The sequence below is a fragment of the Mauremys reevesii genome, linkage group 1, assembly GCF_016161935.1.
Source record: "Mauremys reevesii isolate NIE-2019 linkage group 1, ASM1616193v1, whole genome shotgun sequence".
Taxonomy (NCBI): Eukaryota; Metazoa; Chordata; order Testudines; family Geoemydidae; genus Mauremys; species Mauremys reevesii.
This window is the reverse complement of record NC_052623.1, coordinates 303,187,059-303,259,147: the sequence shown is the minus strand read 5'-3', so window position 1 is coordinate 303,259,147 and position 72,089 is coordinate 303,187,059. Positions and strand designations below refer to the sequence as shown.

General features: G+C 43.0%; 1 long non-coding RNA gene across 3 annotated transcripts; it reads right to left on the bottom strand.

Annotated features, from left to right (window-relative positions):
* Positions 1-28,310: 28,310 nt before the first annotated feature.
* Positions 28,311-62,878, bottom strand: LOC120395905. Of its 3 annotated transcripts, none has more exons than XR_005592880.1 (4): positions 62,647-62,878; positions 61,761-61,907; positions 30,476-30,621; positions 28,311-28,658 (listed from the first exon to the last, which is right to left on the bottom strand). It is a non-coding gene; the product is annotated as an uncharacterized LOC120395905 (long non-coding RNA). The 3 variants fall into 3 exon arrangements; XR_005592881.1 differs by lacking the exon at positions 30,476-30,621 and adding an exon at positions 28,858-28,941; XR_005592879.1 differs by lacking the exon at positions 30,476-30,621.
* Positions 62,879-72,089: the final 9,211 nt, after the last annotated feature.

Sequence of the window (72,089 nt, the reverse complement as noted above, 5' to 3'; positions counted from 1 at the left end):
AAATATATTAGAAAATGTAGAAAACATCAAAAAGTATTTAAATAAATGGTATTCTATTAACAACAGTGCGAATAATCACAATTAATTTTTAATTGCTTGATAGCCCTACTATAAACACCGGAACAGTGTGAACATTTTGCATCCAGGTTCTGATTTCACACATCCTCTATTCCAGATCCATTGGTAGGATGTGATGAAGAGGAATTCAGTGTGGTACCATTAAGAAAAACTAAAATCTTATAAACCAACTTGCTAAATACCACTGTTCCCAGGTTGTTACAATAATTACTTAAGTGACATTACAATAACAAGTGCCAATTTAGGATACAAGCAAGGTTTTAATAGAGCTTTTAGCCTTCATTTCTGTGGTATTTCTTATACTCCATGGCCAAGGAAAGTTCCCTTTTTAGCAATTTTCTACACAGCTTATAAAAATACTCTTTTATATTTAAGGGAAACTAATGTATGACTACTGTAATTTCTGAACCATTACTGTAATATAAAGCATTATATTGTTACAAGGGTTATTATCAAGGTCCCTTGTTCACCATGGCCAGGGACATTGGATTCTGTGATACTCCATTAAGTGAATAATACTGTCAGAACAGCATTCCGTGTGTTAGTTAATTTAATAATAAATTAACTGTGTTGTATTCCTACATTTCCAGCGTGCTGCAAAGTTTGGTATTGAAAATGGGTAAGTGCAGCATAGAAGGTGTCAGGGGAAACACAGGAAATTTTAAGTATCAGAGGGGTAGCTGTGTTAGTCTGGATCTGTAAAAAGCGACAAAGAGTCCTGTGGAACCTTATAGACTAACAGACGTATTGGAGCATAAGCTTTCATAGGTGAATACCCACTTTGTCAGGAGATTTTGTCAGCTGTGTAGAGGGTATGAGACTTTTGGCACCTGGGAAAGTGCATATGGCAGTGTGGAATTGTGGGATAAACACGTTATCAGGATGGTCATGCTACAATGATCAACAATTAAATAGATAATAATGTTAACATTTCAATGACCATAATTTGGTTTAGATGGAAACACCCCGTTGTGACCAAGGAGGCAGTTTTCATTTCTCAGAGCTATTGTTTCAGGCTGATGGCAGACAGCACTGCATCAGTTGGATGTTTGGCAAAACCAGGAGGGCTAGCAATGCAACTTTTTAAAAATAAAGGCTTTGAGTATGTTGTGGCCACCAGGGCCGGCTCTACAGTTTTCACCGCCCCAAGCAGCGCGCGGAATTGCTGCCGTGGATGGCAGGGGCAGTCTGTGCGCCCTTAGGGCAGCAGGTGCGTTTCCGCGGCGGTGGCAATTTGGTGGCAGCTTCTATGTTTAGCTGAAGCCGCCATGGACAGCTAAACATAGAAGCTGCCGCCAAATTGCCGCCGCCGCGGAAATGCACCTGCCGCCCTAAGGGCGCACGGACTGCCCCCGCCGCCTGCGGCGGCAATTCCACGCGCTGCTTGGGGGCAAAACAACAGGGACTGCCGCCCCTTGCAGAATGCCACCCCAAGCACCAGCTTGGAATGCTGGTGCCTGGAGCCGGCCCTGGTGGCCACAAGTCAATTCTCTGGTAAATTCTGCACCTGTAAAATCACCGAGTCCACAAAGCCATAGGAATAATGGTCCACATCACAATTTCCTCTGGTAAAGCCTGTATGAGAGGTACAGATGGCCCAGGAGAATCTGGGAGGAGAACCTCAGAGTTCCTGATTTAGACCTTGTCTGACTTAATAGACTTACCATAAAATGTCTGATATCGATTTAGCTGTCCACATAAGGGCAATTTGATTAAATCACTACAACTTTCTTGTTTAGACAAAGCCTAAGGCTCCTCTAAGGGAGGGATCAGAGGGATAGAAGAGGAAGAAGTAGAGGCACCAACCCCCCCGTGCTTGGACTACACATTGCTTCTTGGCTTCCCCCTGCCACTGCAGTACCCCATCACAGGAAATGTAGAGCCTTTAGTTCTCTCCTTGCACAGTGTCCCCTCCCTCAGGAAACAGGAGCAAGCATGGAGCAGGACATAACACACCACTGATTTCAATGGATCTGCAATGTAGAAGGAAGTCAAGAAAGGAAGACAGAGTTTGGTACCGTGTGGCTTCAATAAAAAAAACTCAAATATATAGAACACAGCATTTTGGAGGGCTCTGGGGAATGGTTCCCAGCAGCTGGAATGGAAAGCTTGTGCTGCATTCCTCACCAAGTTGTGAATTTGTGTAAGAGGTGCTTTAACATAGATACATGTCTAGTTTGACAGAAAAGCTGGGGCTTATGATGCAGTGATAAAAAATCTAACTTGCACCACAGGAAAGCAGGTCAAGCATACAAACCCTTGAGGTTTCATTCATGGCAATATTTGGTCAACATGTACATCAGCGATCAGCAGTCAGAGTAAGAGCCCTGCTATTCATTTACAACCCGCTCCACTGTTCAACTAATTGCTGCCCTTCACATCAAGCCTAAGAAGCTTTTTAAATATCCTATAATACTGGGAGATGAGACAGAGAAATAGGCAAAGCCATTTTTAAACTTTTGTTTCCCCCAAGAATGTTTGTTCAGAACAAGACAAATTCTTCCCAGATCACTCAGCAGACTTCTCATTCCTCTTTCTTACTGCAGGTGGAACATTTGCCAGCAGCATTTTGCACTCGATCTGTCATTTCCCATACAGCAGGGCATTTGGGAGGGCCCTGGGTAAAGTGCATGACAACAGTGAAGGAGAGATGTCATAAAAATCAGAAAATAGATCCCTTGCTGACTGCTAATCCATGTAGAGACAAATCTGGGCTTATCTCTTTAGCTGATAAAATGCACTTTTAAAATTGGGGCCTGAAAGTGCATCTCAAAGAAGCAAAGAGAATGTAAGTTAAATGCCAGATTTCAGCTGCTTGTCTATTTTTGACATGTTTTAAAACACATGCTGAAAACGAATGTTCCGAGTTGGGATGTGGTTTGGGGGACTGATGCCAGCATTGGTGGCAAGATGTTTATTGAACTGCCAGTACTTTAACACACTGTTTATACTTGTTTTGGGACCTGTGGTTTTGTTTTTTAATAAAGAGCCAAAATATTCCAAATTATGAGTAAATTCTCCCAGTAATGAGTAATAAATTGGGCAACGATAAATAAAAGCAATGGCCAACTACAAAGGCTTTAGGCACGCCATCTGGTACATAATGAAAGAGATTGATAACCTTCATTAAGTGTGCGATGCTGGCACAATTTAGGAAAAGACCCCAGAGCAAACAAAGGTGCTCTCACATATCCAAAAAGAAAGTAGGTAGCAAAAGGAGAAAACTTAATTAAAACAGCAACAAAGGGAAATCTTATGTAAATCTTGATGTTTTCATTATGAGCCATATTGGTCACTATAGGCTAGCACTAGTCAGAAGGTGGCAATTCCATTTTGTGACAACTTTTGAGGTTTCATTCCACATTGGATTGAAAAACAAAATCTTTTGAACATTTTTGCAAAATGGAATTGGATCAAAATGTCCATTTTCAGGTCAAAAAGGCCAGATTTTTCTATTAGTCCCTCTCTCTTTCTCATCAGAAGTGACCAGACAGCCCTGGATCTCAGAAAACTCCCGATCAAAAATGTAGTCAAAATTGACATGTCTCTGAGAAACGTTTCAGATTCAAGAGATCAGTATATTCTGATGAAAATATATTTAGTCAAAAATATTCTGACCAGCTGTACTATGCAGATATTTTTCCTCATCTGGACTGAAATGTAAGAGAGGATGGTTTACCTAATTCAAACTTTAGGAATTCTGCTGATTCATCCTGACAGCTAAATCCTGTGGGTCTCAGCGCTAAGTCAGCTGTATAAAAGTCTAAGGGTATATCTACATGCAGCAGCACAGCTGTGACACTGAAGCTGCATCATTGTAGTGGTGTAGTGAAGACACTTCCTAGATTGATGGAAGGGGATTTTCCATCAGTGTAGATAATCCACCAGTAGTTAGGTCAACAGGAGAATTCCTTTGTTAACCTACCTTCATCTACAAGGGGGTTAGGTCACCCTTACTACTTCACATAGGGCATGAAATTTTTCGCAGACCAGGCCTCCGTGCTTCTCTGAGGTAAAAGACGAGTAGGAAGTGGTACAGGAGATCCCTCAGAAGGAAACTGTTGGAACAGCCAGCTCACAGACTGGAGATTAGTTCAAGGTTTATGTTTACAAGTACAGTCCTGCCTCAGAGTCTTGTGACATAAACGAAGAGTAACGGCGACCCCATGAAGTTTGAACTATGGCCCATTGTGTGTTTGTGCCATGTTGAGAGGGGGTTTGGTATCACATCTGCAAAGGCAGGTATGGTGCTTTTTTCAACTGCTTGAGACTTTTAGAGGGAAACTCAATGAGGAGTTGAATTTTTCATAAGAGTTAACTGTCAAGTTTAAGAATGGTTATTTGCTTGGGTTTTTAAAAAAAAAACAATGAAAGAAGCATAAGAGTGTTTGTTAAATGACCACACCACGAAGTTTAGAACTTGATCCTGCAGCCATTTTAGTTATTGGTAGTATTGCCATTGATAGTGATGAGAGCAGGAGCTGGCCCTTGATTTCAATGGGAGTTAGGCCACTAAATACCTTTCAGGATCTGGGCCCTCAGTGAATTATTAAAATGAAATGACAACGCAAAAATGTCAATAGACTTCATCAGAAGTTGAAACAAGTAATTCAGAAGACTGGATAGTATGAAAAGCACTTTAAAAATCAGTAGATCAAGCAAAATACATAATTAAGTTTTTGTGCATTTTCTAATGAAGGAAATCTGCTAAATTTCCAAGTTGGAAAATGTTAGGTTTTTTATGCTTCATCAAATGTATTGTCATGGATTAACCCAGATATCTGCTGAGATGTTAAATAAAGTTGATGGCACAGAAGACTGAGGCTATTTAAATAAGTCATGTGTCAGCCCCTATAAATATATATCACATTGCACTTTTCAGAAGAGATTTTCCAAAGGGTGTCTCCAGACCTCTTGATGCTCCTGGTGTTGCTTTGAATATGGGTTCTGCTGCTGATCTGACACTTGTTTGCCTTCCACATCATTTGCTGCTATTCCTGTCTTAGACTCTAAGGAAATTACAGGGACAAACACAGACTTCTCTGAACCCAGGTGAATTTCCAGCCTCTGTAAATAGAACTGCATCCACAGAAAGTCACTTCATATTACTAAGGATAAGGCTACATAGACCCAAGATATATGTGGGACTATAGGGATGTGACTTGCCTTATGAAACAAAGAGATAAAGGGAGCAGACTGGCACCTTTTGACAAGTGAAGAAATGGTATTCTCTGCTATTACGGTAAAGCCTTTTGTACCACGTAAGCCTCGTGTTGCCCCTCTGTGGTGTGGGAGGGGAGTATGAACAGAGTGAGCATGCAGCAGGGCTTCTGAACTACCATGACAGTGGAACTCTGCACCATCCCTAAATAGACCAAATGGAAGGGGACTTTGAGGACATATCATGTTTGTACCGATGGAAAGGCTACTGGGTCAACACTACACAGATCTAGTACTCTAAAAATCCCTGGAAGGCAGCTGGGCAGAAGGTAGATTCTATTTTGTCTTTTGCCACCATTACCGTAGTATCTTACTGCATCACAGTCTCCTAAAACATTTATCCTCAAAACACCACTGTGCAGTAGGGAAGTATTACTAGTCCATTTTACTGTTGGCCAATAGAGACTAATAACTTGCCAAAGGTCACACAGGAAGTCTGTGGTAGAGCAAGGAATTGAACTTTGGTCCACACACTCCCAGAGCAGCACCCTAACCATTGACAGTTCTCTCTCCACTCCCTCAAAACCGGAGCAGAATTCCTTGCATGCTTGGGCTTAGCATGGGGAGACATGGAGGGTGAATTTCACCCTTCATTATTAAAACTGCTGTAAAAAATGTAGTTATTTTCAAATAATATCAGTGTGAGATACTTTATATTTGCAGTTAAGCATTTGTATAGAACAACTGAATACCATATGAAATTCTTTCTATAGATGTTTTAGTGAGAAATGCCTTTGTAGGTTGTGAAAATGGCTAAGTATGGAAATAGTTTGGTTTCTGATCTCTCATACGTTTCCTGTACTAAATGTATACAATCAAACAGGCTGTTGGAAGCCCACTGAAGTCAATGGAAAGACTTCCACTGGAGCAGGCCCAAAGCATCATTCAAACAAATATATTATTACAGCTATAGATTTGTATAGTGCTTTGCAGAAATTAAAAAAGGGGCCCAGCCCCAAAGAGCATACAGTCCAAATAGCATGAGCAGAAAAGGTGGCCATAAGAGAAAAGAGAGGGTTACAGCAATTAGGTTCTAAGGCCAGCAAGGACCACTATGACCATCTAGTCTTCCCTCCTGTATAGCACAGGCCATAGAGCCTCCCCAAAATAATTCCTACATATTTTTTTAGAAAAACATACAATTGTTATTTAAAAATTCTCAGTGATGTAGAATCTGTCACGACCCTGGGTAAATTGTTCCAATAGTCAATTACTCTCCCAGTTAAAAATGTATGCCTTATTTCCAGTCTGAATTTGTCTCCCTTCAACTTCCAGCCATTGAATGGTGTTATACTTTTCTCTGCTAGATTGAAGAGCTTGTTATTAAATATTTGTTCCCCGTGTCAATACTTAGAAAATCACCCCTTCACCTTCTCTTTGTTAAGCTAAATAAATTGAGCTCCTTGAGTGACTGGTTTCTTTTGTAAAGTTGGGAATGCAATTTTGTAAGTTGTGGATTTTGTTTTAATTTCCATTTTATATTGTTACGCTGGAAAGTGTTAATGGCTACCACTAAGTGGATCTTTGAAAGACAGTCACAGGACTGGTCAAAGCTGATGTGTGTGGAAGCACCCTTCTTTTAGGTTAAATGGAAGTAGCAATTAATTTCCCCTTTATGTAGTGATATCTAGAAGCTCTAGGAGCCTACTGTCCAAGGCACTGGGCTGTATGAAACCTGAGCAGGACTAAGCTGTGCGGCCTGAGGGGTCTCTCTGGGACGGGTTGCAAATGCAGGGCTAGGGGATTGTTTGGCAAACTGTGCATGTGAGAGAGACAGAAACCCAGCAGACAAGGAAAGAAGCAATCCTGAGTGTGTTCGGGAGAGGGAGGTTCTCTGAATCATGAGTCTGTCTCATTCCTGCAGCCAGTGTTCTTCTGCTTTCTACAATGGTTGGTGAGAGATGCTTCCTTTTATAACTTCCAGTCCACTTTGATCACCCAACAAAGTCCCCCTCCAGGTGATCCATTGCTTGGTTACCAGCCATCCTGGGCAGACTAATTCTCTTGATTTGGCCACCTTCTTTAGTGTATCTGTTGTATTGCCCAGACAGACCTATTCAAATGTCAGTGAGTTTTGACAGTCCACTTACACAGCCCAGACATGGCTAAGTGACACACATACTAGTTCAGCCTGCTCATCACCACAGTATCTGAGCACTTCACAGTGGTTAATGGATTTTATCCTTTACAGAATCTCTATGAGGTAGGGAAGTGTTACACACACCCCACTGCCCCTTTACAGATCAAGAACTGAGGTACAAGGAAAATTAAGTGACTTGCCCACAGTCACATAGAAAATCTCTGGATGAACTGTAAACTGAACCCAAGTCCAGTGCCATATCTACTAGACCAACCTTCCAACCCCAGTCAGAATGGATTGGTCCTAATGGAAGTGGGGACTAAACTTCAGCTCTGATGCAACAACAACACTGAGATCAGGAAAAAATAACTCCCCTGCTAAAACAGAGCTACAATTAATTTGTGAGCCAAAATTGTGAGGATGAGACTATGTATTTTGCATGTGTAATTTCATATTTTGCATGTGCAACTTTGGAGCAAATTTTTGGAAATTTAATCCTAAAGATTTTGTATTGGCATCTACAGTCAACACATGTATTCATAGATAAGACAACTCTTGTGCTTTGCATTTATAGTTATAGTGTCACATTTAGGAAAAACTTCCTTTTGAAGCTTTCTATACACGCAATACTACAGTTCAGGATTTACTCTGACTTTGTTCAGTGTCCTCCTGTCCTTTTCAAAAGTGTAACAATAAGGGCCCTACATTTAAGTGGCGCTTTACAGCCTGAACCAATAGATTTACAATCTGTGGGACTAATTTTTGAAGTTAGTAGAAGTTTTCCAATTGAAGAGACTACATAGCGGAGCCTTACCCAATGGAATTATTTAGTTCACAACTGAATTGTAGCCAACTCTAAGATGAAACATGAGAGTTGATGGTATTAATCTGAATAATGACTAATGGTATTATTTGTTTTTCATGATTACCGTGATGGCTCAATTTCTGGTTGGAAGGGCTCATTTGTGAAACCCTTACTCAGACTGGTGAGCTTTGACTCACAAGATTAGACCTATTGACCTCCATGGGAATAAAGGTTTTCAGGATCAAGGACCACCTGTGTAATTAAATGTTCCCCAATATGAAGAAAGGTTCTACATGTAGGTCCTAAAAAAACTGGGTTTATTTTCAAAAAATATTTTGGAACACAAGGACAGGTGTGTAAATCTGGAGTAATTCCACTGCTGTCAAAAGAATTAGGATGAAACCAAGGTTCTGTTGACGTCAATGGAGAAACTCTAATTGACATCAAGAGGGTCAGGATTTCATCCTTACATTGTTGACATGCAGATCAGAATCTGGCCCACAGCAAATACAGCTAAAGGGATGGCCCATTTTATACTATTCTACCTGACAAAAAAATTCAGCCTTTCAATGATTTGAGACTCTTGACATTATGTTTGAGGGTCTCCTCTCACACTGGTTAAAATCAGGATTGAAGTCAATGACATGGAGAGTCAAGTCTTGTGTGATTAAGGGATTGATTCTGCAAGGAGTGGAACAGTTGTTTGGAAGTGATCAGCAGTCAGCTCTCAAGGAGAGCAATGGGAGTTGAGGGTTCTGGGATGCTCAGAAATTCATAGTACTGAGCCCGAAGTGAGTAGCTTTCTATTGAATTGAGAGTGCTATAAATGTTAGCTTCTAAAATTACCTGCACTTCTGTATCTATATGCGTTCTGACATTATACAGCCTTTTAGCTTGGCTGATTAGCAGGCACCTAATCAATTCTTCATAGGAAAAAATCTTCAGAAAGCTTTTAGGGCAAAAAGGAATACCTGCACTTTCAAAAGAGCTCAGGAAACTATTTTTTCCTATCTTTTCCAGAAAAGTATTCAGCTGCTCTACATTTCTAAGGTTCTGGCATATCAAGATGGTCAGTAATTAATATTTAAATACATTTTATTATGTTGCCATTGCCACGTATAAAACAAATTCCTACAAATTAAATTTCTACTATTGTTGTCTTTTTATATAAAAAACATGGACTAACATAGTACCTAGTACAATAAGGTCCTGGTCCTCGCCTGGGGTTTGTAGGTGCTAACACAATGCAAACAATAAATAGCTATAAGAAGTGGATTAAGTCAAGTTTTTTTTAAGTGATATCTGTCTGCTGTGATAGGGTACTAGAGATTTTAATTAAGCATATTAAAATCTCTTCCTCATTTTTTTTGTCTACTGCTTTTAACATTTCCAGTACAGAAGTACCTCTTGCTACAATATGCCTATACTTTTTGTCAAAGCTTTAGTCTACATTATCACACCAACATCCCCCTGCTTCTTTGAATTCAATGGGACTAGCCATATGAGTAAGTACTTTTCATGGTGAGTGAAGATTGCCCAATTGAGCACTCATGAAATTCATAAAAAAACTAATGAGATTAGAAACAATGGAAGAAGACAACCATGGATTCGACATGGAAAAGTGAAAGCTTATACATGGGGGGTGGAGATGGGGAAGGAACTGATCTAAAACCAAGATATTCAGTTAAAAAACGACAAGCAATAGTAGTGAAAGAGGCTTTGGGTTGGCAGAGGACAGCAAGTTAGCCATATGTTTGCAATGTGAGATGACTACAAAGAAGGCCAATGCAGTTTTGGGCTGAGTGCACAGCAGCATCACATCACAGAAGAGGAAGATAATAGCTACTTCATAAAAGGATCTCATGAATCTGCATTCAGTTTGGTGCACTGAAGTCACTTGTGGAACTTATGGTAATATTTCTATGCATCATATGTTAAAACTTAATGGACAATAGTTATACAGTCACATCACATCAGTATGATTAAACCATAATATATTTGATTATAATTAGTAATCAAAGAACAGCAACTTATCCATATTTATTATTTTCTTTTGCATAGGGCTGTCAATTAGATATTCAAGAATTACCTAAAATAATCAATGCAATATTTAAATTAAATTTTGAGGGGAAAAGTGTACACAGACACAGACAGGTAATAGGAATAAAAAATTCAGTGTAACAGTGAAAACTATAAACTGTTCAGCCTAATACAATAAATAAAGCTTCTAAAGAGAAGATACTAAGCAATTTTGAGTAGGCTAATTGTGTTTATTTAGCTGTCATGGTGAGAGATTACCTCCCTAGATTGTAAAGTAAAAGTAGTGATGGAAACAGTAGATAGATATAAGGGAAAAATAAATAAAATGAAAACAAGAAGTGCAGATTAGGCCAAAAATAAATAAATAGCATGCCAGCATTCTAGCCAGCTTCCCAATAGCCAAGTACTGACCAAAGAATTTGGTACCATTATGCCTCTGGAGCTGGAGGGTAAAGCTCTGAGGAAAGCTTGAATTTTTGGAGGAGTTTCAAGAAAGTTGGTTAATTAGTTTTTGAGTTCCATTCAGCTAATAGTTGACACCAAAAATTCAGGTTCAGTGTCTTGTGATTTTTCTGGCCTCATTAGCTTTAAAATTACAGGCTGCAAAAAGTCAAATATTTGTACCGAGTGAGCATTTGGTGGAGGTCTCCGGGATTATGTTTTTAGGATTCTGTTAATTAAGACAAAATTGTAGGACTTTACATGGAATCATAGAAATATTGGGCTAGAAGGGACCTGAAGAGATATTCTGGTCCATCTCCCAACATCAAAGAGGTTTAAGTATACCTAGACCATCATAACTTGGTTTATATGTCCGTGAGCTAAGGGAGACCATGGTTTAGGATGATAAAGATCTTCTGTGAAGCAGTAGCGGGTGGTTTGTTACAGACCAGGAGCACTGTGAAACTGTTCAGAGTGTTCAGGAGCACTCTTGAGCTGGTTGAGCAGCTTCATCCATGAAGACCAGGATCTGTTTAACACGTTGTCTGGAGCGGCTCACTACAGTAAGTGCCAGCATCAGGGCAGACTGTCAAGAAGCAGGGCAGAGACCCCACATTGGTGGTATGTTCTAGAGTTAGATTTCACCAACCCAGTAACAAACGTGAATTCATGAGGCACTATAACAATCTTTCCATGGAGTCACAGACAGTGCCCTGGGGCAGTCCAGTCTATCTTGACACCCAGGCAAGCTGGACTAAGTGATAAATGGTCACTTACACCAAAGATCACAAAATATTCAAGTTACCCCTGTACCCAAGAGACCGGTCCAGGGGGTCTGTGCCCAGAGGCCCAGCCAATTTGAGGCCCCCCCGAGAGTGCCAGAAATGTGGCCTCACCTCCTGTTCCTCCTCTCCCCTCTGGAACCCCCACCACAGAGCCTGCACCCCCAGACAAAGCCCTCACACCCCCTGCACCCCAATCCCCTGCCCAAGCCCTGATCCCCTTCCTACTGTCTGAACCCCTCATTTCCAGCCTGGAGCCCCCTTCTGCCCAGAGCCCCCTCATCCCTGGCCCCACCCCAGAGCCTGCACCCCCAGCCAGAGCCCTCACCCCTTTTTGCATCCCAACCCACTGTGTCAGCCCGGACCCCATCGTGCACCCTGAACTCCTCATTTCTGCCCCCACCCCAGAGCCCGCACCTCCAGCTGAAGCCCTCACCCCTTCCTGCACCTCACCCCCCCCCCCCCCGAGCCAGCCTAGTGATTGAGTGAGGGTGGGGAGAATGAGTGACGGGGGGGAAATGGAATGAGGGGGGCCTCGGAGGAGGGGCAGGGCAGGGGTGGGGCAAGGGTGTTCGTGTTTGTGCAAGTAGAAAGTTGGCAACCCAAATGCTGAAGGAAACAAATTTGGGGGGTGTGGGGGGGAGGAGAGGTTGCAGTGTCAGGAGATGGGGAGGGGCTGGATGTAGTTTGGGGGGGTTTCCCCCCTAAACAGGGGCAAGGCGTGGGGGTGCACATGGGGGTCACATGCCACTGCCATGCCTGATTTATCTGAACACCGAGCTGCTTTGCTTGGCCTGGGGGACCTGGAGAATGGGGGAAGGGAGGTGGGTGGGGGAAAGAGGCAATGGAGAAGGGGGTGGGATAGGGCAGAGGGAAGAGAAGGGGAGTGAGGAGAGGAGAATGGGGAAAGGGTTGAGGTGGAGGGAAGGGGTGGAGGTGGGGGAAGAGGCAGTGGGGAAGGAGGATGGGATAGGGAAGGTGGAAGAAAAGGAGAAGGGGGTTGGGGTTGGTCAGGGATGATGCAGAGGACAGTGGGGACTGGGGAGAAGGAGGATGGAGTGGGGAGAGGAACTGTGCATCTGAATTGGCTGCTGAATTGCCCTCAGAGCTGTCTAAATTACACCAGGGAGTCGCTGCTGTCCTTGGAGCATCCCAGGATTGACGTAGCAAAAAGTGGCTTAAAGCCGCTTTAGTTACCTCCTTGCTCTGGGCTGTGAGTTCTGTGCTGTGCCTCTAAAAGATGCAGAACAGAATCTCACCCTCAGACAGGAAACCCACCTTATGGACAACAGTCTGAGCTTCCAGAAAGAGTTGCACCACAAACAGCAAAACAGCATTTCCTCCATTCAGTTAAATAATATGAATAAGACTAACAATTCCCAGTAATATGAGTCTTCTTCCAAGTGGCAATACAAATTTCCCCCTCAGAAATTAACAAATGTTTTCAAGGTTGTTGGCTATGGATTTTGAACAGAGTTTCTGATGCAAGTTTACAAAGCCTGGGGACACAAGAGTTTGAAGCCCGGGGGCACAACTTCCAGAAGCTATAACTGGTATTCATAAACAGTCATAGAATATCAGGGTTGGAAGGGACCTAAGAAGGTCATCTAGTCCAACCCCCTGCTCAAAGCAGGACCAATCCCCAGACAGATTTTCGCCCCAGATCCCTAAATGGCCCCCTCAAGGTTTGAACTTGGGTTTAGCAGGCCAATGCACAGTCTATGTTGTACTTTAGAAAAATACCTCTTTAGAAGGACCAGTCTAGTGACTAGGTTGCTGTGGTAGGAGTCAGGAAAACCTGACTCAGTGGCTGACTCTTTGTGGGGCCTTTGACAAGTCTCTAAGGCCCAAAAGTACTCATTTAATTTTGGGTGATTTGATGTTTGCATACTCACCATTAGACACCAAGGACCTGATTTTCAGAAGTGCTGAGCATTCACAACACCAGCTGGAGTCAGGATTCCCAGCACCTCTGAAAGTCAGACTCTGGGTGTTTCAAGTTGAGCACCCAAAATTAGAGGCCACTTCTGAAAATGTAGACCTTCACCACTGACTCTGATTTCCCTGCCTGTAAAGCAGGAATATTAATTCTCACCCTTCCACAGAAGTGTTGTGGTGATTAGTTAGTTAATGTGTGGAAAGCACTTTGAAAATATAAAGTGTTGCTTAAGTGCTAAGCATTGCCGTGCTGGCATTGAAAAGATGATTGTCATACAGCAGTTACTTTTGTCATTCTATTGGTATAAATTGCTCAGTAATCTACAATAAGGTACAATTATGACACAGACTTACCTGTTATTTCCTACAATGGGCCTCATTTACCACCCCAGGTCTTCACAGTAATTGTGATAGCTTCCTACACTGATAATAGGGGCTACCTTGGAGCCACATTCACCATGGAATGGCAAATGTTGAATTTTTCATGCCACCCACTGTACTTAGTTACATGGTACTTATAGAGTTACTTTATTTTCGCTTTAACAGGGAACATCTACAGTAACTACTCAGTTTTTGCATTCCAGAAAGTGGTTTTTTGTGGGCTATTTCAAATTAAAACACTCCTAAATCATCTATCTCTGTGTGAAGCTCAATTTTTATTTCCTTCCAACTAACAAAACAGAAACTTTCATTATTTTTCTTTAAGTACACCCTTAAAAAGGCAAGCAGCTTGAAATCTCTGTTGTAGTATTGAATCGCATTGCAGGCAAATGATCAAGCATCTAGTTTTTCCTCCCGATGAAGAAAGGCTTGTTGTAACAATCCGATTTTACTGCGGAAATGTAATTAGAGACTTACCATTCATTGTGCAGCTTTGAAAGCTGTCATTACTTGTGTATTTGCAACTTATAAACAGGTTGCAAAAATCAGATGGAAAAGAGAGTATAGTAAATATATTTCCTGTTCATTATTAACATTCAAGAAGAAAAGTTGACAGTAACATGAACGCCAGGGATATTGTGACATGTAATTGGAGCTTCTTGTTCACAAGCACAGAGTTAAATAGACAAAGATTTTTGTCCTACAGCACATTGGTAGGAACATTGATATTTTAGTCTGTTTCTGGTCCCTTGAACTTCCATTAGAATCAACTAGGTAGGTATAGTTCACATGGTCAATTTCTTGTGAGTGTAGGGGGTTGCTATGGTTCATTTATCAGTGTTTTAAATGTTCAGAAGAAGAAGGAGCTGAATCTGATCTGTTACAGCACTACTGTAGTCAGGGTCGTCCCTAGTGGGGTGCAGGGCCTGGGGTAGAAGTGACGGATTTGTCTCTTTCAGGATTGACCGCGCCTGCCAATCGCACCAGCCCGTGGGGCGCCCCAAGGCACCGAGTGGGAGGGCCCGGGGAAGAAGTGAAAACTTCGTCTCTTCTGGGACTGACCACGCTGGCCAATCGCACTGGCCCACAGGGCCTCCCAAAGCACGGGGCCAGAGCAGTCTCCCCGATTCGCCCTATCCAAGGCTGTAGTATTGTAACTCAGTCGAGTTACTCCTTTTTTACACCAATGTAACTCGGAGCAGAATCAGTGCCTAGATTCTAAAACAATCTATCTTTTAATATCCTAAATATTGGGGATATATAGTGCCCAATGCTCAATATAGTTCATCACAAAATTAAAACAGCATGCTGCTGCTCAGATGAAAGATGATGATATTAACGTGATTGAATCAGGGCAGTAGGGTTTATGTATTATGTTCCTGAAATAGTCAACAAGTGAAAATGATATAGTCCCCCTAAAGGATGGTGGCTGACATAGGCATCAACAGGGCTGGAGCACCCATGGAAAAAAATTAGCGGGTGCTGAGCAGCCACCAGCAGGCAAACTCTCCTACCTCCCCCCAGCCACCTCCTGCCTGCTGGTGGTGCCAATCAACTCCTCCCCCTCCCTCCCAGTGCCACCCACCAGCCATGGATCAGCTGTTTGGCGATGTGCAGGAAGTGCTGGGGGGGGGGAGGAGCGGGGACAGGGAGTGCTCATTGGAGGGGGCAGAATTGGGTGGGAAGAGGCGGGGCAGGAGTGGGAAGAGGAGAGGTGGGGGCATAATGAGGCAGGAAGGGGGTAAGGAAGGGGCAGGGAGGGGAGGTGTGGGGGCAGGGCCTGGGGCTGAGCAGGGGTTGAGCACCCCTAGGGAAAGATGGAAGCCGGCGCCTGTGATGGCTGAAATCATATAACACCACTCAGCTGGGCAAATTTCTCAAGAGAGGCTCACGGTTAGTCTAGCTAGTTTGGAGTGAGGGTCACTGATTGACAGAGCCATGAGAACTAGCCAGTACTGTTAGCTCTTTGCTTTTGTGAGCACTAACGTACACCCAAAGTATTAGACTGAAAATACCATGATTGCTCAGTCCTAAGTAAACTTCTGCTTTAGAGATCACTTCTCATTTCTTTTCATAGATGTCCTTCAGTTATTTATTGCACGGAGAGAAAAACTCCTATAAAAGCTGTTCTGTTGTTGTGATATTAATTTTATAAGCTTCTTTTTCATCATAAAATGAATAGGGACAATGCAAGGACTCAAGAAGAAAGACCAATATGACAACTCAAGTGCAGTATAATAGTTAGGGGTTACTTCAGCTGAGCTTGACAGTGAGTCTTGGTCATGCATCTAGAAATCATCAGTAAAGTAAGGAGAATGAAATTCCCCTAGCATGTCAATATGCACATGGTTATTGCCTCTCACCAACTAGGGTTGGCCAGAAAACAATAATGCCATTTAATTTTTAAAAAATGTGGTTTTGGCATTTGTTTTGTTCTGCATCGAAACTGAGACCTTTCAAAAATTTTCATGGAAAAAATGAGACAGCCCTGCCATAGAATAGCCAATGGCCTAGTGGTGACGACCTTTTCCAAAGGTAGAGGAGATCCAAGTTCAAGTTCCTGCTCTGCCTGATTTAGAGAAATGACTTGAACCTCGGTCTCCGTGACCACTGATTGTTGGCTATTCAGGGTAGATGTTGGATATCTGAGAAAGATATACGGCACTTGTAAGACAAAGTTCACATAAAAGGTATTGTCATTCAGAGCTAACGTGTTGAACTGACCATTACAAATTGTAGCCATTATTGCCCGGAGTTTAGAGAATGATATATTAAGTGTCTTTACAGCAAATCAATATCTGCCCCATAATTACTCTGTTAGCTGAGCAGATATTTTGCAATCACTCTTCCAACAGCCAGGAATGGAATGGAATGGAATTTCCAAGCTGCACAAATATGTTCATATCTGTTTGGGGCAAAATTGTTTGCCATCCCATCAATCTGAAATAGGTTTGATGTGTTTTTGTAATGCAAAGCTGGTCATTATAGTTTCCAGTGCTCTTGACTGACAATGTGTGACAGTTTGTTGTGATTAAGAGATGTCATTTGGGAGGAAAGCAAGGCTGGAAAACATTCCAAATAAACACTAGAAATGTGAAAAAGACTATCAGCAACTGCAAAGAACTATCATAGAACAGAATCAGACTTTTTTCTTCTACATTCTAGCAATTCCAAGGGCATCTAACTGGGTAAGTCTAGACTGGCAGAGTTACAAATAAAAGGAAGTTCTTCTTCACGCAGCGCACAGTCAACTTGTGGAACTCCTTTCCTGAGGAGGTTGTGAAGGCTAGGACTATAACAGTGTTTAAAAGGGGACTGGATAAATTCATGGTGGCTAAGTCCATAAATGGCTATTAGCCAGGATGGGTAAGAATGGTGTCCCTAGCCTCTGTTCGTCAGAGGATGGAGATGGATGGCAGGAGAGAGATCACTTGATCATTGCCTGTTAGGTTCACTCCCTCAGGGGCACCTGGCATTGGACACTGTCTGTAGACAGATACTGGGCTAGATGGACCTTTGGTCTGACCCGGTATGGCCTTTCTTATGTTCTTATGTTCTTACAGCGCTACTCAGAGAGTGCTGAAGGGAAACCGCTGTTGGGTGTTCCCACTGTCAGATGCCTGTGCAATAGTGTGTTCACACTTGCGACACCTGCAGCGGTATTCAGAGTGATGCATTCTGGGCAGCTATCCCAGAGAGCATCTCTCCCTCTTCTGCTGCTAAGAGTTGTGGGAAGGCGGAGAGGGGCGCGGGGCATCCTGGATCCTGTCCCAATGCCTCATGATGCGTTGCTTCACATCCCAGCAAACCTTGTGCTTCCGTCCACATTTGGTGCCATCTTTCAATGGTTTGTGTACTGCACACTCTGCCTCTTCGGGCTGCAGGAATGGATCCCGCACGGTTGACCAATATGCTGCTTGCTCTGACTAACATGTCATGAGTGACAGTGGAGTTATTCCTTAAACTACAAAGGCAAGAGGAGTGCAACCTTGATCTTGCCGTAGCTTATGAAGCCATACATGGCGCACCTTGACAGCAGCAAGGAGTGGTTCAACAGCCTGAGCAAATGCAGAATGGCTGTTGAGTGTGCTTTTGGCTCTTTAAAGGCCTGCTGATACTGCCTATATGGGTGCTTGGACCTGGCCAATGACAATATTCCTATGCTTATAGCCGTGTGCTGTACACTCCATAATATTTGTGAAGGGAAGGGTGAAAGCTTCATTCAGGGCTGGACTACTGAGGCTCAGTGCCTGGAGGCTGAATTTGAACAGCCAGAGACCAGGGCTATTAGAGGGGCGCAGCGTGGGGCCATAAGGATCAGGGATGCCTTGAGGCAGCAATTTGAAGCTGAAAGCCACTACAATTTGTTGCTATGCTCGGGAGTGCAGTGCTTGTAATGCTAGGAGGTCATTGAGATTGGTGCAGACAATGCACTATGAAGGTGTTAGAAAATTGCCTGTTGCTTTGCAGGGCTCTGTTTGCTTTCAGTTAATGGAATAAAGATTGCTTTCAAACCAAAACAATTCTTTTACTAAAAAATAACAACCGGAGGAGAGAGACAAACAAAAAACACATCAGCACTATGGGGGATAGGGGAAGGGTGGGTCCCAGGAGGAGGTGGGGTCCTGGGACGGTTAAAGATTTGTGTATGTCCAGGTATCATATGCAACGTTCTCCTTTGGAGTACAGTGCAGCAGGTACTGTACTTCTGCAGGGCTAAACTGCAGAGGGACAGATATTGAGTGCAATGGGTACTGGGAATCTGTAGGGCTGGACTGTGACGGGGCAGGAGTGGAATGAAGTGGGTACAGACTGGAGCCAGGAGGTTGATAAGAGTGTGTTGGCCGTATCCGGGGGCGCATGGGAAAGAGTTTTGCGACAGTGGCTGCAGGGGAGGGTGGGCACAGAGCTGCTCAGTTTGCAGTGCTAGTAGCACCTGAAGCATGTCTGCTTGGCGCTCCATAACATTTAAGAGCTGCTCTGTGGCTTAGTTCTGGTGCACCACGTTCTCTCGGTCACTCTTCTCGCTGTCCCAGCACTCCTTCAATTCTTATTTTACGGCTGCAGAGTGCACCATGACCTCACGCAGAAAGTCCTCTTTAGTTCTTCATGGCCACTTTCTAATTCTGCGCAGCCGTTCAGTCAGCGATAACAAAGAGGGAGGCTGGGCTCCCAAGGTCATCTCTGTGAAGCCAAAATGCAACATTTTAAAGAAGCAGTATTGCTTGCAACACATATTCAGGCCTGTCTGCAAAGGCCTATACTTTAAGAATTTAGGTGTATTCTTATCATTTAGCTTGTTATAGAGGTATAAAAGAAAGAATCAAAATCACTGTCTGTATGTGTAATGGCCTTCTCTTACTGTGACAGTCTGAGGCCTGCTTCTTCAGCTAAGCAGCAGAGGCCAGCCATAAGCTGGGAAGTGTATGGTCACATCCTCACATTCCAAACTAGTCACATTGAAATAAGATGCTATTAGGCTGTTGGAAATACAATCCTGTCCTGATATTCCTGTCACCTCCAGAGAATGGGAAGAACCTAGAAGATGTAAGAGGAAACTTAGTTTGATAGCATCCTGTCTGGCAAGAACTCACTTATCAATAGCTGGGATGTGAAATCTTCATTGCTGTATTGTTCTATCCCTGTAGTCTCCACTTCCCTATTGTTTGTCTGTATAATCTCTGTCTGGTTTTCTGATTATTTCTGTCTGCTGTATAATTAATTTTGTTGGGTGTAAACCAATTAAGGTGGTGGGATATAATTGGTTAAATAACCATGTTACAATATGTTAGGGTTGGTTAGTTAAATTTCAGTAAAATGATTGGTCAAGGTATAGCTAAGCAGAATTCAAGTTTTAATATATAGTCTGCAGTCAATCAGGAAATAAGGAGTGGGGGAACAGGGACGAGGGATGGGATGGGAGAATTGGGATTATGTTTTGCTAAAGGGGGGAATGGGAACAGGGGATGGGAACAGAAACAGGGACACAGGCAAGGCTCTGTGGTGTCAGAGCTGGGAAGGGGGACACTAGGGAAGGAAACTGGAATCATGCTTGCTGGAAGTTCACCCTAATAAACATTGAATTGTTTGCACTTTTGGACTTTGGGTATTGTTGCTCTCTGTTCATGCGAGAAAGACCAGGGAAGTGAGAGGGTGAAGGAATAAGCCCCCTAACAGCCACTATTCACACACCTGTCACTAACTGACTGACCCCAGGCAAACGCACATGAGCCACAAGACCCCCAAAATGGTGAGTAACCACAGATGCAGGAGAAATCAGTGTTCCAGGACCATCCTGTACACTGGGCACATGGCTCTTGGGGAGAGACAGCACTGGGGAGGGAGGGGATGGGGGCTTATAATCATTCCTGTCCTCACATTTTCCATGTGTTCATTATAGAAGATACCTCGCTGCTGAGGGTGAGCGGGGAATCAAGGACGGGTCTTCTCTAAGACTGTGGCTTCCACCCTGGCCCTTATGTGGCTTACCTATGTGCAGCAATGGTACCCGCCTCCCACCCCAGTGATGGCACAATGGCGTGGGAAAGTTACCCTTAATGGGGCAAGAAACAAAGCAGCTGTGCCGAAGAACCTGCAGCAGCGGATTACCCAGTATCTCCATGAGAGTTTCATGGAGATCTCTGAGGCAGATTTCTGTGAAGTGAGGGAGTCAGTCTATGCACGCATCATATAGACACAAGCCTGCTTTTTTCAACCCTCCTGCCCCCAACAACTCGCTTCAGCGATTCCCAAAATCAAAGCCACTTACCAGGGGCCTCCTCTCCGGTTTGCACTTCACCAAGATCTGGCAGCTCTGACTGACTAGCCTCCTCCAAGGTAGAGAAAAGCTCCAGGCTGCATGAATCTCTGACCTCTGAGTCATCCTCTGCCTCTGGGTCTCCCTCCCGTTCCACATCCTTGTCCAAGATTTCCTCCTCCTGGCTCAGTCCATTCTCGACTGGCACATGAGCCACTAAAATATCCACAATGGCCTTCACAGTGGATGTGGAGTCGCCACTGAGTATTGTGTCCAGCTCTTTGTAGAACTGGCAGCTCATGGGCACAGCACCAGAGCGGCAGTTTGCCTCCCGCGCCTTGTGGTAGGTGTTCCACAGCTCCTTCACTTTGACTCTGCACTGAAGTGTGTGCCAATCATGACACCTTTCTGTCATGCATCGTGAAATCTGTCTGTAGGTATCATAATTCCTATGGCTGAAGCACAGCTGGGACTGGACAACCTCCTGTCACCAAATACTGATGTGGTCCAGCAGCTCAGCATTGCTCCAAGCGGGGGAATCGCTTGGTGCATGGAGCAGGTATGGTCACCTGGAAAGATGTGCTGAGACCACTGCACATGTGAGCAAGCAAAGAGGAAGGGGACTTTCAAAATTCCCAAAGAATTTAAGGAGTGGGGATGACAGTTGGTCACCCGAGGGCAGGGCAGTAGAGTTCAAACTGATGACCAGAGAGACAAGAACAGGCATTGTGGGTGTGATAAATGAAGGGGTTGGAGGTAGCTCCCTTTTATGGACACCCAGCCAGCCAGTTAGCTATAAAATTCCTCTTGATGGCTGTTCTCTACTTGCTTTATCTGTAAAGGGTTAACAAGCCCAAGGGTAAAAGAAAAGGAGTGGGCACCTGACCAAAAGAGCAAATGGGAGGGCAAGAACTTTTTTAAATGGGGAAAAAAATTCCCTTTGTCTGTCTGTTGCGTTCTCCAGGAAAGAGGGGAACAAGGAGCAGTTATGCTATGAGAAGCTTTAAATCAGGTATGATAAAAAATTATCAGGCCATACCTAGAATTACTTATTTGGAACTCCCAAATGTGTAAGTAGATTAGGAATGTTTAGAAAGACGTGATTAGGGTTATTTCTGTTTATTTTTTGGCTTGTGGACTCCTCTGTGCTAACCCCCCACTGCAAGAGAGCTATCTGGATGCTTAATTTTTGTAATTGTTTCTTTTAAGATCTAGCAAAAAGCCTAAGTTCCCAATGTATTTCCTTTCTTTTTGTTTTTAATAAATTTTATCTTTTTTAATAACAGGATTTAATTTTTGTGTCCCTAAGAGGTTTGTGCATATGTTGTTTAATGAGCTGGTGACAACAGTTGATTTCCATTTTTTTTCTTTCTCAGCTTTTCCCTGGAGGAGGTGTGTGTGAAAGGGCTTGAGGATACCCCACAGGAAGAAATTCCCAAGTATTCCTTCCTGAGTTCTCAAAGGGGGAGGGAATTGCACTTGGGTGGTGGCAGCATCTACCCATCCAAGGTCAGAGAGAAGCTGTGACCTTGGCAGTTTAATACCAGCCTGGAGTGGCCAGTATTAATTATTAGAATCTGTGTGGGCCCCACCTTCTGCACTCGGAGTGCCAGAGTGGGGATTCAGCCTTGACAGTGGGACCCCTCCCTGAGCCCAATCACAGCACTGTAATTGACCAGGGTGTCTACACTGGCACTGCGGCGCTGTAGCCCCCAGCGCAGAAAGCTGTACGCCTCTCTTCGGGGTGGGTTTTTTACAGCGCTGCAACTGCGCAGTTTCTGCACACTAAGTGGCTTGGCAGTGTGTACACCTCAGGAGTTACAACAGAGAAAGCTGCTTTACTGCACAGAAACTTGCCAGTATAGACAAGGCCACTGCAGTTTTAGGGTCTGATTGTGTAAAGGTGCTCAGCTTTTCTGTACTGAGAGTGGGTTTCATGATCAGTTGGGGAGTGTTATTTTTCTATTCCCTTGAAAACATATTAAAAAGAAAATTTCAAGGAGATCCCCTTCTTATCATTCTTGGTGCTATAACTACAGTGACTGCCAATCCCAATGCCTTCTGTGTTCTGTAAACTATATTATAGAATGACATTATGAAATCTTGTGTTCTCGGTTGTAAATACAGAGTCTTATGATACCTTGACACCATGAGTCAGGACCACATTGATTTGCAAAACCATGCCACAATTAACTCAATAAAGCTCCACTCACTAGATGTGATGCTTCTCTTGGGGTACCCAGAACTGTGAGCCACTGTGTTACCGCTCTCAGTCTCAGCAAGTGAGAGCTTTACTGCTGCTAAGCTATGTGTCTGCTCCCTGACACACCAGCTTATCTGTCTTGCCAGCAAACTCTGCCAGTCCAAACTTTGCCTTGCAGGAACCCTAACTCCCCGGTTCCCCAGAAATGTCTTTCTGCAATGTCCAGTTCCTCTCACTGGACACTCACAGAAATGATTGAGTTCACTGCCTCCAAAGAGACAGTATGCACATCAGCCTGTTAATTTATCACTCTCCAGTTTAATACACAACACTGAGATGGTTTTGTAATAAAACAAGAATAAGTTCATTAACAAAGAATAGAGATTTAAATGATACTAAGCAAGCATAAAAGAGACAGGTATGGTTACAGGTAAAAGAGAACAAAACGCTTTTTCTAGTGACTAAAACTTAATTTTAGCAAGTTACAATCTTTGTTTAAGCGTCTTTCTTACCTCTAGTCAGTTTCTTGCCTCTTAGGACACTTTTCATGAACTCAAAGGGTGCTGCTGCCCTTAGTCCCCTAATTGATGGGTGTCTCGGAAGTCTCTTTGCCCCTCTTATATTACCCCAAAGTCCATTGTCTCTGTTTCAAGAACCAGAAAGGTTTCCTGGGGGTGCAGACTCCCTCCCACATCTCTCAGACTTGCTAGCTTGATGGCTGTGTTTACCTTATATGTAAATGTACTTTTCAGTGTCCTCTGTGATCAAGCTGGTCAGACAATTAAATACACATTCCTTTGTCTAGGGCCGGCTGGGCTTTATGCATTGCCTACCAAACACATCTTAAGAACATATTTCCAGCAGACACTGAGAGCTCTTTGTACACACCCCAGACATACATCATGCAACATTTTCAGGACCAGCATGTTACCATTTTTCATACTTTACACAGCACCTTTTAGATACAGATTCTGACAACAGTGTGTTGGGGCAATGAGTAAGTCAGACTGAAGTGAATTATGGTATGTTGTGTCCTCTGACAGTTGGCACTGAAGGACTCTGAGAGTCATGCTAGAATATTCTAATAACACACTTTATTTATTATCTAATATTTTAATTGCATTTTTATTAATACAATTTTAAGTAATGCAGTTTTAATAACCTTTTTTGTCACCTTCCTGCTTATCCGGCTTAAATCTCGTTACCATCCCCAGACAATGTTTATATCTCTTCAGTTGCTTCTTCCTGAATGCTGGGGGAAATTAAAGTTTTTGCTCTTCCATCTTCAAAACCCTCCATGGGATTGATCCAAGGATCATGTTGCTTGCTCTATGTGATCCTTACCTCCAATGACAGCTATGTTCCACTGGAACAATGGAACTGTCCATCTTTAGTGAGATTTGTGGGTGCAGGTGACAGGTCTTTGAGAACAACTGCTCCATGAATCTGTAACTCACTTCTGGAAGAAAGGCGACGAACCTTCAAGCCTCCAGAACAAAATGCAAAGCCACTTCTTCAACTGTGCTTCCCCACAGTAACACAAAAAACAATTCACCAAAAGAAAAAAAAGGGTGAGGGAAAGAAAAATACAGTCCCTACAGTCAGAGGAGAGAGATTTTTGTGGGTCCCCTATGTAATTTTGAGGCTTAGACAGATGGGCTTCAGTCACTCTTTGACAGCCACTTGCCCATGGCAAGCCCCAGTAACTTACCTGTCCGTTGACTCTGAGCTTGTGAAATTCAGTTGTCCACTTGAACAGTGGATGGATTACCATTTCCTTCTGGACTATTGATTCAACCCTAAACATAATGTTCTATATACATCTGAGACATGGTATCAGACGTGAGGGACAATAACTGTTTTCTGCAGTTAAGGGAAGAAATGGTTTAAAACTAAAGATGGAAATATTGAAGGTAAATATAGGAAATACACTTTTGAAAGACCACGAAATTAGGCTTTGGAATAAACTCTGGAGTCGGGTGCCAATAGCTGAGTATTTCTTCGCTAAGGATTTCCAAAAATAGGCTAGAATCTTAGTGAGGTAAGTGTAGAGGATGATCCAGGTAAATGCACAATGTTGGATCATTTCAAACCTAACTTCTCAGATACAAAATGTATTATTTATTAAAGATACTTCATGGCAATATTGAAACTTGTAATAAGAATATGAGTGCTACACTAATCTGATGGTTATGGATCCAATCCTTCAGTCCGCAGTCAATGGGAGTGTGGTAAGGTGCTGCTGGAGAAGCCCTTAATCAGCTCCTGCCATTCCAGCCCCAATCAGGGAGAATGGATTGGGGCTGGGTGAACCTGTGTTTGTCTGGTAACTGACCATACCTGCCAGCCTCATTAGCAGGAGCTATAAGGCTGGGAGGAAGTGAGAGAAAGGGGGGAAGAGACTAAGAGCATCAGGTCAGGCTCAGAGGCAATAGGAGTCTCCTACTCTGTTGCTAGCCAGGCCTGTGGAAGGCCAAGCAGCTGTAAAGCCTGTATATAGTTGGAAACTGATCACGAATAAAGAACATGGGTGTTGCACCAGACTGAAGTGTCCCTGATTCATGGAGGAGAGGGGCCAAGGGGCCGAATCCGGGGGCGGGGAGGGGGGCAGTGTGAACCCTGTTACGGGAGGTATGCCTTAGTAAGAACTAAGGAATGTAGGATAGTCCCCTATATTAATTAGTGACTAACCAATACTATGAAATCATATTTATATTATGGCCTGTAAAGCTCTATGTACATCTTTGGTGTTGTATAAATAATAAACAGTCTCAGTCATGTAATTTTGAGTCCTTTCTCTGAACCCATAAATCAGATATAATTAAAGCTATCATGTTTCCCACTCTTACACATATTAGTACAGGGGTTATTTCTTGGAATAATGTCAGCTGGATAGTCAAGTTGTCATCATGCAATATTATCTTTTCTCTGAAAAGACACACAAGAGATTGGACATTTAATTTGGACTCACTCAGATTATTTGGTTCCAATTAGTTTTTGTGTGACAGCTGTTGGATTTTTGTTCGGCTTTATTCAGTATGAGCATGACTTCCTGATGGTTTATTGTGATGTTGATGAGCCTTCCCACTTCTCCCATTAAGGTGTGGATTACCATTTCCTTCTGGACTATTGATTCAACCCTAAACATAATGTTCTATATACATCTGAGACATGGTACCAGACGTGAGGGATAATAACTATTTTCTGCAGTTAAGGGAAGAAATGGTTTAAAACTAAAGATGGAAATATTGAAGGTAAATATAGGAAATACACTTTTGAAAGACCACGAACCCTGTAAGCTGCCTATATGTGAATAAGAACAGACATTACTGGAAGTATTTACTAGTCTCTCTTGGTGGGCAGGGCTTTTACCATAAGGAAGTTTACTGTGAGATTACAATGCTTGTAATTTGTAACAAAAAATATCTTCCATCTATTTCTCTTACTGGACATAGTCTACATGGCCCAGTTTCTTCCTTTCACTTCCTTTTGGGGGTAATGATAGGGAAAAGAATGATGGGGGAGAGGCAGGAAAAAAATAGCATCCTACCAGTCAAATAACTATTTCCCTCTCTTTTCCCTCTCCAGTACAAAGCTAATGACGCTCTCCACACATCAAACTGCTCCACAGACAAGTATTATTTCCCTGTCAGCATCTTTGTTGTTATCATTTTCAAAGTTTCCTCAGTGGCTTTTTTTGCTTGTCTTATTCCTCTTAAACTACCTCAACTGTATTGTCATTGTTTTCCGTCGCTCTACAGAGCCAGGTCATCAGGTACAGCTGAGCTGAGGGGCATAAGTGGCTTCTTCTCTCCCCTACTAAGCCCCACCCCCAAAAAATCCTGGGAGTAGAAAACGGATTTGGTCACCTCACAAGTAAGACCACAGCTTCAGAATCACATCCCCAACCCATGTCACAAGGCTTGGAGGGATGGTTTGGAACCAACAACACCAGGTTTATATCACTCAGGATTTGCCTGTGTCAGAGGAAACCTCAGCTGGCTGTTCAGTCCTGTCCTCCATCTCCTTTGTACAATCGCAGGCTAATTGCAAATTCTCCAACACAAAAGGGGTTTGAACAGGTTTGGACTGAAATTTGGCCTGAATTCAAATGTTCACAACTTCCCACAACCTGTCATTTGTTCAGTTCTAATCTCTTGTTTCTTAACATGTTCATTCTTTATTGTGTTTATTCTCATGCTGAAGCTATCTGGACAATTCCTAAATATGTCTGCTCTGTTTTCACCTTCTCTCATGTATACATGGGTAACAGTTATTCAAGACAATAGAAAAAACTTATTGTGGGATTTTTTTTTCATTTTTGCTCATTGGTTTGTGTGCCTCTCAGGAGACTAATTGTATTTTCCAGCTGGTGGTTAGACTCTAGAATACACTTAACTAGTTAGCAGATTCCCCCATCCATTGGCTGGTTTGGCTGAGTGCACATTCTGTACCTTACCACAACTGAGATGTGAACCAGGATCCTTGTTACATACATTCACCCACTTTACCAGCTCTCTCAAGGAGAGCCTGATTACCCAGTGGGAGCTATGATAAGCTTGTCTCTGTTGGAAATCACTTTCATTGCTGTTGACAACAGAAGATGTCTGAGCTGTAATATCAAGGTTTAGCACATATGAATAATTTACTATGAGTGTGATTTTAGTGTGAGAGCCAGCCTCACTTTTCAAATGCCTTCTGTGAAGGAGCTTCATGTTCTGTCAGATTTTCTATGTATGTAGAGAAGTATTTTGGAATATAAAAGTCTTTTGATTTCAGACTTACATTGCTGGTTAACATGAAGAAACTGTCAGAATTTGATAAATGCATGTCAAGCAGTGATGCCAGATGGGCCTGATTCTCATTTACTCAAAGGCTCTTTTATGTGTGTAAATGTAATTTGCTCCCAATTTAAATCCTCTGCATGTTGTCCAAGTGGTGTAAAATACCCTTAGCATAAATGAGATTCATGCCTGCTGTTTCTTGTGAAAAAATTGAGATCTCCTAGAAAGTTTGTGTTGATCGTCATATATATAGAGTGAATATTCAGCTATTGGCACATGGGGCACCACTATGTTCCACCGTGTGGTGCTATTTGCAGAGATTATTTCTGTGCTAGAGTATCTACTTTATCTGTTTAACCAAGTGATCTCTTTGGATGACTGCATGATAAATCAGCATTTAGCTATGTAGATTAAGCAACACGTTTACCCCTTCCAACTCTGGTGGCAGACAGATACATGAGGCACGACTGCCTATACAGCTGGTAAAGAACTGGAATGCCCATCTCGTGGGAAATTCCAGCAATTTGACAAAATGTCACTCCAAATCTGAATGAAAAGCCAAAATTCTGGGATATTTCCTGCCAAACGAACATTCTGAAAAATTTCATTTTGGAACCATCAAAACATTTTGTTTCAATAGTGTTGAAATGTTTCATTTTGACTTATATATTACATACATAATGTTAATATTAATATTTTATATAGCATAAAAGTTTCAACAAAATGAAAAAGTCAAAACAGAATGTTGCAATATTGACTTTTCCATAGAAAATTTCATTAAAATCATGTTCCTATAAAAGTTTTTATTTCAATAAAGCTGCATTTTTCAATGGAAAATTGTTCTACTGACATTTTTTTTCACCAGTTGTAATTGCTACTAATGCAGACTATGTGTGTCCTGACTCCACTGTCAATCATGAAGGAGGTGATCAATCTGAAGGCACGTTCCCTAAATTGTTTCCTGGCTTTGCTGAGGTCAGGCATGTCAGGCTGAAGCACCCAGTTTCTCAGGCACTGGCTCGCAGCCTTCTCTTCTAGATCACCATGGAACAAGAGGAGGAGGAAATGCCTAGACCATAAGTCTTCCTTTCAGATGTCCATAGTTTGGTCTGTGAATTCAGCATGTTCCAAGCCTCTTCTTCTCTATGCCTACACAAAGAAGATGCAGATTGCTAGCAATGGTAAGTGGTCTACACCCAGCCTGGGTGACCTTGCTACACTTTTGCATACTAGGACCCCTAGACTTGATTCACAGGTCCAGAATGGCACGCCAAAGACTAGGAACTCTGCAGAGACAGTACACTTAGCCACAGGAGAATAGGGCAACAATGGTATCACTACAGCAAACCTTGTGACTGAGTTGGTTATAGAACTGATGGGATGAGTAGCGGTCCTATGAAAACTTCCTTGGTTAATTGTTGACTTGTGGAGCCTTGGGTAGAGAAAGGATGAAAACCAGGGAGACAAATCAAATGATGCTTTTCAATGACTAACAAAGGCAGTAATGAAAATAAGCAAAGAAATTTAGATTTCCTAAAATAAGTGTACTGCTCATCTGTACAGCTCTGGACTCCTGCTCTGAGAGGTGTGATATGTCAGGTTGCAGCTAATACTATGATTAGTGTTCAGGTGCTCAGCTTTCCTCACATCTGGCTTTCTGATGTGCTCATATTTTAGCAGTACAAAAAGTCACAGAATACTTTTTAGCTTTGAAATTTTCTGTGCAGTTTTATAGGAGTTTCTTTAATAACACATGGCTCTTTCTTCTGCCCTCCCATTAATAAGAGTCAAATCCTGCCACTGCTGAACTATTATATTTAAACAATAGCTCACATGGAGTTAAATTAATGGCGTATTTCAGAAAAAAAGACAATAAAAGATGAATGGCTGATAGTAGTCAATAAAAAAGTAAAAATTTAAAGTAAATCATAGAAAGAATTATAGATTATTAGGGTTGGAAGGGACCTCAGGCGATCATCTAGTCCAACCTCCTGCTCAAAGCAGGACCAATCCCCAAATCCCTAAATGGCCCCTTCAATAACTCTTACATACCGAATGTGTGATTTTTTTTTTTTTTTTTAGTTTTTTGCTAGATGTCTACCATGTAAGAGTTAGGTTAGCAATGTGCTTGTTATTCAATGAGAAAATAGCCATTTGTAAAGTATGCAGACAGAGTCGAGACCACAGCAAACTATTAACCTAAGGGCAGGTCTACCCAGATCAGCAATACACACCATGTGGGTGTGATTTCTAAAGCACACTAATGTGTTGTGCACTAATTGGTCCATGTAAACCCTGCTGGTGTGAACAAAAAGATTTAGTGTGCATGTGTAGTGTCACAGGGGTGTCCAAACTACGGCCCGCGGGCCAACTGCGGCCCGCGGGTCAGTTTTTATTGGCCCGCAGCGGCTCCGGTTGAGCTCCCGCCGGCATGCCTGCGGCAGGTCCACCGGAGCCCGGGACGAGCGAACCTGCCGCAGTCATGCCGGCGGGAGCTCAACCGGAGCCGCGGGAAGACGGGACCCGCCGCAGTCATGCCTGCGGCAGGTCCGCTCGCCCCGGGCTCCGGTACACCTCTTGTGTGTGGCCCGGGCCTTTGCTTATTTTTCTATATTTGGCCCTCCCCCAAAAAACTTTGGACACCCCTGGTCTATATGGACCAGTTAGTGTGCAACAGGTACCAGAGCTCTTTATGTGTGTCTAAGTATGCCTATAATGTATAGAATATAAAGGAATAAACCATTACAATTTAGGAAAATGGGATATGAATGAAAATGACTGAACTGATAGAGAATACTAGACTGACAGATGACAGCTACAGCAACAATAGGCAATATTCAGAAATTACAACAAAATGCCCTTCTGGAGTGTTGCATGTCTAGAACTCTGATTTTTAAGGTGCTTGACTGGCAGCAGCTAGTATCTTCTAGGACAGGACTCACATTTCCCATATCCTAGCCACATACCTTACACCATAGCAGCTCTGTTTCTATCTCTCTTGATAACAGCAGAGAGAGTCTTTATCTCCAAGAGTATCCCAAGGTGCCCAGTAGTAATTTCCGCCTCCATAAATCACCAGTTCCATTTTCACATTATTTTAATTAAAAGCAAGCTTATCAGAGAAAAATAGGGAGAGTGTCAGAAAAGAAAAAAAAATCATAAAAAACCTCAACTAGGGCATTGTTAAATTAGCCCAATTATTTTTGTTATAATCTATTATGTAAACAGCAGTTCTTACATTCTAGAGAATTAATTTGCTTCCTGTAACCCAACCCCCCAGTAGAAAACTGTGGTCTTTCTCAGTCCATATCCTGTACTGGTTAGGCTGTACCCAGTTTCAGCAAGCCTCTAAATTGTGGGAGGGGCTAAACTGTGAAAGGTCAAAACTGGGGGACATCCCGGTGGTGTAGAGTGCTTGGATGTATCTTAAACATGGGAGTTTTCCATTCACTTCAATTGGCTCCAGCTCAAGTCTCAAAGCTAGTGCTTTATGCCACTGATGGCTAGCACAAGCCTATTGTGGAGTAGCTCTTGTATATGCTTCATCTTTCCCTCTTGCAGGTCAGCAGCTAGTGGTGAACCAGGCTTAGGGCTTGAGCATTGCCAGGTACAGCTTTTACAAGTTTTTAACCCAGTTCATATCATTGTTAGGAAACAGATCTTCATTGGACCTAGTTCTTATACATATTTAAAGTATGATTAAGACTATACGTTCCAGGTGGATTCTGGGGATCTTCATTGGCTTGCAAAGAAAGTTCAGAGGAAAAAAAGGTGCTGTAAGGAGTGACTAGTTTAATATACATCCAACTTTTAATATAAAAATACTTCATTTTAACAAAGCACAAAATGAAATATTGAGCAAGATAAAGTAATAAATGTGGCTTTGTATATTAGAGATAGACAGATAAACTCAAACAGAGACAACTCAGCACCATTTTTCTGGGGTCTTTATCAAATCTTTTGCTACAAGACATTTTGTACAGAATACTAGCTTACTGTATTTCATTTCGAAGTAGATCTGCATTTTTATTCTGGCCACAAAATAGCTGAAGCAGCGTTAACTTCAGTTGAACCAGTTTTAAAACTCTACCTATACTCAGAATAACCCTTTGAATATATTACATTAATTTCCTGACATTTTGACACTGGAGAGAAAGCTTCTGGTGATACTCACTGCTTAGCAAAACAAATAATACATCCTACAGGGATTTAAAGAAGAAATACATTTCAGTTTCATATAGTTGCTGAAGTAAAATTAAATAACTATTTCCAAATCCCATGACCCTTCAGAGCTCTTTTTTCATTTCCTCCTTCTTGAAGTAACTCCTTCCTTTCAAATATTCAATATTACAGTTTATCTAATACTCATCTCTAATACAGCTGGTTAAATCTGAAAGGTTTTAGGTTTCTTTGTAAGATGAAAAAAATCTTTAAAACGTTCACCTTCTGTTTGGTTTATTAGAATTTTTTATTGTCTTCAATCATATTAAACATTGATGGCACTCACTTCTATTGTGAGAACCAATCCAGTTTGTGAGCCTAATTCTATTCTCACAGAAGTTAAGAGCAAAATTCCCATTGATTTAGCAGAGACAGGATCAAGCCCAGTGTATAGGTTTTACCTTCCAACATTTACAATCTTAAAATGGTAAAAATGATCATTTAAAAAAATCTTCTCATGTGGTGGGATTTTCTAGATAGTTTTTTCCTGCCCCATAAATACTCTCCCTTCTCCTCTTTTTGCATTGGCAGCTTTCATGTAGTCATTGCATTTTTTAAAAAGTATCCCTGTGTAGCACATCTCATGAGGAGCCAGGGAGGCACTTCTTATGTAGTCTTTTATCAGCAGATTTTTCATTAATTTTGACTAATTATGCTGGGCTCTTTAAAAAGACTGTACACATCTGTCTGCTTTTCCTTGTGACCTTTTGACCTTAAACAATATATTCTAGATTTTTTAATCCTAAATTAGGGTGATGGATGAGAAGTATTTATTTAATGATAGCCAAAATCAGTGATTATTATAATAAGCAACAGAGCAGGTCAACATTTTTGTTGAAACATTTTTTGGTAAAAAAATGGCTTTTCCATTTTGGTTGAAGTTTTCCAACTTCTTAACACAAACTGACTTCTCAGATATATTTTGGAGGGTTTTCAAGAATGGAATATTTTTACCAGATTCTAAAAGAATTTTTTTATTTCAATATTTTCACAGGAAACTTCAAATTAAATGTATTTTTAAAAAATCCCCATAGAAGACATTTGAGATTTTTCTATTAGCTTCAATAAGCAACACAGTATGTATGATCTGTTAAAATTCAGTTAATACTGGTGAGTTTTGTCATACTCCATCTACAAGAAAGCTGACACCTTCCTAGTCACCTTCCTTCTCTTAAATAGCAGGGATCTTCCCAGATCTTTCTTCTCCTCACACATTTCTTACTTTAAAACCCTGTAATCACACTGTCTGGAAGTGCCAAGCTCAGGGTAGACTGTCAAGAAGCAAGGCAGAGGCTCCCAAACTGGTTGTATGTTCTATAACTATAGATTTCACCAACCCAGTAACAAGTGTGAACACCTAAAGCAGTATAACATTCTTATTATGGAGTCACGGACCATCCCTCTGGGCATTCCAAGTATCTTTCCATCCAAGCAAGCTGGACTTAGTGATAGTTGGTTGCTAGATGCCAAAGATCACAAAATATTCAGGTTCCTCCCAGTCCCAAGAGACCAGTCGCTTGCCCTAGCTCAATTTGTACCCTAGATTTCACACCAAAGACAACACTTGTAACCAATCCTGTAGTAAACTAACTAAAGATTTATTAACTAGGAAAAATAAATGAGAGTTATTATAAGGTTAAAGCAGGCAAATATCTATGCACAAATGAGTTCCAGTCTATGGTTTTAAAAGGTGACAGAGTTGTAATAATCTGTTAACTCTGAATGTCTTTTAGGGCTATCCCAGCTTGACTCTGGGGATTTCTGCTTCTGTTTCTTAACTCCAGCCCTGTGGGAATCCAAACAGCAAAACAGAGATGAAAATTTTTCTTGTCAGCTGTTTTGATTTCCAAGCTGAGGGGATGAGCCCTTTTGCACATAGCCTCTTCATGGGTGTACAGGGACCGTTAACAAAGTCTTTGTATTGTGATGTCCCTCAATGGCTCATTTGGTTTTGATAGGCCTCTGTGATGATTAGAAGACGGGGTGTTGGAACAATTTTTATGGGGGCGGGGGGTGCTGAGAACCATTGAACAAAACTGTAAACCCTGTATAAAATGGGAATCACTTCAAGCTTTCCCCCTTCTTTACTAGGAATTTCACTGTTATTTTGCTTGTTTTAGGATCCCTCTTTCAACCTAAGCTGTTGTTTTATAAGGCTCAGCTGGAGAAATATACCACTCTCAGGCGCTAGTCACATTATATATATTTAGATAAAAACTGAGTTAATTTGTAGCAATACTACTTGTATTGATCCAATATAATGTTATAAAGGAACGGAAGAAAATAAGAATGGCCATATTGGGTCAGCTCAGTTGTCCATCTAGCCCAGTGTCCTATCTTCTGACAGTGGCCTGTGCCACATGCCTCAGAGGGAATGAACAGAACAGGGCAATTATCAAGTGGTCCACCCTTGTCATCCAGTCCCAGCTTCTGCCAGTCAGAAGTTTATGGACATCCAGAAAATGTGGTTACATCTCTGACTGCCTTGGCTAATAGCCATTAGTTTATCTAATTCTGTTATACTTTTGGCCTTTACAACATCCTCTGGCAACATGGTCCACATATTGAGTATGACTTGTGTGAAGGAGTACTTCCTTATTTTTGTTTTAAACCTGCTCACTATTAATTTCATTGGATGAAACCTGGTTCTAGTGTTATGTAAAAGATAAATAACAATTCCCTATCCATTCTCTCCACACTGTTCATGATTTCGTAGACCTCTATCATATCCCCCCTTAATTGTCTCTTTTCTAAACTGAAGAATCGTAGTATTTTAATCTCTTCTCATATGGAAGCTGTTTCATACACCTAATCATTTTTGTTGCCTTTCTTTGTACCTTTTCCAATTCCAATATATCTTCTTTGCGATGGGGTGACCACAACTGAAAACAATATTCAAGCATACCATAGATCAGTGATGAGCTGCCAAAATATTAACAACCGGTTCCCTCCTCCCCCCCCAGGGGGAGGGTCATGCCCCCCCGGGGGGGGTCGTGCCCCATCCAACCCCTCATGTTCCTTTACACACACACCCGGGACCCCTGACCCATCCCCCCCTTCCCCGTCCCCTGACTGCCCCTTGCCGCCCCACCCAACGCCTCCTCTCATTCTCGATGGCCCCCCAGGACCCCTACCCCATCCAGGCTCTATCCAACACGCCCTCCCTGCTCCCCTTACCTTGCTGCCTGGAGATGGGGGCCCAGCTGGGCTGGGGCTGGGGCCCAGACGCCGGGACAGGAGCCAAGCCCCCGCTGCGCCCTGCCGCCCCGCCCAGACCCTGGACCGGCAGGAGCCCCCGCCGCGCGCCGCCACGCCGCCCGGACCCCGGGGCGGCAGGAGCCCCCGCTGCGTGCCGCCCGGACCGGCAGGAGCCCCCGCCAAGCGCCGCCCGGACCCCGGACCGGTGGCAGGAGCCCCCGCCGCGGAGCCCGGGGCAGGAGCCGAGCCAGGCCGCGCCGCGGAGCCGCACTTCCCCTCCCCAGCTTACCTGCCTGCCTGCCTGCTGCTTGTTCAGGCTTCCCGCAAACATCTGATTCTCGGGAAGCAGGGCAGGGGGAGGAGAAAGGGGGTGGAGCAGGAGAGCTTGGGCCGGAGCTTTTGTGAAATTTAGCAGCCCTTATAGAACTGGTTGTCCTGGAACAACCGGTTCTAAAATGGCTGCTAAATTTAACAACCGGATCGTGTGAACCGGTGCGAACCGGCTCAAGCTCACCACTGCCATAGATTTATATAGTGGCATTATGATATTTTCTGTTGTATTATCTATCCTTTTCCTATTAGCTCCTAAGATTCTGTTAGCTTTTTTGACTGCTATTGCACACTAAGCAGATGTTTTCAGAGAACTATCCACAGTGATTTCAAGATCTCTTTCTTGAGTGATAACAGCTAATGTAGACCCCATCATTCTGTATGTATAGTTGGGATTATTTTTTCCAATGTGCATTACTTTGCATTTACCAACATTGAATGTCATCTGCCATTTTCTTGCCCAGTCACCCAGTTTTGTGAGACTCCTTTGTAACTCTTTACAGTCAGCTTTGGACTTAACTATTTGAGTAATTTCATATTGTCTGCATACTTTGCCACCTTACTGTTTACCCCATTTTTCCAAATCATTTATGAATATGTTGAACAGAACTTGACCCAGTACAGATCCTTGGGGGACCTGGCTATTGTGAAAACTGACTATTTATTCCTACACTTTGTTTCCTACTTTTTAAACAGTTACTGATCCATGACAAGACCTTCCCTATAGGGCTGTCGATTAATCACAGATAACTCACATGATTATCTAAAAAAAATTAGTCGCGAATAAGTGCACTTTTAATTACACTGTTAAACAATAGAATATCAATTGAAATTTATTAAATATTTTTGGAGGTTTTTCTACATTTTCAAATATATTGATTTCAATTACAACCCAGGACACAAAGTGTACAGTGCTCACCTTATATTATTTTTTATTACAAATACTTTCACTGTAAAAATGATAAACCAAGAAACAGAATTTTTCAATTCACCTCATACAAGTACTGAAGTGCTATCTCTTTCTCATGAAAGTGCAACTTACAGGTGTAGTTTATTTTTGTTACATAACTGCCCTTAAAAAAACAGAACAATGTAAAACTTTAGCGCCTACAAGTTTATTCAGTCCTATTTCTTGTTCAGCCAATCGCTAAGAGAAACAAGTTTGTTTACATTTACAGGACATAATACTGCCCGCTTCTTATTTACAATATCACCTGAAAGTGAGAACAGGCATGCTCATGGCACTGTTGTAGCTGGTGTTGCAAGATATTTATGTGCCAGATGCACTAAAGATTCATATGCCCCATCATGCTTCGGCCACCATTCCAGAGGACATGCTTCCATGCTGATGATACTCGTTAATTACATTTGTAACTGAACAACTTGGGGAGAGAATTGTATGTCCCCTGCCCTGTTTTACCTGCATTCTGCTATATGTTTCATGTTATAGCAATCTCGGATGATAACCCAGCACATGTTGTTCATTTTAAGAATACTTTCACTTGAGATTTGACAAAACACAAAGATTTCTAAAGATGGTTACAGCACTCAACTCAAGGTTTAAGAATCTGAAGTGCCTTCCAAAATCTGAGAGGGACCGGATGTGGAGCATGCTTTCAGAAGTCTTAAAAGAGCAACACTCCAATGCAGAAACTACAGAACCTGAATCACCAAAAAAGAAAATCAACCTTCTGCTGGTAGCATCTGACTCAGATGATGAAAATGGATATGCGTAGATCTGCACTGCTTTGGATTGTTATCAAGCAGAATCTGTCATCAGCATGGACGTGTGTCCTCTTAAATGGTGGTTGAATCATGAACGGACATATGAATCTTTAGCACATCTGGCATGTAAATATCTTGTGACACCAGCTATAACAGTGCCATGCAAGCACCTGTTGTCACTTTCAGATGACATTGTAAATAAGAAGCGGGCAGCATTATCTCCTGCAAATGTAAGCAGATTTTTTTTGTCTGAGCTATTGGCTGAACAAGAAGTAGGACTGAATGGATTTGTAGGCTCTAAAGTTTTACATTGTTTTGTTTTTGAGTGTAATTATTTTTTGCACATAATTCTACATTTGTAAGTTCAACTTTCATGATAAAGAGATTGTATTACATTATTTGTATTAGGTGAATTGAAAAATACTATTTCTTTTGTTTTTTACTGTGCAAATATTTGTAATAAAAAATAATAATATAAAGTGAGCACTGTACACTTTGTATTCTGTGTGGTAAATGAAATCAATATATTTGAAAATGTAGATATCATCCAAAAATATTTAAATAAATGGTATTCTATTATTCTTTAACAGTGTGATTAATCACAATTAATTTTTTTAATCACACGATTTCTTGTGATTAATTTTATAAATCTCTTGATAGCCCTACTTCCCTCTTATCCCATGACTACTTACTTTGCTTATAAGCCTTTGGCTAGATCACACTTGTCCACAGGCTTGTTGACACCCTTGAAGAATTCTAGTAGATTGGTGAGGCATGATTTCCTGTTACAAAAGCTGTGTTGACCCTTACCCAATTATTATGTTCAGCTATGAGTCTGATAATTCTGTTCTTTACTATAGTTTCAGCCAATTTGCCTGGTACTGAAGTTAGGCTTACAGGCTTATAATTGCCAAAATTGACTCCTGAGCCTTTTAAAAAAATTGATGTTACATTAGCTATCCTCAAGCCATCTGGTACAGGGGCTGATTTAAGTGATAGGTTACATACCACAGCTGATAATTTGACAATTTCATATCTGAGTTTGTTCAGAACTCTTGGATAAATATCATCTGGTCCTGCTGACTGATTACTGTTTAATTTATCAATTTGTTCCAATACCTCCTATATCAACACCTCGGTCTTGGACCGTACCTTTTGTCACCAAACAAGAATGGCTCAGGTGTTGGAATCTCCCTTACATACTCTCCAGTGAAAACTGATGCAAAGAATTCATTTAGCTTCTCTGCAATGGCCTGTCTTCCTTGAGTGGTCCTTTAGCACCTTGATCATCCAATGGCCCCGCAAATTGTTTGGCAGGCTTCCTACTTATGATGTATTTTTAAAAATTACGGTTAGTTTTTATGTCTTTTTCTAGTTGGCCTTCAAATTCTTTTTCTGCCTGCCTAATTATACTTTTACACTTGACTTGCAAGAGTTTGTTCCTTTCTATTTTTCTCAATAGGATTTGATTGTCAATTTTTAAAGGATGCCTTTTTGTCTTTTACTTTGGTGTTCAGTCATGGTCCTCTTACTGTTTTTTTTTTATTTGGGGGTATACATATAGTACGAGCTTCTGTTATGTTTTTAAATAGTTTCCATGCAGCTTGAGGCATTTCACACTTGTGACTGATCCTTTTAACTACCATTTAATTAGCTTTCTCATTTTTGTATCGTTCCTCTTTTTGAAGTTTAATGCTATGGTGGCGGGTTTCTTTGGTATTTCCCCCCAACAAGATAGTAAAATTGAATTACATTATGGTTGCTATTACTGAGCAGTTCAGATGTATTCACCTTTCGGACCAGATCCTGTGCTCCACTTAGGACTAAATCAAGAATTGCCTCTCCCCTGGTGGGTTCCAGGACTAGCTGTTTCAAGAAGCAGTCCTTAATGGTGTGTAGAAATTTTATCTCTGCATCCTGTCCTGAGGTGGCATGTACTCAGTCAATATGTGGATAGTTGAAATCCCCCATTATTATTGAGTTTTCTAGTTTTGTAGCCTCTTTAATCTCGCTGAGCATTTCACAATCACTATTGCCATCCTGGTCAGGTGGTTAGCAGTATATTGCCAGTGGCGGCTCTAGGGATTTTGCCACCCCAAGCATGGCAGTTTCCCTGCGGAGGGTCTGCTGGTCCCAGGGACGCCTGCGGGAGGTCCGCTGAAGCCGCGGGACCAGCGGACCCTCCGCAGGCAAGCCACCGAGGGCAGCCTGCCTGCCGCCCTCGCGGCACCGGCAGAGCGCCCCCTGCGGCTTGCTGCCCCAAGCACGCGCTTGGCGTGCTGGGGTCTGGAGCCGCCCCTGTATATTGCGACTGATATATTCTTATTATTTAAGCATGGAATTTCTATCCATAGAGATTCCATGATATAGTTTGGTTCATTTAAGACTTTTACTATATTTGACTCTATGCTTTCTTTCACTTACAGTGCATTCCCCAGCCAGAGCGACCTGGGGGGGGAGGGATAGCTCAATGGTTTGAGCATTGGCCTGCTAAATCCAGGGTTGTGAGTTCAATCCCTGAGGAGGCCACTTAGGGATCTGGGGCAAATATTCATCCTGCTAGTGAAGGCAGGGGGCTGGACTTGATGACCTTTCAAGGTCCCTTCCAGTTCTAGGAGATTGGTATATCTCCAATTATTACCTATTACTCTGTCATTCCTGTATATTTTGTACCCTGGTACTACAATGTCCCATTGATTATCATGGTTCCTCCAAGATTCTGTGATGCCTTTTATATCAATATCCTCATTTAATACCATGCACTGAAGTTTACCCATCTTAGTATTTAGACTTGTAGCAATCGTATACAAGCACTTATAAAATTTGTCAATATTTAGTTGTCTGCCTTCATGTGAACCAAACTATATCATGGAATCTCTATGGATAGAAATTCCATGCTTAAATAATAAGAGTATATCAGTAGCAATATACTGCTAACCCCCTGACCAGGATGGCAATAGTGATTGTGAAATGATCCTCCACACCTGTCAGCTTTTTCCCAGCCCTTATTTTAAAACCTCCTCTATGATCTTTTTAATTTTACAAGCCAGCATTCTGGTTCCATTCTGGTTTAGGTGGAGCCCATCCTTCCTGTATAGGCTCCTCCTTTCCTATAAGGTCCCCCAGATCATCATAAATCTAAATCCCTCTTCCAATCCATCATCTCAAAGCATTAAGACCCTACAGTCCTGCCTGTCTAACTGGCCCCATGTTTGGAACTGGATGCATATCAGAGAATGCTACAACTGAGGTCCTGGATTTTAATCTCTTACCTAGAAGCCTAAATTTGACCTCCAGGACCTCTTTCCTGCCTTTCCCTACATCACTGGAACCTACATGTACCACAACCTCCAGCTCTCCCCAGCACTGCACATAAATCTATATAGATGTCTTGAGAGATCCAAAATCTTTGCACCCAGCAGGCAATTCACCCTGTGGTTGTCTCAGTCATCACAAACCCAACTATCTATATTTCTAATAATTTAATCCCTCATTACTATTACCTGTCTTTTCCTAATAACTGTGGTCCCCTCACCTGGGGGATTCCAACTATGGGATCATTTCCCTCTGCTCCAACTTGATGTTCTCCTTCCCTGAGACTTTCGTCCTCCTCAACAGCACAGAGGCTGTCAGTTTGGGGATCCTGTCTCCCTCTACTATCTGAGTATAAGTTAGTTCTATCATAAACTAAACCACTACTCCTTTTAAATTAGTATAACTGTGTCCGCACTAGGGGGCTTGTAATGATTTAACTATCTCTGTTTCGGTAGTTAAATGAGTACACAAACTGTGTTCCTTCATGCTGACAGAAATTAAGAGTAACTCCATTAAAGTCCATCGTTTAAGGAAAAGGTCTGAAATGTAAAACTCTGCAAATAGAATATGAGAATTTATTGTGCACCTCACATAAAGCTTTCAGGCCCAGAAACCGTAAGGTAATGAAAAGCTAATACAAATTTAAAAGGTTTATGGATTAGCCCTTATTTGGAAGATACCCACATTTATTATTTACGCAAATCCCTGCTCATTCTTAATTGGATATGTCCTTAAAGTAAGGATAATGTTATCCCACTAAAACCAGAAGAAGTTATATATGTTTTCAAATTTGGTTATATATTAGGAGTTATGATAAGAACCAAGGACTTAAGGTTTTTTCCCCAAGTACTAGTTAAAGTCCTACTACGATTATACACAAGCAAATTTTAAACTGCTTATATAATGCCCCTTTCAGATTCTTTGAATCAGTGTTGCTTAAAATATTTATTAGTGATCTGGAAAATGTGGTGAACAATAATGAGGCAGAATTTTCAGATGAACAAAATTATTTAGGCCTTGTACCTGTGAATACAGATAAGATATTTTAAATCTGTGTGTCATCCCATTGAGTGTCTGCAGTACCAGTGTATTAGGTTAGTCAAGATTAGAGAAGACAGAGGGACTTAACAAAGCTAAGTGAATGGGTAGCATGAGAGCTGATAAAATTCATTGATGACAAATGCAAGGAATACACATTGCCAGGAATAACTTTGAATACCTCTTGCACTGATGGGGAAGTTGCATTTAAAAAAATACACTAATAGAAAGTTATTTAGATTTTAATGTCAAACACCTGAAAGTTAGGAAATGCCAGATTTACAGTTGCCTGTGCAACCTTATTTCTGCCCCCTTGTGCATATGCGTTATGATACATGACTTAATTTTACGAGATTGCATAATATCTTTTTCCAAAGTACCGCTGACTCATTCAGTGCTCAGGCTCGACACAAAAATAAAGGTTGCACACACAACTGTAAATCTTGCATTTCCTAAATGCTGAGTGCTTGATTTTGCAATAACATTTCTGTAAATATAGGGTTGTTTTTCTTGGGGGTTTTTTTTTGGTATATAATATTTATAAAGAATTGTTTACAAAATAATAAAGAAAAACAGTATAATGTCTCTATAGACCTCAATGGTGTGCCTGTATGTAGAATCATAGAATCATAGAATATCAGGGTTGGAAGGAACCTCAGGAGCTCATCTAGTCCAACCCCCTGCTCAAAGCAGGACCAATTCCCAATTTAATCATCCCAGCCAGGGCTTTGTCAAGCCTGACTTTAAAAACCTCTAAGGAAGGAGATTCCACCACCTCCCTAGAGAACCCATTCCAGTGCTTCACCACCCTCCTAGTGAAAAAGTTTTTCCTAATATCCAACCTAACCCTCCCCCACTGCAACTTGAGACCATTACTCCTTGTTCTGTCATCTCATACCACTGTGAACAGTCTAGATCCATCCTCTTTAGAGCCCCCTTTCAGGTAGTTGAAAGCAGCTATCAAATCCCCCCTCATTCTTCTCTTCTGCAGACTAAACAATCCTAGTTCCCTCAGCCTCTCCTCATAAGTCATGTGCTCCAGCCCCCTAATCATTTTTGTTGCCCTCTGCTGGACTCTTTCCAATTTTTCCACATCCTACTTATAGTGTGGGGCCCAAAATGAGGCCTCACCAATATCGAATAGACAGGAATGATCACGTCCCTCGATCTGCTGGCAATGCCCCTACTTATACAGCCCAAAATGCCATTAGCCTTCTTGGCAACAAGGGCACACTGTTGACTCATATCCAGCTTCTCGTCCACTATAACCCCATGATCCTTTTCTGCAGAACTGCTGCCTAGCCATTCAGTCCCTAGTCTGTAGCAGTGCGTGGGATTCTTCCGTCCCAAGTGCAGCACTCTGCACTTGTCCTTGTTGAACCTCATCAGATTTCTTTTGGCCCAATCCTCCAATTTTTCTAGGTCCCTCTGTTTCCCATCCCTACCCTCCAGCATATCTACCACTCCTCCCAGTTTAGTTCATCAGCAAACTTGCTTAGAGTGCAGTCCACACCATCCTCCAGATCATTAATGAGTGAACTCGGAGTGTTTCTTGTCACGCTAACTAACAAACAAACACATCTCTATTCCTTCAGCAAAGTAGAAGGAGTTGTGAGATGAGTGGTGAGAATGACTACAGGTCTGGAGAGCTTTCTTCATGAGGAACCCAGCGACTGTTTAATTTAGAGAGGATTTAAGTAAGAGAGGACATGACAGTGGTCTACAAATAATGAATGGTTCAGAGAATATAATAATGATGTGACAGACAGGAGTATTGGAGAGAAACTAACATTTATTCTTCTTCGAGTGCTTGTTCATGTCCATTCCAATCAGGTGTGTGTGTGCCGTGTGCATGCCAAACAGAGGATTTTTCCCTTAGCAGCGTCCATAGGGTCTGCCTGGGAGCCCCCTGGAGTCACACCTTCATGGCACCCAATATAGGGCCCTGCAGACTCCCCACCCCCTCAGCTCCTTCTTACCACTGGTGACGGCTAGCTGGAACATCACTCACTCTTGCTCTGCAAGTGATTTTGGCAGTGTCATCTTCAGTTTGAATTGTAAAATAGTGTAAATAGTTAAAATAGTAGTTAATTTTTGTAGTTGTTGTGTTTGTGTTTCTTGGGGGTCGTCCCCCTGCCGACAACATCTTCCCCGACTCTGGGGTTCAAACTCTGCGAGAACTGTGGCAAGTTTATGCCCAAGAGTGACTTACACGCTTCTTGTCTGCAGTGTCTCAGGGAGAGCCACCAAAAGGACAAGTGCAGGATCTGCAAGGGTTTTCTCCCTAGGACACTTAAAGACCAGGAGCAAAGACTTAAGATACTGCTGCTGGAAGTGGCATTCAAGCCACATTCTGACCTGGGGTCCATAGAACCCATGCTGAGCACTTCTTCATTGGTCCACAGTGCTCCGGAACCGACGGTGTGCGGGCCAGCGCTGAACAAGGACCCTAAGGTCTCTTGGCACCATCATGGCTACACCTATAAAAAGCCCTCTTTGGTGTGGCACCATTTTCAGTCCCCAGTGCCACAAAAGAAGAAAAGGCTGGAGAGAGGTCACTGTCCCCCTCTAAAGTCCAAGGGACCTGCAGCATCGATGAGCATCTCGAGCCAGGCCACTTCATCCCTCCAGCCCTCTAGGTACACATCACTCCTGGAAATGGCTGTGGCAACTCCGGTTACCCTACCACTTGTCCTGGACCTAATCACACAGGATCACGGCCCTCTCTGGCATCCGAACCTTGAGTTGCTCCACCTCACAGCATGGATGCTCCATGGATGAATGCCATGAAGCTTGTTCTGATCAAGTCAGGCAAGATCTTCTTGGCAGTAGAAAGCCCTCCACAAGGGTGACGTACCTTGCCAAGTAGGAGAGGTTCTCCGTCTGGTTGGAGCAGCACCATCAGTCTCCAATGCTCACCATTTATACTGGACTACCTCCTCCATCTTAAGCAACAGGCACTATCCATGTTGTCATAAGGGTCCACTTGGCCACCATCTCCGCCTTCCATCTGGGCGCAGATGGCCGCTCAGTCTTCGTGAACCCAATGGTCAGCCATTTCCTTAAAGGTCTCAACAGACTTTACCCGCAAATGCGACAGCCTATCCCACCTTAGGACCTTAATCTAGTCCTTTCCATACTTAAGGGTCCACCATTTTAGCCACTGGTGACATGCTCCCAGCTTTCTCTCTCATACAAAGTGGCATTTCTGGTGGCAATAACCTCAGCTAGGAGAGTGTCAGAGCTCAGGGCCCTTACATCAGAACCCCATGACACCGTATTCCATAAAGATAAGGTTCAACTCAGGCCTCACCCGGCTTTTCTCCCTAAGGTTGTCACCCAGTTTCACATCAACCATGACATCTGTCTCCCAGTATTCTATCCTAAGCTGCATTCCTGCAGCAGGGAGCAGAGGCTTCACTCATTGGATGTCCACAGAGCGCTAGCCTTCTATATCAAGTGAATGAAGCCATTCCAAAAGTCCATCCAGTTATTTGTAGCAGTGGCAGACAGGATGAAAGGCCTCCCTGTCTCATCAGAATGCATCTTATCATGGATCACGTCATGCATTCAGGAGTGTTATGACTTGGCGAAGGTTACTGCTCCGTCAATCACCGCACACTCCACCAGGGCTCAGGCTTCCTCAGCAGCATTCCTGGCACAGGTCCCCATACAGGAAATCTTCAGAGCAGCAACGTGATCCTCTATACACACTTTCACAATGCACTATGTGATCACTCAATAGTCCAGAGACAACGAGCTGTGCTCCAATCAGTGGATGATCTGACCTAACCTCCTGAACTTCAGCTTGTGAGTCACCTGATTGGAATGGACATGAACAAGCACTTGAAGAAGAAAAAACAGTTACTCACCTTCTTGTAACTGTTGTTCTTCAAGATGTGTTGTTCATGTCCATTCCAATACCCACCCTCCTACCCTTCTGTCAGAGCAGCCAGCAAGAAGGAACTGAGGGGTGGGGAGTCGTCAGGGCCCTATATTGGGCGCCATGAAGGCATGACTCCAAGGGGTGCCCAGACCAACCCAACGGATGCTGCTAAGGGAAAAATCTTCTGTTTGGCATGCACACGGCACGCACACACCTGATTGGAATGGACTTGAACAACACATCTTGAAAAACAACAGTTACGAGAAGATGAGTATCTGTTTTTTTCCTGCCTCCAGCCACATGACATCGGTTAGGGTTTACACATGGTTATGCCCTTGTTACATGGCAGGAGTCAGTAGGCACTGATTCCATTCACTAATGTTATAATTTTGTTCAGTATAATATATCAGAATTTTAATATCACATGGTGTCAAGTATCAGAGGGGTAGCCGTGTTAGTTTGGATCTGTAAAAGCAGCAAAGAATCCTGTGGCACCTTATAGACTAACAGACGTTTTGCAGCATGAGCTTTCGTGGGTGAATACCCACTTCTTCAGATGCAAGACTTGCTGCAAAACGTCTGTTAGTCTATAAGGTGGCACAGGATTCTTTGCTGCTTTTATTATCACATGATATCATAATATCCTTCACTGTAAGCTATAATTCCAACAAATGAATACAACTAATTAACAAAACACACAAATAACATCTAGGATGCAGTTCAGGGCAGACAACCTGAACTCATTGATGAATGAGACGGTTATTCTGCTTTTTATTGGACATCTGCCAATAACTGCTGTTTGTGAAACTTGATTGTTTGTTAGTCACACGGTCACTTTTCATTCTCAAAAGAGTTCCTTTTGTGTAGATCTAACTCAAATCCTGAGTTTGCTATTCCTGCTCTTTTTATTGTCAGTGATTGGGTGGACTTGCGTTACTTCTGTCAGTTCACAAGCTTTGTCAATAGCATTCTGGATGCATTAGGGGATGTTCTCCTTGGTTTTATTTAGATGTCTATTATTCCTCTTGTAGGAGAGGCCTTCCAGCTGGATAGTTATTTATGAAGTATGACTGTTGGTGCAGATTTTATATCTGTTAAATTACCTGCAATTTCTTTAAAATCCACATTCCTATCCTACTTGCAGGGGGGTAACAGTTTGATATTCTTATCATAGCATTTCTTCCTTTTTAGTTTATTACCATAGGTCTTTTGTAACTATTTTAAAGTTTATTGGCTGAGGCTGAAGAATCTTGTCAGATATGGCACTAGACTCCTTTCCTTCTGCCCTTAAATCTTTGAACTGATGACAAGTTATTCCATAATTGTCCATTATAGGGTTCTTGCTCCTCCTTTTTATGGATCTCTAACAGGCCAAGATGAGAGACAAGACACGGGACTAGATGGACAAGTGGTCAACGGTGATTTCTATATTGCTATAGTCCTTTGTTCTAGTTTAAAAATCATTTGGCTTTAATAAGACACATTAGCATGGGTTGATTACACAAAGAAAATATAAGATCAAGTTTGAATAATGTAACCCAAGCCTGTATTATAGTAAATCACATAAATCTGCTATGAAATTTTAATCGGTGTAGACTGTCATGCTGTTGGCTAGTTTCAGAGCTTCTTACCCAATTGCACAGGCCATTATAGTTCAGTAGAAGATTAGCAATTTGCATGCATCTACTGTAATTATCCCCAGACTTACAATTGTCTTTTATCCAGAGATGTGAGTGCTTAAGTATTCCTCCTCCTGAAGCAGGCTTTTCTGTTTTTCCTTTAGAAAAAATTTCTCAACCCTTTCAAGCCCAAAGAGAGCTTCCAACGTCAAGGGAGAAATCCCACAGAACCAGATTTAAGCATTTAGGCCTAAAATCTTCCATCAGATTCACCAGGAAGAGCTCATATAAGCAGTTTCAAATTAAATGTTATTCTGGCTGCAACACATCAATGTTAATATCTGAAACTGCCCCATATATAGAATTATAGAAGCATAGAACTGGAAGGGACCTTGAGAAGTCATCTAGTCCAGTCCCCTGCACTCTAGGCAAGACTAAGTATTATCTAGACCATCCCTGACAGGTGTTTGTCCAACCTGCTCTTAAAAATCCCCAGTGATGGAGATTCCACAACCTCCCTACGCAATTTATTCCAGTGCTTAACCACTCTGACAGTTAGGAAGTTTTTCCTAATGTCCAACCTAAACCGTCCTTGCTGCAATTTAAGCCCATTGCTTCTTGTCCTATCCTCAGAGGTTAAGAAGAACAATTTTCTCCCTCTTCTTTGTAACAACCTTTTATGTGCTTGAAAACTGTCATCATGTCCACTATCAGTCTTCTCTTCTCCAGACTAAACAAACCCAATATTTTCAATCTTCCCTCATAGGTCATGTTTTCTAGACCTTTAAGCATTTTTATAGCTCTTCTCTGGACTTTCTCCAATTTGTCCAAATCTTTCCTGAAAGGTGGCACCCAGAACTGGACACAATACTCCAGTTGAGGCCTAATCAGTGCAGAGTAGAGCAGAAAAATTACTTCTCGTGTCTTGCTTACCCCACAGCTGCTAATACATCCCAGAATAATGTTCACTTTTTTTGCAACAGTGTTACACTGTTGACTCATATTTAGCTTGTGATAAACATAATATACAGAGGTGAAAGTAAGCCGGTACAGTCCAGTACGGCGTACCGGCAGGAGCCAGTACGCTGTGCCGGACCGCACCAGCTTCCTCGGCAGGAATTTAAAGGGCTCAGAGCTCCCGCAGCTGCAGGGAACCCAGAGCCCTTTAAATTCCCCCCGCAGCTCCGGCAGCCGGGCTGGGGCTGGGAATTAATGGGCTCAGAGCTCCCTGTGGCTGCATGGAGTCCAGAGCCCTTTAAATTCCCCCCCTGCAGTGGCGGGAGCTCTGGGCCCTTTAAATCCACACTCGAACCCGGCTGCCGGAGCTGCGGGGGGAATTTAAAGGGCTCGGGGCTCTGCGGCGGCCTGATCCATGGGCCCTTTAATTTGCCCCTGAGCCCCGGGTTGATTTAAAGGCCCTGGGGCTCCCAGCCACAGCTGGTGCCCCAAGACCTTTAAATCTTGAGGGGCCCCGCCTCTTCCAGTTGAGGCCACGCCCCCTCAGGACTCTGGCAGTACTGGTAAGTCCTGTAAGTTACTTTCACCCCTAATAAAATACCATTGAACACATGAAATACTGTTTTCAGCTGGGTTTGAGCTGTTACTACAAACTAGAAATAGACAAACTGATCCCCCAAAGAAGGCATTTTGTCATAGGAAAGGAACATTTTCACACCAAAGCATTACTGACTTCATTCTTCTGTTTTGGTGCTATCTTAGGTTAAAGTTATTTAGAGAGGAAAAGCTATTGATTTGACACTGTTTGCAGACTTCTGGTATGAGCCAAATGAATACACTTATCCTCTTGCATTCCTGTTTGAGGGCCAGGAAATGCTTTCTCGTACTATCTCTTGAGGCACAAATCACAAGGCAGGAACAGAAAGAAAGTCCATGTCTTTGTCTCACTCTGCATCAGTCCATGGGATCCCTTAGCAGTGGAAAAAATGCCCATGAGCACCAAAGAGCCGGGAGAAGGAATTTGCTTTCTGAAGCACATTTTGTGCACATGTGCATGCACACACACACACACACACACACACGCTCTGCACTAGAGCCTGACAAAATATTTAAAAAATATATTTTTAATTCAAACAAGAAATCTGCAAAACGTTGATTTTTTTTTTAAAAAAAACCTTTTTGTGACATATTGAAATGTTTATCAAAATGATTGTCTGTTCTCTTCAAAATAATTTAGCTAAAAATTTTGTTTACCGAAACCAAGGTTTCTTGGTAGACCACTTCCTGAAAGTCCATTTTCTCTAAACAAATAAATCTGGGGGGAGGAAAGTCAATTAAAGAATTTCATGAAAAAAATAGGAAAACGAAAACTGAGTCCATTTCAAATCCTGTGATGTGCAAATAACTTTAACATTTTTCAGTATATTTTGTTTTAATTTTTTGATCAGCTCTACTGTGCTCTGTCCCTTACTTAGGGCCACGTGCCCCATAGGGAAGAGAGTGCAAGAGGATACACATAATATTTTCAGTATCGGAGACAAGGCCCATTGAGAGCAATTCCAGGCCCCAAGGCAGAATAGTCAGTGGGCCCCCGCGCACACACAAGCTGTGTCCATGCGGACATGGTCCCCCTGACATTTGGGCGGTGCTGCGCCTGTGCTGGCTGGTGCCCAGCGAGCTGACGGCTGTGCTGCTGGGAGCGCTCTTCTGGCATTGCCAGGGCTTCCACATGCCCGCCCAGTAGGGTTGCCGACTGTCTAATTGCTCAAACTCAAAGACCCTTCCCCGCCCCTTCCCAGAGACCACACCCCTTTCCCACCCCTTCTGAGGCCCCACCTCCTGCTCACTCCATCCCCCCTCCCTCCATTGCTCAATCTCCCCCACCCTCACTCACTTTCACCAGGCTGAGGCAGGCAGTTGGGGTGCAGGAAAGGGTGCGGGGTGCAGGCTCTGGGAGGGAGTTTGGGTGTGGGATGCAGGCTCTAGGCTGGGGTAGGGGTTTGGGGTGCAGGAGGGGGTGTGGGGTGCAGGCTCTGGGAGGGAGTTTGGGTGCAGGAATGGGTGCAGGCTCTGGGAGGGAGTTTGGGTGTGGGAAGGGGTGCAGGCTCTGGGAGGGATTTGGGGTGCGGGATGCAGGCTCTAGGCTGGGGCAGGGGGTTGGGGTGCAGGAGGGGGTCAGAGGATCAGTGCTTGCCTCGGCATCTCCCGAAAGTGACTGGCACACCCCTCTGGCAGTGGCTCCTAGGTGGGGGTCTCAGATGGTCTCCGTGCACTGCTGCCCGCAGGCCCTGCCCCTGCAGCTCCATTGGCCACAGTTCCCAGCCAATGGGCACTGCAGAGTCGGCGCTCAGGGTGGGGGCAGCGCATGGAGACCCCCCTCCCCAGGGGCTGCAGGGACATCGGCCGCTTCCGGGAGAGGCATGGAGTAGTGGAGTGAGGGCTCAGGAAGACTGCCTTAGCCCTGCTGCGCTGGCGGCAGCCAGGGGAACTTGAGCCCTTTAAAATCGCCTGGGACCCTGGGCAATTGCCCCTCACCCCCCTGCATTGGCAGGCCTGTATGAGACAGAGCCACAGGCTGGTGCATTGAGTGGAACATGTTAGTGCAAAGATAAGCATGTCATGCATACTTTGATTTACACCACTGTAAGTGAGAGGAGAATCAGGCCCATTATTTTTCTTTTTTTCTGAGTACTGCACTTGCTGTCTTTCAGGGTTCTTCTGAAGCCTGCCCTCTAAGGTCTAGTCACAGTCCCCACAGAGTTCTCTCTCTGCCTTCAAGTCTTTACTTTTGGCAAGAGCTCATCTCTCCTTCTGGAGCTGGGTTACAACTATCTCCCTTAGCTGGCCCCACTTAGTCCTCAGTGCTGCCAAATTGACTGTGTGGTCTCTCCACAGCTAACATCATTCCTAATGTCCTGGGTCATTTGTCCTGTAATCCTGAGTGTATCTCCTGTAGGCAGAGAACATGGCACTGGTGTTTTGCGTAAATATCAGCAATCGTTTCCTGTTTAGGAGTTGACAGTCCTATAACATTTTATGGAGAGAACAGTCATTGTGGGCCCAAAGAGGACCCTTGGTGTCCAGGTTGGATGAACATTGACATCCATTGACATCTTCCTTTGTTTTGTAGCATCTCAGTAATAAGAAATGGGAAAGTGATAGTACAAGGTGTTAAGCAGGATTCACAACCTTTGAGGCTGCTTATTCATAGATTACCAATTAGAGATATACTCTGTCAAGGGAGGCCCTTAGCTTGCACAAAAACTGCACGTGCAAAAACTGACCTGCAGCTGCACTTGAATTCAAGTTAAATAATTGTGCATGTGAAGGGTTAGTTTTTTATATGCACCATTGTAGAAGCTGTCTGTACAGTCAAAAGTCTGGGCTCCTGCCTTTTGAAAGTTTGAATCCTACAGTCTGATTTAAAAAAAATACCTTAAAAATTCAATAATAATTTTCATATAACTGTAAGCAGAGTCAGGATGAGCTCTACCCTTACATCTGGTGGTGAATTATGGTGAATCTGGAAAAGAATTTCAGAGGCTGATCATGTTTGCATAGGCACACCCACCCCACCTAGCATAGCCCATGGCAGCCTAAAATGGTTACTTTCACAGCTGTGGGATCCCCAATTTCTTTGTTATTGGGGCAGGAGGAATAAAGTGTTGTCACCCTGATTATGTAAATGAGGAACTATGAAACTGTTCTATGACAGAGAGTCTCACCATCAACTAAGTAGCACTCGCTAGACAAGGGACATGGGTTCCAAAACCCAGGGAATGTAGAGAGGCTGGGGACAGGTATTTGTACCTGGTGGTGTGGGCCCCTTGTGTGAGCCAGAAGCACCAATTACACTGTCTCCTCTCTCCATTGTTGAATGTCAGAGCTGATTTTTGATTCCCTTAAGAATCTCGTTACAGGTTACTGAGCTGAACTCACTTTGGGCTAATGGTGCATCAGCACTGGGGCTCCCCTACTATGAGCTGCAATCACTAAGAGCTGAAATTGCTGAGCTGAGAGCACTGAGTGCTGTACTAACTAGTGGGGGAGCCTGAAGCTATATTGTGGAGCAGAGCAGCTGGCGGAGTGAAGCAGTTTGTGGGGACAGTTGGAGTGCCCACGGAGCGAGTGGAGCCGAGCAGTTTGTGGGGACAGCTGGAGTGGATCACAGGACGGCTGGTGGAGCAGAGCAGCTGGCAGAGCGGAGCAGTTTGTGGGATGGTTGGAGCAGCCCATGGAGCGAGCGGAGCCAAGCAGTTTGTGGGGACGGCTAGAGCAGATCCCGGGACGACTGATGGAGCAGAGCAACTAGTGGAGCTGAGCAGTTTGTGGGGATGGCTGAAGCAGAACCCCACAGAGAGGCAGGGCAGTCAGCCCCAGACCACATAAGGTGCCCCTTTCTAACCAGGCTGGGGGTGGGGGGAAACCCTGCAGATAGACTCTTGAACTCTGGGACTGCACTGACCCAGGACAGAGACTTTTGGGTTGCGGGACTTTTGGGACTGTGGGTGATCTTTGGGTTGCTGGACTCTATGGACATTTGGGGTATTGGACTTTGGAGTCTTGGGGTGATTTTGGGGTTGCTGGACTCAAGAGCCCAGGGAAGAGGACACAGCCCAATTTCCTGGGGTGGGTCTTTGCTCATGGTTTGGTCTATGAACTCTAGTTGAGGTGTTTTCCCAATTTAATGCTATGTTGTTTATCTCTGCTACACCGAGACTCTGTGCTTGCGAGAGGGGAAGTCTTGCCTCTTTGAGGCGCCCAGGGGTGTGTGTAAGATTTTCCCAGGTCACTGGGTGGGGGCTCGAGCTGGTTTTGCATTATGTTGTAGGGAAAGGACCCCTATGTATTGAACCCGGCCCTTGCTGCTATCAATTTGGCCTGGCAGAAGAGTAGAGCTCATCCTGACTATTCCTGGGATGCTACAAAACAAAGGAAGATGTCAATGGATGTCAATGTGCATCCAACCTGGACACCAAAGGTCCTCTTTAGGCCCACAATGACTGTTCTCTCCATAAAATGTTGTAGGACTGTCAGCTCCTAAACAGGAAACGATTGCTGATATTTACGCAAAACACCAGTGCCATGTTCTCTGCCTACAGGAGATACATTCAGGATTACAGGACAAATGACCCAGGACATTAGGAATGATGTTAGCTGTGGAGAGACCACACAGTCAATTTGGCAGCACTGTATTGTTAAGCCAGGTATCAGGATTGCATCCATCTAAAAAACGGAAGAGAATAATATCTACTTCTCACCGCAGAGCAAGATAAAATCTCCATAATGTCCATGTAGAAGCCACCAGATTTACTATTTAATTTCGTCGACCCACATGTATGACAACAAAGAGTACCACACATTAAATGGTGATTTCAACAGCCATAACAGTCAAGGGAGCTATACAGAGAGCAAAGATGATAGAAACTTGGCAGTTGCTCATCAGCTGAGCCTGCAGCTCCCTAGTTCTTTTAACAGTGGCCAGTGAAAGCATGTGTATAACCCTGACCTAAGCTTTGTTAGTACTACATTAGCTCACACGTGTAGAAAATTGGTGCCAGACCTAATTCCAAGTGCACACCACCACACTATGGGAATTGAGGTAAACACTGGTGTCTTTTCTGTCATGGTGTCAGAATGAAGTTCAACTTCAACAGAGCAAACAAGCGGGCATTCACCAAAGATCTTGACACAGCTGTCAGATCTATTGCACTGATACCAAGAAATATGGCTGCTTTGTCGATGCTGTGCATCTGTCTATTAGGTGAAACATATCTGTGGATGTCAGAGGGAATATACTCTTGGCCTAACTCCCCAAACAGCCATACTGTCTTAGGAATCCAGGCACAAATTCCAAGAAGACCCCTTTGGTGATAACACAATAGCTACTGGTGAACATCTACTGTTGGAAATTGCTTAAGAACACCTAAAATCCTGGCAGAATTTGATAGAATCCATGGATATGACACTTAACAGCAAAAAAAACACATGGTAGACCATATGTAGACTCTCCAACTCTGACATTTCAACATCCCGAGTGATCAGATTGCCCTCCAAATGCTACTACATGGGAAGAATAAGTGGACCGCTACCAACTGGTCGTCACTTGAGAAAATACTTCTGGATACATCCAGCAATCTAGATCTTACAGTGCCCTTCTCCATGAAGGAATTGGACTCTGGCATCAATATCTTGAAAATAGGGAAAGCAGGAGGCCTAAATGACATCCAAACTCAAGAGATCAAAAATTTCGGCCTAAATACATAGAAGTGGCTCTTGAGTATGTTCAAGATTTGTCTCATCTAGCTCAAGATACTTAAAATCTGGTGACAAGCCAAGATAGTGGCCCTTTTGAAGCCTGGTAAGGAACCATCGAACTCAAACAATTTTTGACCTATCTCACTCTTGTGTGATATTTTAAAATTGTTTGAGTGACTACTGTTGTATTGCCTTATACAAGTTATCAAACTACTTCTGATCAATGAACAGGTTAGTCATGTAATGAATAGCTTCTGAATTTGACACAACATATCACAGGTAGATATGAACGGGGATTGATTAGAGTAGAGTAGAGAATGACTCTGTATCCGGGATACTTTGGCTCCCACCCGTCAAGCACCTTCCATCCAGTGCAGATCAACCCCAGACTATATGGTGTTGCCTTAATCAACTCTGGACTGGAATTGGTTGGTCTGGAGATGTGATGTTCAGCTGGGCCTATATCACTGTCCCAATACCAATGACTGTGGCAGAGAGCCTGAAAATATGAAACATCTTCTGTGATGCCAGCAGCTTGTGCACGAATGCTCTTCCAGTGACCTGGCAGAGTGCAATGACTGGGCAATTGCATTTTCACGGATGTGGCGGGAAGCAGTATGAGGACATGACTCCAACGCCTCATTTAAGGAATGGGGGATAAGTAGGAAGGAACAATAGGAACGTACCTGAGGAATTCTAAGCCCAATACTAATCACTGCTGCTTTTGTTGCAATACTTGATAGTGATACAGGTATCTGATAAATGTCAGCACTAGGCTTAGCCTTGAATTACCGCATTGCTGTCCATAGTGAGAAGAACATATTCATTTGATAACTGGCAACAATACAACAATAAGGGCATCTGCATTTTCCATCTTGCAAATATGCAAATATACAGCTTTGTTGTTATTCCCAAACACATGCTGACATAAAATACAGAGTTATAATAAATTAGACTCTCCTGCTTGAGATAATGGAAGTGCCCTAGATCACACACCTCTCTTTCTCAGTACCATTGTTATGACGTGATTGATCAGAAAGTTATAAAACTGCCTGGTAAGCATACTGTATATGTATGGACATCATCCTTTACATACAGAAAAAAGGCCAATGCTTGCAACTGTCACTCATGCTAGTAATTCTCACTCACCCATAGAGTCTTGTTTAAGTAAATGGGACTACTTATATGAGTGAGGTTGATAGATTAAGCCCTAGACTGACAAGCATCACTGCCTAGCATGTGGTATTCAGAGATTTCAGTGGAAACCATAGTCAAACTATTGTTGTGGGCCAAACTGTTACCGCAGGATGGTCTTCTCCAAAGCTTTAATATATAAAGTGTTATATGTTTCTGCTAGAGCTAGTAGTAGAAATAAACATCCTAATGATGCATTAATATATTGTATTCCAACAACATGTGGTTGAGGTAGAGAATATCTTTAAGAAACATTCAATCTTCATTTAAAGACTCCGAGTGATGAAGAAGCAGCAAAGAATCCTGTGGCACCTTATAGACTAACAGATGTTTTGCAGCATGAGCTTTCGTGGGTGAATACCCACTTCTTCGGATGCAAGCAGTGCATCATGAGTGCATCATGAGTGATGAAGAGTTTACCACTGTTGTAATAATTGGGCTCTAAAGGGGTTCCCTCACTGCAGGTGCACCTCCTTGTGGCTGGGTCTGGGAATTATCTCTGACCCCAGCTGGTGCCCCCTTCTGTCAGTTGCTCATGCTGTGGCCCCGCTCTCTGTGTGTGTGTGTGACTCTGGTGCTCCCTTTTCATGACTCAGCCTCTGAGCGGTTCACTATATAATTCCCTCCCTTCCAGGGCAACAAAGTCCCACCAAAGAAGCTGGATGATGTTACCTCAGATGATCTTCTGTTCCACCTCTAGTTCCTGCGCCATTTCCCAGTGGCCGGCAGGGGAATCTGGGCCCACCTGTTACTCTGGATTCCGGCTCAGGGACCCTATGACTAGCAATTTAGGTCTGCTCAGTCTCAGATCCTGTTGCTGTTTCCTTGGCTCCTTCCTACCCCACCTCTCTATCTCCTTACCTATAAGTTTATATTGGAGCTTCCTCTGCTCCTAATGGCTAATTGACCTCTGGCCTCTTGTAAGTCTTTTAAGTTTCCCCAGTCCAGGCAGCACCCTAGGGTGTATTCTTCCCCTGGCTCTCCTCATTGACCTTGGCCAACTCCCTTTTCCTCTAAAGAGTGACTACAGACCATGTCCCTGCAGCCCTTTTCTTCTCTCACTTCCTGGCTATATACTCCCAACCCAGCTCCTTCCCCAGCTGAACTTCATCACCATTAGGCCTTATCAATCCCTGTGTCAAGCTGTCTGGAATTGCCCATGACAATGAGTGCCCCTGTCAGGGCAAACTGTAACAAACGAGGTCACCCCAGCTGGTTGTGTGTTCTACAATTAGATTTCACCAACTAAGTATCAAGTGTGAACTCCTCAAGCACTATAACAACCTTCATATGGAGTCTCCAGTCTATCTTGTCACCCAGGCAAGACTGCTTTGTGATGGATGATCCCTAGGATGGGGTGTACTCCCCACACTGGCCCTGAGAGGGTAAATTGGATGAAAGAGCAAGGTTGGCGAGCTTTGCAACTTGTCACAGCAGCACAGTGTGAGAGGGAGCCTAGGCTGGTGGGTCAGGGCAGCTCAGTGGTACCTCAGTTCCAGGTGTTACCCTGGAGGGAACCCGTCACACTGATATCTGTTTTAACTATACTAACACACAAGTGAGCCAGATTGTATTTGTCAGTGTTCAATGAGATCTAGGGGCCTTGTTATGAGCTGGCACCTGGTCTATCAACATCACACATTGGTTCCCCTCCAGGTGCACCATCTAAGTTTAATTAGTCCTTCCTGACCCACATTAACCCACTCAGTGCTTGTGTGGGATGATATCCCATCATATGGGCTAACAAATTTATTGTGAGCTTAAATGTGAGAAGTGAGTAAAGTCATAAAATGTCACAATAACCTATAACAATAAATGTTGATGGAAAGGGGTTCAAAAGGGAGACAGAAAGACTTCGTTAATCCAAACAAAAAGACCTACAAGATATAATTTAAGGACTGTGATAAGATCAGGCCTGGTAAACAAGAGAAGCGTCAGTCCAGAAATCAATAGACCAAAATTGGTGTGTCAAAAGTTAGACCTAATTGTTGGACAAAATAATGAGAGGATAGGCTATTCCACCCAGCAATGCCTTTTGGGGGTCCTTAAAAAAGACTAGAGGGCGGGAATTAAGAGCTGTCTGACAGCCACTGCTGGCTGGCAGATGGCTGAACCAGAAGGAATGAGCTTCAAGATCATGTCTGCTGCTTCTACTGTCTACTGGGACCCAGGGAACCACCATCACACTATTAGGCCTTCATTGTCCTGATCCTGAGAGATGTCCTGACCAAACTGGGCTAGAAACAGGGACTCAGATGACTTTGCCACTTTGCCCTGGTTATGGCTAAATCCAAAACACCCTCTGGGATGTGACACTGTGGTTCATGCTCTTGTCCCTTCCTTTCCCCCCATATTTTCTTTTCCTTCACCATCTTATTCCTTCTCTTTCCTATCCTTCTCCTTATTTCCTTCTGTCACATTAACCCATTTTAACATTAAATCTGGCTCAGCTGGCCAAGACTGTACATTTTGCAACACTGTTGTAAGCCTGTGACGAGAAAGAGGCAACTAAAAGCAATGCCCTAAACAGCCCAATGCTGGTACAAGTTTGTCAGGTCTGGGAGTGACTGATAAAAGTGTATGCCATGGCCGTGTTTTTCCTGCAGTGAGGTTACAAGTGAAAGTCCACATCTTTCTGTATTTTCTATCTTTCCTGTTCTTTTCTCTCCTTGTTCATGTGTGTTTGTCTTGTTTTGGCTTCTAGGAAATGGGATCAAACTTTAGCAATAACAGCTCCAGCCCATCTCAACTAATTTTCTTTTCACCCAAAAGGAAGGTTATTACCATCTTTAATACCATCTAAAAGACTGTCGAACAATTTTTTCCCTTATAAAATCTCTTTACAATTTAAGGGGAAAGGAGAATAAAGTATATTATTAACATGAAAGCCTTACTTAATATTTTATATTTCAAGTGCTCTAACTGTTCGTTGTTGTTGTTGTTGTTCTTTTCTGTATCTTTAATACAAGGTTAAAAAGATGTTTCATGGTGTTTGCCATGGTACTGAGGAAGCTGAGGCCTCTGTACTTTGGAGTCTCACACTTGTTAATGTTGTACAATTATGGAGTCATGTTAACACCTTTGGTTCTCTGGGTCCATTTATTACAACACAGTTAATACAATATCACATGCCTTTATAAGCTGTATCAATAGTTGCTTCCCACCACTTATTTCCACTTTGAATTTTGCTGACTTTAACTTCCAGCTATTGAACCTTATTATACTTTTGTTGGCCAGCTTAAAGAACCCTCTAGTATCATATAACTTTTCCCTTTTTAGAGAATTACAGACTATGATCAAGTCACCTCTTTGATAAACTAAATAAATTAACTAGCAAAAAACTGCATTAACAGAGAGTTGAGGTTGCCCAGGGGCAGGGACGTAATATCTCAGTCCCTTTCAGAATGTCAAGGTAATCAAAACTCAAACTCGCGAAAACCAGGAAATACAGAGTTAAGGTACACATGGAAGCAGACGTAATACCGCTCCCCTGGAGGTGACAACAGCCACTGGGAATTATCTGCATGCCCTCCAGTTGCATTAGCTGTATTGAATAGTGGATGAATAAATTCTAGAAGTTTGGAAGAGCTGTGATTGTGATGTGAGGCAATCTGGGGGGCTATGGTCCTTTTGGAGGTGTATACGAGCCCCTCTCCCTGACCTCTCTTTGTGTGATCAAAGGAAAGAGATGCATGTGTGCCTTGAGAGAGTCAGTATCCCTCATTTCAGTGTTGCATTGTGCAGGTTGTATCACTCGCAGGTCAGAGGGGTCTTCTTGCCATCAGGATTGTCAGCAGTTAGGTGGAGATGAGTGTGGTCTGTGAGTTTAATGGACTATAATGAAAGTATAGTATTAGATAGCAACATGTGCATAGGAATGAAGGGGTTGTAAAAGGAGTTGAAGGGGTTGTAAAATGTAGCAGATGTGGTGTTCTTGCTGTGCTGTAGGCTAAGTGTTTGAGTGCAAAGCAGGTGCAGGTAGCTCTTGTTCAATACATGCAAAGGCAAAATGCAAGTATGTTTTATGGGTGTGTTGGGGCATTGCTCAAAAAGAGCAGAGTCTTCTAGGTTGCATGGGCATGTAGCTGAACTTGGTGTTTCCTTGTTTTCACAAATTTGAGTTTTGCTTATGTTGGCATTCTATAGAAAGGCACGGGATACCATTGGGCAACTGTAACTCTGCATTAACAAAGTTTTTTGGCATCAGATTTCCTAGGGTTTTTTTTAACAGAAAGAGAAATCATGTTGGTAGGAGTTAGTGGTCATGTAGGCAGTTATCAGAGGGGTAGCCGTATTAGTCTGGATCTGTAAAAGCAGCAAAGAGTCCTGTGGCACCTTATAGACTAACAGACATATTGGAGCATGAGCTTTCGTGGGTGAATATCCACTTCATCGGATGCATGTAGGCAGTTGTAATTATCATGTAGATATGCAGCTCAGACGCTAATGTGGCCAGGTAATGGAAACATCATTATCCCCACTATACAGATGGGTAAACTGAGAAACAGAGAGGTCAAGTGACTTGGTCAAAGTCATCCCACAGACCAGTGGCAGATCTGGGACTAAAGCCCAGGTTTTCTAAGTCCCAGTCTACTGTTCACTCTACTAGACCACATAGTTGTTATGTGATACCCAAGTGACTCCTCTGTACAACTTTTTTATAATGGAATTGGGATAATCCTGTTTTAAAATGTTTGGAATGTGTAGTTGCTAGCAGGGCTGGTGAGAGAAATCTCAGACATGGGCTATGTCCCAAGAACTTTACAGTTCTGTTATCTGGTGTTTGTAAGACCTTTAAAAATGTGTGATAAGACCGATGACTGACTCTTTTCCCCTGCAATTGCCTGCAATATAAAGCCCTCTTACCAGCTCACCCTTCTCTTCCCATCCCATTAAGCTATTAGCATTTCAGAAGACGTGCATAAAAATAGTTAGTAGAACCTTTGAATGTAATAAAATACTAGGCTTTTTGGGGAGGGAAGGTGTTATATCTTGGGAAATCCTTGGTCAAATGACCCCACATTTGGCTCACTAAACCTACCCAGTGCCCCCATGAGGCAAACCAACTTTCAAGGCAATCTGAGTCATTGTACAGATTTTAGAGCACTTAACAGTCAAATTTTAAACTGCAAGCTTGTCTACATCTTAAAAAAAGTGGACCTGGCAGACCATAACAACCACAGTGTCAAAAGGGGGACTTTTTAGGAAGGATAGAGGATGGAAGGAAGTGGTTTTACAGCATAGGAGTCTCAGAGAAATGTGAAATGGCCCATTCATCTCGATGAGATATTCTCAGTCAGGGGCGGCTCCAGGCACTAGCACGCCAAGTGCGTGCCTGGGGCGGCAAGCCATGGGGGGTGCTCTGCCAGTCGCCACGAGGGCGGCAGGCAGGTTGCCTTCGGCGGCATGCCTGCAGAGGGTCCACTGGTCCCGCGGCTTCGGTGGACCTCCTGCAGGCTGCCGCCAAATCCGCGGGACCGGGGACCTCCCGCAGGCAAGCCGCCGAAGGCAGCCTGCCTGCCGTGCTTGGGGCGGCAAAATACCTAGAGCCGCCTCTGTTCTCAGCTAAATGGGAACATCCCGTGGAGAGGAATACAGCTTGACACAATAGCTCTGAGATATGTGAACTGCTCCATTCATGGCAGCGGGTATTCCCATCTCCTCTCCCCCCTGCTGGAGAGCCTGTGATATGCATCGAGTATGCCTGTTCTCAGCTCCCCACCTGTATCGGCAGAGGGTTCTCAGTGCATGCTCTTAATAATTCTGTTCTCAGTTTCACTTCTCCAGATGGTGGCTCTCATGGGAGTGGGAGGCAGAAAAAGGGGGTAAGGGATGTGCATTCTGCCAAAGAACAAGTTCCCCCAGAACCTGGTTCACATGAGGAGGGGTCAGACCCCTTGTAGATGGATGAGGCCTCCCAGGACCTGGCACATGGGAGGGGAATATGAGGATGCCAGGTGCCCCTGGTCCTATTCTCCCCTGGTCCCACTGTCACTCACCCTGCCCTCCTTCCAGAGTCCCATCCCCTCCCAGCCTCCACTCCTCCCCATCATCTGATCTGACCCACCCATCACCATTTATACCCCTCCCCATAATTGCCCCTCCCCTTGCTGCACCTGAGGCCTCTCTCCACCTATTCCCACCTACTTTTCCACCCACTAATAACCCTTCCTTTCCAGCAAGCACTTGCATGTGCAATTTACTTTCATTTCAAAAATAGTTTCAGTGCCTTCTGAATAGTCTACTGTACGCAGATTATATGCCCACCCCAAAAAACCGCCTAAAACTTTTGACTGAAGCAGATTGAAGCCATGTCTCCTTGTTTTTCTTTCCAATGTCTACCTAAGACTGGATTTGAACTCTCAGTGGCTGGGTACAGGTGAAGTTTTGATGGCTGGAACAGGCATCCTTGAGCTGTTCAGGTCCTGTAATGTATAGTTACCTTCTTTCTCTGCACATGTGCAGTGTAATCTATTTGGCATGTGACTCTTAGGACTGTTTGGTACGCACCTAACTGGAGAACCAGACTCTTCGGCTAATAACTTTGTCCTTTGATTTCACCCAAAGGGCTAGTGGGTGGCCTGCACTTTATTGGAGTAATTTGTGAGCACTTCAGACCCTGGTGTGATGATCTCCGCTCTGGATGATTTCGCTCTGCTGTAATAGAACTTCTTTAGTCTCTCACTGTAAGGCAGTGGTGGGCAACCTGCAGCCCACAGGCCACACGTGGCCCATCAGGGTAATCTGCTGGCGGGCTGCCAGACCGTTTGTTTACATTTTCACTGCTGCCCACAGTTCCCAGTGACCGTGGTTCACCATTCCCAGTCAATGGGAGCTGTGGGAAGTGGCACAGGCCTGGCTGGGAACAGCAAACCCTGGCCACTGGGAGCTTCAGGCAGTCGTGATAATGTAAAGAAATGGTCTGGTGGCCTGCCAGTAGATCACCCCGACCCTCTGCGGGCAGCCCACGGGCCGCAGGTTGCCCACCAGTGCTGTAAGGCATGTTTTACAGGCTGACTTTTTGTTTGTTTGTTACAAAGGCTGAAAGTCTCATCTTGTGCAGTTAACAACGCAATGCAAGATGGAACAAATACATGCAATGCATACTTTCTGCCTAGATACACTTTTTAGGAAAACAACGGTATGCTCCCCTCTAGCTCTTTTCCCCTGTTGATAATCCTCCTCCACCCGCTCCCCGGCGCAAATACATCCATACTCTGAGTTGCTCACCACATTTATTTCATAAATGTTAACGAGAGCATATTCAATTGACATTTCAGTGTTAGTACGCAGGGCTCTTCTGTGAAACCACTTGCATAATTAATGTTCAGGCATCACAATCAAATGGAAGAAAAATAAAGAAGTAGCTCACAAAACAAACCCATCTGCAACTTACTGTATTGCTGCCAAGAATGGTGAATTCAGAGAGAAAATCTGAGGCAGGCAGAAGATCAAGCAGTGTTCCGAAAGACCTATTCTACATGGGGGCCAAAATAATGTGCTCGTTAGCTACAATTGCTGCGCTAGACTGAGAATGCTCATAATGCTCTCAAGCTACAGCATGCTGCTCCTTCCTCCATAGACCGTAATAGAGTTGTTGAGCCACAAACCATTTCATTATCTTTAAACTCCAGTTCCATGGAATGACGCTCTGGGGAGGATGATGTCACAATTGTCTGTCACAAAGATTTATATTCTAAATTAGTATTAGCTACAAGGTATGGCTGATTCAACAGATTCTCTTTGCTAGGGTATATTGTCAAAACTGGACATTCCATGCTTGGTTTATCTCTAACTGGAAGATTAAGGGATAATAATCACCAGTCTGGGAGAAGTTATAAACCATCCACTTTTTTATCAGCATTTTTGTTTTAAAACCAGAGCAAAAATGGAATTTGAAAACTTATTAGGCTTGACCTAGCCTGACTGTGTCTCCAAATTTAGAAGACAGACCTCACTCCTTCAATTTATGGACCAATGGAAATGTAACATTCAGTTGTATAATATTATTTATGAAGTTGTGTGGAACAAAATTCTAAGGAATACGCTCTCTGTGAAAGATTTTCACATCTTTATTCATGTCATTTCCAATTAGAATGATTTTTAGCTAACCCAAATGTAACCCCATACTGTTAGATGCTGGTAAATATGATCAGTTGAAAGTAGGCATATAAGTTCTTGAGAAGATTTATCTAAAAAAAGTTGTAGAAATTGCATTGCTTTACAAAGAAATTTAATATATCCTGCCTCTAGGCGATGTAGAGATCGTATCAGTCTTGGCGTTATTTCCATGTTTTTTTATTGCTTCAGGCAACACTTCTTGCCCTGAGAAGAAATTTCCCCAAATAATTGGAATTCAGCCTAGAAATAGAGAACGACCATCTAGATGTTGGGAAAAAGGAGTTGTTTGTTACTTAAAATGTTTTATTTTGTGTAGTTTTATACAGTATCTGTAAGGAATGTAGTAACTTCAATATATAGCTCAGTAAATATTCAACACAGTGCTTCAGAAAATCATTATTGAAAAATTAATTCAAATGAGCTTTGATGTGTGCCCTGTCACCTGGGCTGAAATATGACTAAAGGAACATAAATAAAGGATAATATAAACAGCAATATTTTGAGGTGGGGGAGATGTCTCATACGGTGCTGCAGAGACTAGGGTTGGGCTGGTTTTATCCATGATCTGGAAGAGGTAGTGAAGCACAAGTCGATTGTTCTGTAGATTATACCAAATGTAGATGGGTTGTAATAACAGTGATGGTTAGCTAGTGATGGTCAGTATACCCAGGACTTGGATTCATATTGTTACCCCCGCCTCTAGAAAGAGGTAGCCTTGCCCATGGTCCCTAACACCATCAATTTGTTAGCAACTCAAGTGCTCTCTTCTGGTCTATGCCAGCCTTGTCTTTGTCTAAAAGGTTAACAATAGGTGAACCCCAGTCCCTGAGTCCATATATATCCATGGTATGCCCACATCTTGAATACTGCATGCAGATGTGGTCGCCCCATCTCAAAAAAGATATACTGGAATTGGAAAAGGTTCAGAAAGGGGCAACAAAAATGATTAGGGATATGGAACAGCTTCCATATGAAGAGAGATTAATAAAACTGGGACTTTTCAGCTTGGAAAAAAGATGACTAAGGGGGCATATGATTGAGGTCTATAAAATCATGACTGGTGTGGAGAAAGTAAATAAGGAAGTGTTATTTACTCCTTCTCATAACACAAGAACTAGGGGTCACCAAATGAAATTAATAGGCATCAGGTTTAAAACAAAGAAAAGGAAGTATTTTTTCACACAACACACAGTCTGTGGAACTCTTTGCCACAGGATGTTGTGAAGGCCAAGCCTATAACAAGATTAAAAAAAGAACCAGATAAGTTCATGGAGGATAGGTCCATCAATGGCTATTAGTCAGGATGGGCAGGAATGGTGTCCCTAGCCACTGTTTGCCAGAAGCTGGGAATGGGCAACAGGGGATGGATCACGTGATGATTACTTGTTCTGTTCATTCCCTCTGGGGCACCTGTGATTGGCACTGTCGGAAGATAGTATTCTGGTCAGACCCAGTATGGCCGTTCTTATGTTATGTTCTTATGCCCTGGGGAAGCATTCCCCTGTGCTATTCAGCCCGTGTCATTGATTACTCACAGAAATCCTGGATCCTCTGTCCCCAAAGGAGCAATGCAGCCCAGTCTACTAGTTTTACCGGAAATCACTGCTCCTGTATAACACACAGCACTTGCAATAAAAAGGGGTTAATTTCAGAAAGAATAGAGATTCAACTAGAGACAAGAGAGAGTGATGGAAACAAATGGTAATGACACTAAATAAATCATAAAACATGAACTAGGGTCTACACTTATTAATAGTTACCTTTCCTATCTACTAAAGTAGGTTCCCCCTCAACATTTAATCTGTTGCAGAGCTGGCTGGCTTTACAAAAAACAGAATCCAAGCTTTCTTGAAAACACCCCCACTCTACAAGATGTCTCCTCAGTTAATGGACACAGGAGGCCTCTCCCCACCCTATGTTATACTGAAACAGTCTTTTGTCTTTATTCAAAGACAGAGTGATCCCATGTCTGTTGTAATGTTCCTTTTTTTTTTATCTCCAAATGGTTTTGATTGTTTGCAGTTGTCTCTGATGGTTTTCCACTGATAGCATGGGGTGGAGCAAGGCTAGGCAACTGAGCCTTATATTAGATCACTAGCTAACCAGGGAAGGGTGACAATTGCCACCTGCTTGAATGGGCCATCACCAAGACATATTATTGCCTGGTGACTAACTTTTACTCCAAGACCATAAAGCACACGTTCAGTATAGTTATATTATTGTTAAATATTACCCATACATACATCTTGCAATGTTTATGAATCTTGACAAGTTACAAGCTTTCTGTAGATACCTTACATGTTACTCTTTATGGATAAATAACCTGCAAGACGTGTTTGATGTAGTAAGGTTGTCAGGTCTGAAATAAGACCTGTTTGCAAAGAACTGGGGACCCTTTGTCACAGTCACCAGTGAGGATTGTGCAATGCCCAAAGGGAATTTATTGCCAGAAGATATCGATGAGGCCAAAGGTTCAGTAGGATTCCAGAAAAGACTGAAGATGTATGTGGATAATGAGAACATCCATAATTACATGAAACAGGATTGGGAGAAAAGGTATAAAAGGGATAGAATAAACCCTCAAGTTTCAACCACGAGCCAGCCACTAGCTTATAGACTTTAGGGAGAAATTTCCTCTATGTGGCAGTTTGGGGGTGTATCTGTGTCAAATTGTGAGAATTCTATTTTTTGTGTGTGTTGTGTTTTTGACTGTAAATTTCACTGTGGATCAGACACCCCTTTTGTAGCAGAGGCTTGACACCTAGTGGATGGTTTATGTCTGAGAAACTGGTAGAACCATCAAGGGCCATAGGCAATGAATGACTCTTCCTTATTGGAACAGCAGGGACTTTGACCTTGACTGGGTCTCTGCACAGACACTGTTGAGAGCTACAGCCTGAACCTTCCTCCAGTGAAGCTCACAGGGAAACAGTGGACAGTCAGCTTTAAAAGGGGTACTTCTCTAAGCAAGGAAGGCCAATCAACGCCAGAAGAAGGATGGTCAGGCCAAGAAGGCCAGAAGGGCTGCCTGGCCTCAGGACTCAGACCAAACCCAGTACTCACAGGGGTGATGAAATCAGACCAGTGGGATTGCATTCAAGAATTCAATGTTTTCCATAAATCTGTAACTCTCTTATGTTTTTTTAAGTGTAAAGTGTTTGTGAATAAACAATACCTTTGCTAAACCTGTGCTTACTATTTTACTGCCATGTTATCCCTGAAGGATGCAACTAGGAAACTAGAGCTCATTCAAGCCAGTGGACTCTGGAGGGGGGGGGAGTGCCTTAGCCCATGGGGGCTCAGGAGGGCCCAGGCACTGGTTCCACGGTCGAGGGAGCCAGGCTGCTGAGTCCCACTGACCAAGTAGGGAGTGATCATATCCAACATGGCAATTCCCATGCATGTAGACTGGTTTAAAATATGGGCAGGAAATAACAAAACAAGATAAAAATGCAAACTGATACATCAAAAAACAAATATTTAACAGGAGGGAATCACTTAAATAAGCATCACAATGTGGCCTTGATCATTTACACTTAAAGGTCCATAATTCGGTTTTCAGAAATAGAGTCATGAATCCCAGGGTATATAAATCACATTGAAAAGCACTTCAGTTCTCCAAAACCTCAATTATGCAAATATATTCAAAGTCCATCAGACATTCTGACATTCAGAAAGACAAGGCTGTATTGTATTGCCAAACAATGAATGGCTGTGAGAAAAACAAAAACATAGAGAACCACAGACGGGAGAATGGCACTTTGTCTAAGGATAATAGAATGTTAATGGGAGCTCAGCCATTGCTAGATGTAAAGTTTAATGTTAAACTTATTGGGTCAGATCCTCAACTGGTGGAAATAGGAATAGCTTTATTGAAATCAATGGAGTGGCTTCCATTTACAGTAGCCGATGATTGGCCCACATTTGGATATTTTCCTGCACTTCTAATGCTTTCAGAGTAAAGAATACACTGCATGAACTCTCAATACCCTGTGTGGATATGATAAAATCATTTATCATAAGCTAATTGCAAGCTTTTAGTGCTATTTCAGTCTTAGAATACTTAACGTTGTAGTTTCTAACCTGTGGCACAGAAGATAAGGAATAATGCTACTTAATAAAAACTCCTCAAGGCCATAACACCACTCAATGACAAGCTATATTCAGGTATTAGTAAATGTAAGATAGCTCCCAAGTGGGGACTGTGAATATGATGTGCTAGTGGCATATGTCACACTAGCTCAGCTGGCAGCATGTCAGGACTTGGCGCCTGGATTTGATCGCCATATTCAGTTCTGTAGGTGAGATTTCTAATTACAATCTGTTTTGACAGGCAAATTGCCATTGGCAGTATTTACCAGCAATTTTCCTCTGACTTCAGAAATGCTATAATTTGGGGCAATTATTTTTAGGGAGGTGCATTTTCCTGTCTCCCAGTATATAACATAATATAATATGTGCAATTATCAGAAGCTTGAGAAAGAATTCCTCTCTCTGCTATCCATGCTGCATTGCTGGTACCAAAACTGGTATCTGCAGTGTTCAAATGGTAAGAAACAAATGTAGTTTGGTCCAATGGGTGTATAATAGACTGATTCAGTGTGGAAGCAGGGAAAGAATTAATAAGGATTTGAAGGGGATCTTAATGCATGTCAGTCAATTAGCAAGAGTTAGCCCAGCTGTAACCCTAATGACGTGAGACTTCTAGAAGCAAGGATAGTGTGAGGCAGAGGGAAAGAACTGTGTAAAAAGTTATTACAACCTTGTAACTGATAACCACATATGCAGCCTGGTGTCTTCTAGGAGTGAGAAAACAAGATAGCAGAATGGCTTATGTATAAACAAAATGTAGTTGTTGCTCTTTATTGTCTGTATTATTGCTAGTTATTGTCTGTAACAAAAGTATAAAGGCTTGCTGTAACTGTTTACCAGTTGAGAGAGACCTGTCCGGGACTGGGGCGACCCTGTGTCCTAGGGCACTCCCTCCCTCCATTGTAATTATTGGAGAAATAATAAAGTATTTGATTTTGCTGCACCCAAACGAAAAAGCGAGAACTGAGTTTTCTCCGACATCAGCCTTGCAACTTAATTAATACTGAGATAAGCAAAAGACATACAAAATTTAATTAACTCATAGAGTTCTATGGAACACAGGATTCCTAATTATTTTTTGTTTTAGTGAAAATATTGAACCATATTGCTGCCAGTACAGGCGTGTTGTGTTCATTTATTTTGTACAGCTGAAATCTCAAGAACAGGAACATGGCTATTTACCAAAGTGAAAAGCCCAGATTGCTAACTGTGGGCCTAGTTTTATGGAAGGCAATGGGAAAACTCCCACTTTCAATGAGTATACATAAGAACAGCCATACTGGGTCAGACCAATGGTCCATCTAGCCCAGTATCCTGTCTTCTGACAGTGGCCAATAATGCTAGTTCAGTCTTAGAATATTACATAAGCATAGAAGAGCCCAGCGTGTATATCCTAATTTAGTTTGGGTTTGATTTTCTTCATGAGCCTTCATTTTTTCTTTCAATTTCACAGTTTTTAAGGTTCAAAAATATACCATTAGAATAGAGATTAAATTGAGGCAGAAGTGATATGGTTCTGCTTTACTGGGAAGCAGGATTCAGGAGCATCCATAGAAGGTCCACACCCCTGTATACTGAAGAACATACCTATAGAGGGGTTTCCTGTCCCTTCTTCTCCCCCCCTCCCCCCCCACCCCACATGGAGGAATGAAAACCAGAGGAAGGATCTACTGGCACACAAATCAATAGAACATTCCCTTGTGTAGGGAATGACGTTGATCAATCACTAGAGTGTAATGACCTAAGACTGCTGCAGTGGCCATAGAGTACAGCTTGCAGGGAGGGTTGCATTTATTTGTGTTGTGAACAGGGGCAGGGTTTGCCTGTGTGTTTGTTAACATATTCAATTAAAATTATGAATATTTTTGTTTACTTCCTTTGTCTAGCATCATCTTTAAGCACAGTTTTGAGAATAGGGACTGTTAGTGAAAAACCAGAAGAGTGAGCACAGAAGGACATAGATGTTTCTAATGAAGAACCTCTAAATATCCATCTTGTATTTATTTCTCAGCGAACAGTGCTGACTTTTTTTTTTTACTGAAATAGCTATACGCTCCCCACCAGATTGTCACTAACTTGTCGCACACATCTTTTAACATGTATATGTGCCTCTCAGCAGGGTCAATGAAGAGATGCAGGCAGTGGTGCCTTCAGTTTACTTTTGACATCTGGCTTTCTATCACCACCTTGCTTTTCCCAATTTGTGTACTGGTGAAAATTATTCTCTCACTGACAAAATTCAAGCCTAGCTGTGGGGCTAGCCGGTTGAAGCCTAACCCACATAAAAAGAAGGTAGTACTGGGAAGGTGACTGCAACAACCAGAAGAAATGGTGAAGATTGTGGAAATGCAGCTGATGTTATTACTCAGATTTGCAGTTAGGGGTTAGTTTCTGTTTCTTGGCCTTTCCAGGATGCTCAGGCTCAGCTGTGTCCAAGAATGTTTTTTTTTAAATCTCTGCTTGGTGAATAGGGTTCAATGTGTTGTCTTGGAAGTGACCATTGCTTCAGTTATCCATGCTCTTGTCACGTGAGATTAAAATAAAGTTATGTGTTCTGCATGGGGCAAACCATTCAGAAAATTAAAGAAATGCAAAATGTAGCTGCTTCCTTAGATCTTCAAGACAGAGAGCACTTTACATTGGCATTATGAAGTCTTCATTAGCTTCCAAATAGTTTCTAGGTGAAGTTTAAGATGTACGGTTTTTTACATATAAACCTCAAGGTGGTTTGGGAACTGGCCAGCTGTCTCCCAGTGTGATACCATGGCAGCTGTGAACAGTGGGAGAGCTCAAGCTAACACTTGCCCATTTAAACTGGTGGCCATGTAAACAGAATATTTCTATGAAAGTCCAGTTCTGAAACTCACTTCGGTCTGATAGAATTCAGATTTGTTGACCTTAAGGGCACATCACATGGCTTATCTATTTTCTCAGGCCAAGGTCTATCACATCCCAGGCAAGATATCACATTCCAGGCAAGTGCCCTGACCACCAAGCTATAGAGAGAGTCTGTCTCTTTCTCTGACCCAGTGCATATTTATACAAAGTGGAACAGCTCCAACAGAAGAGACTGACTCTTTCTATAGCCCCGGTGGTTAGGGCACTCATGTGAGAGACTCGGGTTTATGTGCCTCCTCTGAATCCTACAGACCAGAAAATTGAACCTGGATCTCCCACATGAATGCCCTAAACCCTAAACACCCCGTCAGCTTCACTAAAGACAATAGGCTATTTTCTTTATGATCCTCTTCTTTTAGTTCCTCCACTTCTTTCAGTTATCAGAGGGGTAGCCGTGTTAGTCTGGATCTGTAAAAGCAACAAAGAATCCTGTGGCACCTTATAGACTAACAGACGTTTTGCAGCATGAGCTTCACTTCTTTCAGCTGATTCTCCATTGCTTTGAACCTATCAGAGCTGTTCAGAGTGGGTATACGATGCTGCCATTCTTATTTGATAGTGTTTAACAGCCACTGTGCACCCTCCTTGCACTTGTCTAAAGGACTGCACAAGGTTCAAGGCAATGGAGAATCAGGCTGACTATTTTGTTTGTGGGTTCTTCTCCTGTGTGCTTTCATGTAACAGCTATTGTCAATGAGATAATTGCAGTATCCACAGCACTGCCAATTCTTTGATAATCCTGTTGGCTATTGACTGCTGCACTTTCAATTTTTTGTACATAAAAGTTCAACTACTTCTAAATTACCTGATTGCTCAGCATTTATCAAGTCTTCCTGAATAACCAGTCAAGCAACACATCTCATATCAAATTGACATGAAAACTCAGTGAATCACAATATACTGCAGTTCCAATGTGTTAAAATGACTTTGTTCACTAAGGGTATGTCTACACTACAAGAGTAGTTCAATTTAACTTAGGTCAAATTTGTGGATTCGACCTTATGAATTCGAATTTGTGTATCCACACTAAGGACACTAATTCGACTTTGTGAGTCCACACTAACGGGGCAAGCATCGACATTGGAAGAGGTGCATTCTGGGCAGCTATCCCACAGTTCCCGCAGTCCCCGATTCCCATTGGAATGCTGGGTAGAGCCGCCAATGCCTGCTGGGGGAAAAATGTGTCGAGGGTGGTTTTGGGTAACTGTCGTCATTCAACCATCACTCCCGCCCTCTCTCCCTGAAAGCGCCGGCGGGAAATCTGTTACCGCACTTTTCTGGTCAGTGACAGCGCGGACGCCACAGCACTGTGAGCATGGAGCCCGCTGCGATCATCGCTGCACTTATGGCCATTGTCAACTCCTCGCACCTTATCGTCCACCTCTTCCACAGTCAGCTGCTGAGAAATCGGGCGAGGAGGCTCCGGCAGCACGGTGAGGACATGAAGTGTGAGAGTGGCACAGACCTCTCAGAAAGCACGGGATCCCGCGCCGTGGAGATCATGGTGGCAATGGGTCACGTTCATGCTATGGGACGGCGATTCTGGGCCCGGGAAACAAGCACGGACTGGTGGGACCGCATAGTGCTGCAGGTCTGGGATGAATCACAGTGGCTGCGAAACTTCAGGATGCGTAAGGGCACTTTCCTTGAACTGTGTGACTTGCTGGCCCCTGCCCTGAAGCACCAGGACACCCGGATGCGAGCAGCCCTGAGTGTGCAGAAGCGAGT